The following is a 72,089-nucleotide window of genomic DNA, read 5'->3' on the forward strand; positions in this document are numbered from 1 at the left end:
TAGTCTAGGAGGCACCTAAAATATAGTATGAGATGATGTTTATATTATTATAGACTAACATATCACAAGGAACTGAGTTTATCAAATATCATATCACATATGACCACGTATCTTTACCACTTTCCAGATGATAAAATGAGCCACGAACATTAGATTGTAATTGTTGGAACCTTACAAATGTTCCAACATCTGTCAGACCAGGCGATGTTTTGATCCGGTTCAAAACATATAAAAAGGGAGAAAAACCGCGGAATCGGCCCTTAACGACAAAAGCGAACGAGTGTACAAACGATTATAAGAGAGAGAATAAAAAACACTAATTTTTTGGCACTGCGTTGAAGTAGCCTAAAGAATTTAATTCTCTCACTTTTTTTACACGGGAAACAAACGTTTTCCAACAGTAAAAATACAGATATTGCGCGATGAATAATTTATGTCATCACAAATCACTGAACAATGATTTTATCTTAAATTTACGGAAAATGTTAACTTAATTTCCTTCTTGTTGTTTCGCATCATTCAGATCGTAAACATTGGAAACTAGCGTCGCACACATACAATCACAACCCTTGTACATACACGCGGTAATCCAGACGTCACTTTTCTTAGCTGGGTAAAAGTAAGGCTCAGCCCCTTACGTTACGCTAGCGTTACGCGTAACGCCTGTTAATCACAAACCCAAGCAACATTTTTGAACGTTTGTTTTAACCGCCGTGGATGAGCAAATTAATAGATAATCATGTCTTATTATTGTTTACTTTTATATGATAATTAGAAAAGCTTTGTTGATAATTAGAAAAGTTGTCACAACTTCAAGAATTATAATTTTAACAATCTTATAAATGAAATATGTAAATAATAAAAAAAAAAGATTATTTATTTATTTACCCAGTTATTGATAAAGTAGTATAATAAAATACTTACAAGTATTTATTAACTTCATTAACCTCATTTTAAAAAGAGCCCTTGCATCTAAAGTAATTTTTATTCAAAATGGCCAAAAACATAGATTGAAAAGGTAATAGTTATATTTCATATATATAATTTAATTAAAAATATTTGAATATTTTATATTTTCTAATCATAGAAAATGTTACTCCAATTGAAAGCTTTTGGGGTGTTCATGAGCTTCCTTCTTTCAGACTTTTTTACATTCATCATAATGCAACAATGAAAAATATTAAACCTGTTATTTAATTGTTATTTAAAAATTAAATCTCCTTGAAATCGGTTCATCTTACAGCAATTAACTTTTTTTCATCTCAATTTAAAATATTCTTAATTCAAATAATGTACACTGGTCGGTCGCCTGGATGACAAACCTGTAGTAAAAATGTTGCTTGGGAATATTTTAAGGGATGTAACGCTTCTCCAATGTAACGTAGAGGGCTGAGCCTTCCCGCTGCGCAAAGCGACGCAAGAAATCATGGAGTTCTGAGAATTTTATCATGCCCTCTTTTTCTCTCCAACGGCAAATTTGTCGAGCAGCGTTTCGAGCTACCCGTCCCTGGCTCCGCCTCATACCCCTCGCCTGAGCGCGCTGCCGAAGGTTTGGATGTGTTGGTGCGTCAGACGGCCAATCGCTGTCAGCCGTCGTCCGTGCTTTTTCCCTCCATAGCGCTATCTCTTTCTCGCGTGTGGTCAATGCTCGCGAGCTGTTGTGGCGCTTAAAAAACCGTTTATACACATTGCGGCGATGAAGCTGCATTTTCACAAATCAAACCAAAAAAGCGCAATAAGTTCAATTGCTGCAATGTAAAAATGACTAAGGAATCGCTAGCTAACGCTGGAGGGTTTGCTGTGCAACGCGCTGAACCCTAATTAACTCTAATACGTTCAGTCCGGCGCTGATTTTCATCAACTTTTCTATCCGCCGGCATTTAGAACGCAAGCTGATTGTGAAACATTGGCATATTGGAAAGCTCACTTGCAGTCCCTGGGGCATGTCATCGTGCTGAACGTGTTAAGCATTAAGCATAACTTTGTTACCTTAACCTTTTGCTTTCGTATGCTGTAGCTTACACAGATATGCTGAGCCATCTGCGCGTGGGTGTGAGCGTGCGTGTGTGTGCAACACTTTCGCCAAATGTGTTTTCTTCCGGAATGTTATGACCCATCGGTCAAAGAAAGGAAGGTGTTCATGAAAGGCGGAAAGACGAATTGAGGCCCCTGTCAATGGTAACTGATGACCGGGAGCAGGGGGTACTGGCGCACAGCTGTTGGAAGATTGAACAGTATACTGAAATTGCCAGCGGGGAGGGAGGGAGATGGTCATGGGATCCCTACGATCATCTTTCCGGGGGCCTTTGTCGCTAATACTTGTAGACATACGGCATATCAAAGACTAGAGATCTTCGGTGACCGCCTAGTCCGCCTACCGTTAGATCCACCGCTGGTTCATGACGGTGTTTTTTTTTATGGTGGAGGTGCATCCTTCCCCCTGCCTGCTGCGTATGCACCGGGCAGGAGACAGTGTGGCAGAATGCAGGTTGCACACTGGATAGGAGCGGTCGCGCGGCAACGCCATCATTCCGCACATCTGCATGCCCGTCGTGGGTTCTAATCGCGTATGAACCGTCCGTCGTAGCAAGAGGTGACTATCCGGCTACGTGGTACTCAAGTCCTGAAAAGGCCGGCATGATCGCGTTGGCTATTACCCCAATAATAATAATAATAATAATAATAATAATAATAAAAATAACTTAGCATAGCAGTCCACACTCGGGGAAGGTTTTTGTTTTGACTTTGGTGCTGCCTGGTCTTCCGCTGTGACGCGACAAATGCACGGAATGCACTCGATCAAAACATGAATCTACCGATCCGAACCCATTCCAAGGCATTGCCGGTCAATTGGCGTCATGATAACTACTCCAAACCAACAAGCCACCAGATTCTGGACGGACAGGTGCAGCACCATACGCGCACCGTAATAAACAAATCCAGAATCCTCTTTTGTATGGATTCAATTCAAAATGTTGTTTCCACTTGCGTCCGCTAGCTGAATTAGAAATAAATGTGCAATATATCACACGCACGTTTGCTTCGATCGTGTGTCTTTTTGATACTCCCAACAGCAGAGACGATCGCAAAGATGCCAATGCCAATGGTTGTGTTGTCTCACAGGTAGCGAGATCGAAAATGCGTGGTATTTTGTAGCCGCAGCGGATGAAAATGTACCCATCAGAATCAAATAGTTTTGGGGTTTCCAAACGCACGCACACACACAAACACGCGCGCGCAAACTCACACACAAACACGCACGCGCAAACTCACTCACACACACACACACACACACACACACACACACACACACACACACACACACACACACACACACACACACACACACACACACACACACACACACACACACACACACACACACACACACACACATACATACATATACACAAACACACACACACACACACACACGCGCACACATGCATGAACGCGCGCACGCCAGCACGCACGCACGCACACACACACGCACGTACGCGCGCCCGCGAGCATGAAAGCGCGCACGCCAGCACGCACCCACGAAAGCGCGCTCGCGAGCACGCACCCCCGAAGTCGCGCAAGCACGCATTCCCCCCCCCCCCCCCCCACTAGACCACCCCCCCCTCCACGCATGATCGATTACGGCTACCTTATCGATAGAACGGTTGGTTCAGCTTTCTTGTAGCATCCTCATCCCTAGCGCCGGGCGGGGTGGGGAATCACGACATGATAGAATGAACGGTCACTTTCCCCGCGCTGTGTGCGTGTGTGTGTCGAGACCCAAAAACTCGTGACAAATTTCGGCACATTAAAAAAATATATATATTGTCACTAAACACTGTGCTACATGATGCTTACAAGGTCGTTGAAGAATCAAAAAAGTTCAAATTAAAAAATATTAGATTAGTGTTAGACGTTCTCCTACGCTTGTTTTAAATAGGCTTCTTCACCCTCAACTGGCAGGGGCATCGAATGGTCTCATCAGCAGCGGCACGAAATAAAATAAACCATCAATACACCGATAACACTCTGAATCCCAATCCAGCTTATCCCACAGCGGCTCAAGGTCACACACAAATTAATAAATGCTAACACCCACCAATAACAATACACAACCGCAATGCACATATATGAATCAACGCATACACCACAAACACCCAATCAGCTGGCGGCGGAAGGCACGGGCAGAAGCGCAAGTAGTGCAAGGCGGCAGGGCGAGGGAGGGAGAAGAAGCGGACGAAAAAATGGGCGCCATTATTTTTTTAAATTTTTTGACCGTTTTTTTTTTTTTTGCTCCGCCGCCGCCCGAACTGTCCGAACTGTCCGAACTGCCCGAACTGCGCGACCCAGCGCAGAAATCGCTGAAGAACAGCGCGGGAGACCAGGCCAAATCTGCGCTGGCCAGCGCAGATTTTGGTGCATTTTCTGCGCTGGAAACTGCTCGAATTTGCGCAGCGGGTTACTTTTACCAAAGCAAGTCTGACGCTAATCTGACAGTATAACTATCACGTTTGTACCCCTTGTGTTTACGTGCTTGATTGCCCCAGCTTGTTTTCCAAATGTCTTTGCTCGGTTTGTGCTATCTATCATTTTTTGTTTGTTTATTACGGCAGCAAGTTTGAGAAACAGAAAGCTTGTTCGGCGAATGTTTGCATATTTTATGGAGAAATAGAAGCAAAGAAGAAACTGATACAGCATTGCAGAAATTTACTTGTTGTCTTGTTGGCTTGTTTTATCGGAAAATGCGTAAATAAAAAAAAAAAAATATGGTAGCACAGCAACGCAGAAAATGGAGAAATGGTTTGATATTTTTTGCAGAAGGCAGGTATCAACACGGTGTTGGAAAGGATTTTTTGATAGCCATGGCTTAAACCACATTTTCAAAAATTCTTCGAGGGTGCTTACGTCCACTTGAATCGTTTCTAAGTAGTTGGATCAAGTTAGAAATGACTGAGGACAAAACTGCATCAAAGCGATATTTTTTGGAAAAAAGTGAGATACCGGATGTTGTTATGTGCGTGCCGTCCATACATATAAAGATTAAAAAAACATGCAACCGTCCATTCAGATATATGAACAGGAAAAAGTTTTATAGCATCAACACAATGATTGTCGTTGCCGTACATTGAGCGGAAGCAGCGGCTTCTCACAAAGACCCATCACCAAAAAGTGTAGCTTGGTGCGAAGCCATTCCTAATCGGGTTAACGGGAACGGCAACGGATCCTTGCTGCAACGGCTTGTTGGTAACACAGGATGGTCTGAAACCAATAAGGAGGAACACGTCGACGACCTTGTATTCGTGTCTAACTCGAACGGATCGTCAGTCGATGAGTCGCGCAGATGGATGAATGCGGCCGAGATAGCAGCAGCGGTCGAGGAGAACGATCGCTAGCCTTTGAAAATGTAGCACATTATGCCCAATAGAAGAATATTGATGTAAATAATAAGGTGATAGGTGTCTTAAGCTCCATTAAAAAGTCTACACATGGGTTTCCTCTTAAAAGGACAGGAGGAAAGGAAGTGAACGAGGTATTGTAAGTACTAATTGAGCTCATATTCAACTGGTCGATCCTTATTTAAAAAAAAAGTTCATAATTTACATTTGGTTTTAATTGCTTTACAAGTTACTGTTTGTTTTTCTTCTAATTCAAATTTAGCATCCTAAGTTCTAATTCTCTTTAAGCTAATTCTTTTTTTATATTCAAGTTCTTTTTTGCTAATTCTTGGTTGAATTTTACAATCTTTTCCCTTAGCTCTTTTATAAAAATATTTTATTTATTTATTGTTTTATAAAAATTCCCATGCTCTAATTGTTGTTTTTGTTCAGAATGCTGTGTTTGGTGTGATTGATGTGGCTTTTGCACCTGTTGTTGTGGCTGAGCTAGTATCTGGACCTCTTCGGAAGGTTGTGGACAAGTTTGTTGTCTTGATGTTCTCTGTTGCGGTTCAATATCTTCTACCTGTTCTTCCTCGTGCAAGCACATTAGGTGTTATTTCTACTACTGAGTTTAAATTAAGTATAGTGATAGTATACTTGTCAAGAGCAGAAAAGCTTTTCAAATCGCATTGCTCTCCACCAGTGGATCTGTACTCGCGAATGTTCTGTGCTAACTTCTTCTTCAATCCGCATTTATAGTCTGCCCACACCTAAAATATTAATGTAAAATGTGCAGTAAATTTAAATAGTAATTTAGATTGATAGATTTTATTCATTGAAATACCATTTTTGAAGCTGTTGCATCTTTTAATGGAGGGCCTAATTCATTAAGCTCTCTAGTGACGCCCTCCCAAAATTGTAATGATCCTCTATGAATATAACTTCAAGGGCCAAAAGATGCTCAAATTGGTTTATATTTGTAGCTTTACGTGTATCCTGTAATAAATAGTGTAGCGTTAACATTTTAATCACTTTGCACAGAAACAAACTACTACTTCTGTGCTCTTTGCACAGCACAAAACCGTAGCACAAACTTGAAAATATGCGTTTTATTCTGCTCGTTGCTTGTCATTACCCATCAATACAGGGTTTCTCGAGGTTTGTTGGTTCCTTTCCGTTATTGCTGGATGCTTTACATATTGTTCCTACGATTTATTGAGCGTCACCCAGAATATTATAGATTATTTGAACTGCTTTATCATAAAAATTAATCAAAAATGTATTATTCATATACAGGGTCAAGATCTATTAAGGAGAACAGGTCGATGCACATAGAGTAAAGTGACAAGAAGCGATGGGAAAATTTTGACAGTTAAATTGAACATTGTTTACAAACGTCGTTAGGCAATCACAGTACCCACATACCCATGTTTGTGCAATTGAGATTGTTGGTTGAGCCGGTATAGTTTTCACTGTGTATACATTCTATAAATTGTAAACGAGAATAGTTTTCACATTCTGCTACTGTTTTCTACTTCTTATTGGTGTGTTTTTGTGATTGTGTGTGTTACAGGTAAGTTAACCAAACTATAAAACCAGAGTAATCATTTGGGTCAATGTAATACAAAACCATTTAAATTACATGTTTTAAAGCAATTTCAGCAGGAGAATGTCTTCCTCGAATGCCTGTTCAGCATCCTTTTGCCAAAATACAAGATATTGCGTAAAACAACGGAAATTGGATGTATTATTCCACAATTTTCCATCGGACCCTAGTTTGAAATATGCTTGGATACAATTTTGTAAAAGAGGAGAGAATTGGCTGCCATCAAAAGACCATGCAATTTGCTCAAATCATGTTGAAAAAAATGACTATCAAATGACAAATATTCCATTTAACGAAAATAGAAGAGTGCTTAAAAAACTTCTTCCAACAGGTATATAACATATTTTTTGATATAAACAAACCTATGTTACATTGCGTTTCTCTACAGCTATTCCGTCAATAATTAAAAAGGAAGTAAATAAAGAAAACGAAATACTTAACCACGAAATACCATTCGAACAACACCAAATCGAAAATCATATCCGAACGGTTCATGTCAATGATTTCATATACGATGAATCATGTAAGCCGTGCAATCAATATGAAGAAATCATTGAGTTAAAAAATGTGCTGAAAGAAAAGACAACGAAATGTGAACAACTTCATCAAGTTAATGAATTTCTTTCCAAGCAACTCGAAGCAGCAAGCAAAAAAGCGTTGCAAGACGAACGAGAAATTAAAAGATTAACTAAGGAAATAAGCAAGATGCAGGAATCTTTATTATCACCTACGCCATTCACAGAGAGAATGGAAAATGCTTTAAAAGATGCATTATCTGTTAATCAAATAGCATTAATAACTAAAGAAAGGAAGCAAGTCCGCTGGACAACCGTTGAGATAAGTAAGGCTTTTACTTTAAGGTATTTTAGCAAGCGTGCTTATTTATATATGCTCATTGATTTGAAATATCCCTTGCCATTTATTTCAACTCTTCAGAGATATGCACAAAAATTAAATCTCAAGCAAGGAATCCTTGAGGATGTGCTAGTTTTTGTAGGGAATTTAGCCGAGAGTTTTAATTCGTGTGAGTGTGAATGTGTGTTGAGTTTTGACGAGATGAAAGTCTGCAAAATACTAGAGTATGACCCAGCAGCAGATGAAATAATGGGTCCGCATAATTACATCCAAGTGGTGATGGCACGTGGTCTTTTTAAAAATTGGAAACAAACAATTTTTATAGGATTTGATCAGCAGATGACTAGAGATATTATCCTAAAAATTATTGAAAGATTACACGAAAAAAACATAAATGTCGTTGCAATAGTGAGCGATAATTGCCAATCAAACATTGGATGCTGGAAAGATTTAGGGGCTCATGATTACAACAGGCCATATTTTCACCATCCAATAACGAAAAAAAATGTTTACGTTTTCCCAGATGCCCCACATCTGTTAAAATTAATAAGGAATTGGTTATTGGATTGTGGATTTATGTATAAAAGTAAGTCAATTAAACCGGATATTCTTCGAGATTTGATCGACAAACGAAATGAAGTTGAGATGACTCCGGTTTTCAAGTTGACAGAGAACCATGTATCCATGTCACCACAAGAAAGACAAAATGTCAAAAAAACTGCTGAACTGCTATCCCGTACCACTGCTAAATCTTTAAGATGGTATTATCATAATAACCCGGAAGCAGAAGAGTTGGCATCTTTCATAGAAGCAGTTGATTCTTGGTTTAGTGTTTCCAACTCTTATTCACCCATTGCAAAGCTAGATCATAAAAAGTCGTATATAGGAAGCGAAGAGCAAAAACTAGCGCTACATACAATGTTTGACTATGTTGAAAACATGAGAGCTATAGTCAAGACGAATTTACAAGTTTTCCAAAAGTCCATTCTCATGCATATAACATCATTAATGCTCCTATTCGACGACATGAAAATCAAACATGGAGTTAAGTTCATTTCGACGTATAAGGTAAATTTTCAACGTTATTAAGTTATCTAATTCAATTCAACCTTATCTAATTTATTATTTTTTTTTCTGTTACAGCTAAATCAAGATGTACTTGAGAATTTCTTCTCTTAAATTCGTCAAACTGGAGGTGTCTACGACCATCCCTCCCCATTCAGTTGTATTTATAGAATTCGTTTGATGATATTGGGAAAGTCTCCAACAATGTTGACTAATCATACTACCAACGTCACGAAAACAAAAAATGAATCTGTATTACTTCATGGGGAGAATGACGCCTGTAGTAACAGCGACCAAGAGGTAAAAGAATTTATTTCAGCTACTATATTCACTTCGGTAGGCAATAGGCAATCTTTGCCTTGTGCTACAGAGGTGGTAGCACTTAGTAATATCAACCAGGGCAATGATAATGATAACAACAACATCATTAGTATCTCCAGTACTGAAGACCTTGCGCAGTCTGACCAAGAAAGAGACGGTTTGAGATATATATTGGGTTATATTGCCAAAAAGTATCATGACAAATTTCCTGACTTGGATTTAGGAACACAAACCAAAAATATTGCTGAAGATCACAGTTATTGTCAACCACCCACATTTGTTCGTCACTTGTCCGTAGCAGGTTTATTTGAACCATCAAGTTCATTAGTTAATTATCGTCACAAAATGGAAATGATATTTGTCAAGATGCATCCGGATGGAATTTTGCAAAAAAAATCTGGAATTGTAACTAATCTAGCAAATCAAATTAAAATCCAAATTCCTGAGTTACCATTAGAATTAATCAGATGTTTTGCAAAAACACGTGTCATTGTACGAATGCGATATTTAAACTTAAAAAATGATTTAAATAGTAGACGAAAGCATAAACGCAGGTACCCGGATCCCCATGCAAAAAGCACCAAAAACATGAAAAAAATTGTTAATTGAAGTTTTTAGTTATTTCAACTCAGTTAAATTGAAAAATGTATCTTCACAAATATCATTTTTATATTGTGACCATGATTAACATACAAACTTGATGGATCATATAATTTGAGAACCATTACCTTACAAAAATGTTCAAAATTACTATTTATTGGCACCTATTGAGTACAATTGTAATAATACAGAGTTTTACATTAGAGTTTATAGTAGCCACTTGCTTTTTATTGAATTTCACAATCGTTTTTTTTAACAACCTACGTATATTTTGAGATATGCGCATTGATTCTTAACTAGGTGCGATAGCATTTAGTCAAGTGTTCAACATGAAAATCTAGAATAATACGTTGCTTGCCAAGGATTGGTTGTGGGGTTTAAAAAAAAGCAGCTATTGTAGCCTCTATTGTAAAATTGTGTTTGAATGATTTTTTCTCGTATACAGCAGATAAAATTTCTTATTTTCTGCTGATGAAAATGTCAATGACCGTTATGCTCTATTTGCTTTTAATCATTGAAAAACTAAGTGTCATTATTACATATATGCAATCATGCAACATCATCTTATTTGAATTCAACAGACATAATACATCCATGGTTTTGCTAAATCTCTATAAAAACCATCTCATCACCAGGGATTCCTTGCTACAGATTTAATTTTTGTGCATATCTATAAGACAATTGTTTATAACTATGTTACATCACCTGAGCACAGCATAACTTATTCGTTTTTGGTATTATAATTGTAATAAGGCATGAGCAGGTATAGGTAGTTCTAAGCCATACATGTATAAGAATTTGTAACACATAAAAACTCTAATTGTTTCTGTTAAGTTTATCTAAAAGAAATGTATGATTCTTGAAAATATAATAGTGTATGTACTTCTCTGATTTTATATAAAATGTTATTGTTGTTTTATCTATCTCACCAAATCATATCTAACAGCCTATATCATTTTTAATCATGCGATAATAAGTAATAACGATACATTCACACGATAATAACTACGACAATAAGCCCAGATATGCCCATTTCAGAGATAAATGTTTGCTGGAGCTTCAAGTAGCGGAATTTGGGGCAAGTGTGCCATACGGGGCAAGAGTGCCACCAAACATTTTTCCTTAAAAACTTTAGTTTAATGATCAATTGTGTATACAGTTGGTTGCTTTCCAATGACTAGGTATACTGGGCCGACAATTTCATATAGACTAATCGAAAGTTCCCATTGTTTTGAACTGATTTATGTTGAGTTTCAAAATTGAGCAGAATATTATAATTTTTTAATCCAACCAAATAAGCTCTCAAAAATCATACGAACAATCAACCGAGAAAATATTTACACCACCGTATAGCTGAGAAAACGTGAAATTTTTAGTGGGGTTAGTTGAAAAAAACTTTCTTTTTGTCACTGAAAAATTCAATTTCAAAAAAGTTACAACTTTTGGGGCAAAAGAGCCATCTCTATTTGGGGCAAGTGTGCCACCATCTTTGATAGGCGAGAGCTGTCAAAAATGTAAACATTGTTGTAGCGTTCAGCGAGATGGTGCGCTTTTACGAGCGGATTCTACTCCGGAAAAACAGACCAGCAGCAACCCATATTGCGATACAGTTTGTGATGAAAAGGGGTTCATTGGTGACTCAAGACATGCAAGAATACATACACTAGTGCCACAAACGTAAATATTTCCAATTATCTAAGAAATACGGTTATTTTAACCAGGTGGCCGTCTTGCCCCATACGAGTGGCACTCTTGCCCCATAGCCCAAAAACCAACGTCTTTTTGGATCCTTTTTCAAACGCTTCAAAAACTGTTTTGTTTGCACTTCTTTCAAGCGAAACTCATTTATAAGTAAGGAAATAGATGTAAATAGGTTATGAGATTTAAATCGGCTTTTGAAAAACCCGTTTTAGTGAGTTATAACTTAAAATGCTTAAGGAGGCACACTTGCCCCAAATTCCGCTACCCTTAAACAAAACACATAAAATCACTAACAAGCACAGGCTAGAATTGCCAAAACCAAGTTAGTTAAGAACATCAACATCATCAACCTTTGGCAAATTTTGATTACACTGCATGCTTAACTATTGATATAATGTTGTGGTACATCGTGGGATATGACGCAATTGTATCGTGAAAACTATCCCTTGCGTCTCATTCAATATCAGTTGTGGGACGGCGTAGGCGTAAAAATGGGATTGAACAGGTGTCGGGATAAGTTTTTTCCGCAATATTCCGGTTTGTTTTGTTTTGAAACATTCAGACACATATGCTGCGTAAATGAGTAAAAATGGTGATAAAAGAATGAAATATAAAAAGTATGACAATATACACTAAATCGTGCACGAATATACATGTAGGTATAAGTATATTTTTATTGGGGCGAAGAAAACGGAAAACACAATAACGTGTGCTAAGAAGTCGTTAATATGGCTTGCAACTGTTGCCTATTTGTTTGTAAACACTTTTTCATGAAACTGTCAAACGCAAGCTAAAAATGGCAACCTAGCAACGGCCTCTGCATCGACCTGTTCTCCTTAATAGATCTTGTGCAGGGTGTTCGAGATAAATTTGACACCTGGCCTTTGGGTTTATATCTCAGGGTTGAGTTGACGTATCGAAATGATTGATATACCATTCGATTGCTAAAAATTGTGCGAACAAGTGCGAAAAATGTCTAGCTCCGTAAATATACAACGAATTGTACAAGCGCGTAACGTGTGTTATGATGGTTCGTACCGGCCATACGAATGCCGAAATTCGAAAGGCGGCGATGTGTTCGCTGAACATCGTAAAAACAATACCGTGGCCAATGGGCGGACGTACGTTTGGCAGCAGGATTCTGCACCATGCCATACGGCCGTAAAAACACGCCGATGGCTCAATGCCAATTTCGACCGGTACACCAGCACCGACGTTTGGCCACCCAACTCCCCTGACCTTAATCCTATGGATTATTTTGTGTGGGGCACAGTTGAGCGCACACCAACAGGGCGTCCTGCAATACCAAAGCGGAGTTGGTGGCCAGAATAAAGGTCGTACTTCGAGGGGGGGTACTTCGAATAAAAAATGCGGCAAACATGGTAAGCTATACTCTTTAGAATTTTTTTTTAATATTTAACATAAAATTGATAAAAATTCCTTCCCTATTCCCTCAGAAACTGTCTAATTTATCTCGAACACCCTGTATTCGCTCCAGTTAGGAACGACAGTGACTGTGTACGCCTTCAAATGCCTAGATACCTAGATCAAATTTCCATCTTCATGTACCGCGTACTCGCATCATTGATAGCCAGGGACACCTCGATTTTAGTATGTCTACATCTCCGTTCAAGGAGAAATTGCTTCTACGTCACATTTAATGTTGTTCGTTGCTACACAACATTGCAAGTCCTGCCTGCGAATGGTAAGATTAATTGTATTTGAGAGCTAATAGTGCAAGGGTGTGAATGCAACATGAAAAACGTTTTCTCTTGTCCCTGTGACCTTGAATCAACCTGCAACCTGGCATCCTGTTCATTAGTTTATTAACGAAAATGCATCGCTGTCGGTGGTAATATGTCAGAACGGCCTCCTTTTGAAACGACACGTGATGGGTAAGTGTTGCATTCAAGTAAACCGTGTAACTGAGGCAAGCAGTTTGGTAATTTTCTTTTTCTGTTTTAAAATATTTTTACAGAAACGCTGGCACCTTGTCATCCAGGAACGAGAGACCAAATACATCGACCGTGTTAAACACTCCCAAGCCAAGTTCCAAACAAGCTAATTCATCAGTTGCAAATGAAGCATAACATCACAACGCTTCGGCAAATGAATGAAAGAAACGACGGATTTTTTTTTTAAGTGCAGAATGTGATGTGCGCCAAACATGAAAAAAAACCTAGCTACGGTAGACACTATCAAAAGATTGTGATTGTGTTTGCTATCAAGAAATCCATGCAGCAATGTATGGATCGTAGGAACGATAATGAAGAGTTTACTCTGAACAAAATATCTACTGCCGAAGAGCTATCTGTTTTTGAAAATGCATTGGCAAGTGATGATGATTTTCAAAATATGAAGAAGGGAATCCATGCATCTGTACATCGGCTCAATGTTGAAAATCGCTTGCACGGCACGTTTGATCTAGTGTTCGATCGCAAATTCGTTCCCGAATGCAGCTGGAAGGGTCTATCAAGACCAAGCGTAAGAAAATAGCAATGGCAGCGCAGACCAATATAATGAAATTGTTTTAAGAAGTAAGAAGCGATTAACGACTAAAAACGATTTTTTTCTCTTAGAGAAAGGCGTGGTTGCAAATAAACAGAATTCTTCATAGTCATTTGAAGTTGATATGTGAACTTTATTTAAGTTTTGAAAATTTATAAAAAGGCGTTTTAACAGTTTTTTTTTTAATTTTCGTTCGTTCATTTTATTGCAAATAAAATCACACACATGCAAGAGAAAAAATATATTTAACATGATTGTACGAACGTGACGAATTGTACAAATACAATTTCTGCATTGCAATATGCTTGTTTAATAATTTAAGCGGATGTAACTGAGTATGTTTCGTGCACTTATGACGTGCGTAGAGAGCAGTCGATTGAGCAGGGCTCTCAGAAGGGCTGGCGCGTGGCCGAGGTCGTTTCATTGTGTTATTTGTTACATGCTTCTTTTTCATATTTATTTTTGTTAACAGTTCTAATACATGGTCAACAAAATTCAACATATCTAAATATAATCTATATAGCCTAATTCTATTTACATTAATACAAGCTAATTTTAAAGCAATACGGTAAAGCCGTCCCTCCCGAATAATAAAAAAACAAACAAGCTAATTCTCTACAGTGTGCTATAATGGAATCACTAGCATACTTTCTTCGTCAAGGTTGATTGTAACCAGCTTGCATTTGATCATCAACTGAAACCATATGCGTGTAGGTAGAAAGGTCGTTCAGTTTTGTAGCATAAATATTCAACAATGGGCAATGGCCGATACGATCAACCAGGTTCTAGCCGCTCCGGAAATCCGAACTAACAGAACCGAATGCTTAGTGATGCTCAGAGAACAGATACGACCAATAAGCCAGAGAAAGTGGACGGATTTTTATAACTAGCGTGTGCGCTAGATCTAAAATAAATACATTGAAGCATAAAGGCAAGTAGCCAGATTACCGCGAGTTTTTATTTCCACAATAGTGTCTAATGAAAGAATCCGTCAGAATTTGGTCGCAAAATTCTATGAATAAAAAATAAAGATTATTTAAAAAAAAACTATAAGATTTCGATCAGATGATACCACTCGCAATCCTCGCAATGTTTGACGGGCATCCACATCAGCTCGCTAGAAAGCAAACGGTAAGATGACACATTCTTAGTGCTTTAAAAAAAAACCAGAGCGCCGTGAGTTATCGCATCGACAGTGTTTCCACCGCTACAAAGGAACCTGTCAATGAAAGGCACGCGGTGATCGCCATTACAAATTATTATTTTCGGGTGAAGGACGAGACGAAGCAGCCATCGCGATTTTTTCTTCTCCGCGGAAAGGACCACGCGGTGCACCCATCGCAAGTTAAGCACTAGGAACAATTCTCCGAAGCAGCCACAAGATACAAGCGTTGCAAAGCTTGCAACTCCTGATCATTCGACATAATCTATACCTCCGGTAAGCTCGTTCCGCACATACATATACATACATAATTTTAATTTTTTTATGAAAGATTTCCGACTAAGTTTCCTTATGATGTTACTTGTGTAACAGTATGTGAGTAGCTGGGTAGACCTTTTTAGAACTGGCTTATTTTGACTTTATTGCAAAGTATAAAAATTAGTCTATCTGTGGTGACACAACGTGTAACCGCTTCTTAAGACGCGTTACGCATAGCAAACACATACAGAACGCATCGCGCGTAACGTGTAACACTCTTTCACTCACTAACACTAACAATAGCAAACGATTGCACTACTAGTATTATATAGGATTAGAATTATATTTTATATTAGAAATAAAATTATTCTACGAGTGACCACCAAGCGAGCAACAAGCCAACTCATTACCTGCACCCGAAAGTAGTGAAATTAGCGAGAACATCCCCTTATATCCTTTCTGTCGCTTGACTTTTGCTACTGACAATTTGCGATGGCGCCCGGCCCTCGAACAGCTGATCTGCTTGACCCTATTTGACCCTACTTAACGGCTTAGGCCGAACTTAGCTACCCGCTGCGCAAAGCGACGCAAGAAATCATGGAGTTCTGAGAATTTTATCATGCCATCTTTTTCTCTCCAACGGCAAATTTGTCGAGCAGCTCGTCGAGCTACCCGTCCCTGGCTCCGCCTCATACCCCTCGCCTGAGCGCGCTGCCGAAGGTTTGGATGTGTTGGTGCGTCAGACGACCAATCGCTGTCAGCCGTCGTCCGTGCTTTTTCACTCCATAGCGCTATCTCTTTCTCGCGTGTGGACAAAGCTCATGAGTTGCTGTGGCGCTTAAAAAACCGTTTATACACATTGCGGCGATGAAGTTGCATTTTTACAAATCAAACCAAAAAAGCGCAATGAGTTTAATCGATGCAATGTAAAAATGACTAAGGAATCGCTAGTTTACGCAGGAGGGTTTGCTGTGCAACGCGCAGAACCCTAATTCGCTCTAATACGTTTCTAACACTAAGCTTTTGCTTTCGTCTGTTGTGGATTACAAAGATATGCTAAGCATCCTGCGCATGATTGTGAGTGTGCGTGTGTATGCAAAACTGTCGCCAAATGTAATTTCTTCCGGAATGTTATGATCCATCGGTCAAAGAAAGGAAGGTGTTCATGAAAGGCGGAAAGACGAATTGAGGCCCCTGAGGAGGGGGTACTGACACACAGCTGTTGGAAGATTGAACAGTATACTTAATTTGCCAACAGATGGGGGGGGGGGGGGTGGCCATAGAACCCCTACGATCATCGGTCACAGGCCCTAAAATTGTTGTCGCAATGGGGGGAGGGGAGGTGCAAATGGTTCTCCAGCCACGGAGCCCTAAAGACAATCTTTCCGGGGGCCCTTGTCGCTAATAATCTGTCCACTTGTAGACATACGGCATACTACAGACTAGAGATCTTCGGTGACCGCCTAGTCCGCCTACCGTTAGATCCACCGCTGGTTCATGACGGTGTTTTTTTTTTTACTGCGGAGATGCATCCTTCCCCCTGCCTGCTGCGTATGCACCGGGCAGGAGACAGTGTAGCAGTATGCAAGTTGCACACTGGATAGGAGCGGGCCCGCGGCACCGCCATCATTCCGCACATCTGAATGCCCGTCGTGGGTTCTAACCGCGCATGAACCGTTGGCCGTAGCAAGGGGTTAGTCGCCGGCTCCGACTACGTGGTACTCGAGTACTGAAAAGGCCGGCATGATCGCGTAGGCCATTACGCCAATAATAATAATAATAAGAAGAAGAACTTAGCATAGCAGTCCACTCTCGGGGAAGGTTTTTGTTTTGACTTTGGTGCTGCCGGGTCTACTGCTGTGACGCGACAAATGCACGGAATGCACTCGACTAAAACATGAACCTACCGATCCGAACCCATTCCAAGGCATTGCCGGTCAATCGGCGTCATGATAACTACTCCAAACCAACAAGCCACCAGAGTCTGGACGGACAGGTGCAGCACCATACGCGCACTGTAATAAACAAATCCAAAATCCTATTTTGTATGGATTAAATGCAAAATGTTGTTTCCACTTGCGCCCGCTAGCTGAATTAGAAATAAATGTGCAATATATCACACGCACGTTTGCTTAGATCGTGTGTCTTTTTAATACCCCCGACAGCAGAGCCTATCGCAAAGATGCCAATGCCAATGGTTGTGTTGTCTCTCAAGTAGCGAGATCGGAAATGCATGGACTTTGTAGCCGCAGCGGATGAAAATGTACGCATCAGAATCAAATAGTTTTGGGGTTTAAAAACGCACGTACACACACAAACACACAAACACGCGCGCAAACACACACACACACACACACACACACACACACACACACACACACACACACACACACACACACACACACACACACTCACACACACACACACACACTCACTCACACACACACACACACACACAAGCGCGCGCGCGCACACACACGCGCGCGCGCACGCGATAAGGCACCTACGAACGCGCGCGCGAGAACGCACCTACGAAAGCGCGCATGCAAGCACGCACCCCCCATCAAACCCCCCCTCCCCTTCCGCTATCATCAGCTATCATATAGCGCATCATCATCCAAAGCGCCGGGCGGGGTGGGGGATCGCGGCATGATAGAGTGAATGGTCACTTTCCCCGCGCTGTGTGCGTGTGTGTGTGTGTGACGAGACCCAAAAACTCGAGACAGATTTCGGCACATTAAAAAAAAATTATAGCCACTATACACTGTGCTACATGATGCTTAGAAGGTCGTTGAAGCATCAAACATGTTCAAATAACTTCTTCTTCTTCTTGGCCTGCTCAATGAGCACGTCTCGTAGACATGGCCAGGTCGCCAATTCGTTTCCAGGAAACTCGGTCCTGGGCTGCAGTCCTCCAACCACGGTTGCATCCGATTTCCGACAGGTGCGACTCCACCTGATCCAGCCAGCGAGCTCGCTGTGCTCCTCTACGCCTCGTGCCGAACGGGTCGCTGACGAGCACCTTCCTGGTGGGGCATGAGTCCGGCATCCTCATCACGTGCCCCAGCCAGCGTATCCTTCCGGCTTTGATGACCGTCAGGATGTCTGCACCGCCAAACAGCTCAGCTAGCTCGTGGTTCATCCTCCTTCTCCACACGCCGTGCTCGCACACACCGCCAAAGATAGTCCTTAGCACCCGCCGTTCGAAAATGGCGAGTGCATTGGCGTCCTCCGTCAGTAAAGTCCAGGACTCGTACCCGTAGAGGACCACCGGACGTATCAGTGTGCGATATATCGCGCATTTCGTGTGTTGCTGGAGTCTTCTGGATCGCAGGAGTTTGTGGAGCCCGTAGTAGGCACGATTTCCCTGAACAATGCGCCTTCGGATTTCGCTGCTTACGTTGTTGTCCGAAGTTACGATCGTGCCAAGGTAGCAGAACTCCTCTACCACCTCGAGATCGTCGCCGTCAACTGATACTCTGCTTCCGAGTCGGGCTCTATCACGGTCAGAGCCCCCGGCAAGCAGGTACTTTGTCTTCGTCGCATTGATCCTCAATCCAATCCTAGCGGCTTCGCGTTTCAGTCGGGTGTACGCCTCGCACACCGCCGCAGATGTTCGCCCGATGATGTCGATGTCATCCGCGAAGCCAAGGAATTGGAGAGTTCGGGTGAAAATCGTGCCCCGGATGTCGAAGCCCGCGCTTCGCATGACACCTTCCAGAGCGATGTTGAACAGCAAACAGGAGAGTCCATCCCCTTGCCTCAGACCCCGGTGAGATTCGAACGCTTCTGACAGCATGTTTGTCACTCTCACCTTGCACTGCACCCCGTCCATAGTGGCCCGCAACAGTCGTACCAGCTTCCCAGGGAATCCGTGCTGCTGCATGGTGTTCCATAGTTCGGTCCGATCTATGGTATCGTATGCCGCCTTAAAGTCGATGAACAGGTGGTGCGTAGGGATCTGGTGCTCTCGGCATTTCTGGAGGATTTGCCGTAGAGTAAAGATTTGGTCGGTAGTTGATTTGCCTCCAACAAATCCAGCTTGATAGCTGCCGACGAAATCTGTAGCAAGAGGCGAAAGTCTGCAGAAGAGTATTCGGGACAGGATCTTGTAGGCAGCATTCAGGACTGTGATGGCCCGGAAGTTAGCACAGTCCAGCCTGTCGCCCTTTTTGTACACTGGGTGTATGACACCCAGTTTCCACTCGTCCGGTAGTTCTTCCTGATCCCAAATCCTAACAATCAGCCGATGCATGATGACGGCAAGCCTCTCCGGACCCATCTTGAACAGTTCGGCCACCAGACCATCGCTGCCAGCTGACTTGTTACATTTCAGCTGTTTGATGGCGCTGATGACTTCGTCCAAAGATGGCGGGGGCACTTCGTCATTGTCATGCTGGCTGTCGTAGGGTTGCTCTCCTCTGCTTCCTGCGTCTGCTCTGGTATCTGCTCCGTTCAGGTGTCTGTCGAAGTAGCACTTCCATCTGTCGATCACCTCTCGCTCGTCCGACAGGATATCTCCCTCCTCACTGCGGCATATAGCGGTCATGGGAGTAAAACCGCTCCGTGCCGCATTCAGCATCCTGTAGAACTTACGAGTTTCCCCCGACTGGGATAGCTGCTGCATGAGTTGCTCGTCCGACTCTTCGAAGCCGCGCCTCTTGTCCTGGAAGAGTAGGGTCTGCTGCCTTCTCAGTCGTCTGTAGTCTTCCACGTTCTGCCGGGTCTCGCGCTGGAGCATGCGGGTCCGCGCGGCGTTCTTCTCGGAGAGTGCTCGCCTGCACTCATCATCAAACCATTCCTTCCTCTGGTTATGGGTCACGCGGCCAATTGTTCGCTCGGCCGTGCTGCTGATGGCTTGCTCCACCATGCGCCAGTGGTCATTGAGAGACATCGCCTCGGTAGTGGTGTCCTCCGGCAGCGCTTCCCCAAGCGCGATTGCGAAGTCCCTCGCCACAACAGCTTGTTTCAGCCGGTCTGTGTTGAGCCTTGGGGTGGGCTGATAGCGCAGTTTGTTGGCCACGCACAGTTTCTGGCGTAACTTAACCATAACCAAAAAATGGTCTGAGTCGACGTTTGCTCCTCTATAGGTCCTTACGTCGATTATGTCCGAGAAGTGCCTTCCATCGATGAGAACGTGGTCGATCTGGGAAAGTGTTTGCTGCGGTGATCTCCAGGTGTAACTGAAGCGAGGTGCGTGCTGGAAGAAGGTGCTGCGAATGTTCATGTGCTTGGAGGAGGCGAAGTTTACGAGCCGAAGCCCGTTGTCGTTGGTCAGCCGGTGGGCACTGAAACTTCCTATCGTCGGTTTAAATGCCTCCTCCCGTCCGACCTGAGCATTAAAATCCCCGATGACAATTTTAACGTCGTGTTGTGGACAGCGGTCGTACTCCCTCTCCAACTGCGTATAATAATTGTCTTTATCGTCATCGGTGCTTCCAAGGTGCGGACTATGCACATTTATGATGCTCAGGTTGAAGAACCTGCCACGAATCCTCAACCTGCACATCCGTTCATTGATCGGCCACCACCCGATCACTCGCTTTCGCATCTCACCTATGACCAGGAACGCCGTACCGAGTTCATGCTTTTCACCACCGCTTTGGTAGATCGTGCAATCGCTACGATAGGGGCGCTCCGTCACTCCTTTCCAGCGCGTCTCCTGAAGTGCTACTATTCCGAAGCCACGGGCCCTCACCTCGTCCGAAAGAATGCGGGTACTTCCGGGGGCTGTGAGAGATCTGCAGTTCCATGTTCCGAGTTTCCAATCGTTTGCCTTGTTCGGTTGCGTGGGTCGGTATCGGTTGGTCCGGTTCGAAATTCTTTGGTTTCCTTTCGTTGCGTTTATGTTTTTCCAGGGGTGGCTTGCAAGGCCTCTCCCCCAACCTCCAGTCTCGTCGTAGGGCCTACGCATCCTAGCTGATTAAAGTCCCGTAGGATGCCAGGACAGAAGGGGCAACCAGCCGCCCCTAACATGGAGAACAGACGCTGGTCATCCCCCCCCGCTCAATTTAGCCATATAGCCCATCTTCCCAAGGGGTTGGGTTTCCCCGTATACCCAAGCTCAGATATTTGGAGAAATATGTTACCGTTCTGTACGCCGTGGACGTATTGAGTCGGAGTAGGGTATGGAGATCCTATATTAGCCTTCGAGAGGCGTCAGACCATACCCGTATCAGTGCGGTATTGCTACAAACACTGACAACAGAACAAATGTTCAAATTAAAAAATATTAGATTAGTGTTAGACGTTCTCCTACGCTTGTTTTAAATAGGCTTCTTCACCCTCAACTGGCAGCGGCATCGAATGGTCTCACCAGCAGCGGCACGAAGTAAAATAAACCATCAATACACCGATAACACTTTGAATCCCAAACCAGCTTCTCCCACAGCGTCTCAAGGTCACACACAAATTAATAAATGCTAACACCCACCAATAACAACACACAACCGCAATGCACATATGAGTATCAACGCTTACACCGCAACAGCCAATCAGCTGGCGGCGGAAGGCACGGGCAGAAGCGCCGCAAGTACAAGTAAGGCAAGGCAGGGTGAGGGAGGGAGAAGAAGCGGACGAAAAAATGGGCGCCAATTTTTTTAAATTTTTTTGACCGTTTTTTTTGCTCCGCCGCCATAAATAGTTCGTCCATTTCGCCAGCAGATGGCGCTAAACTTGCTCGACCCAGCGCAGGAATCGCTGAAGAACAGCGCGGGAGAGCAGCCAAAATCTGCGCTGGCCAGCGCAGATTTTGGTGCATTTTCTGCGCTGGAAACTGCTCGAATTTGCGCAGCGGGTAGTTTGCCCTAAGCTCTGCCAGCTAGTTGTCTCATATTTGCGGATATCGTTTTGTCCTTATCTGACAGGTGCCGCCATCTGGTATTTTTAGTTCCAACTATTCGAGCTATCGTATACAGCTTTTTTTTTCAAACAATGGCCTGTCAAAATGAACGAGGTCGTTATCGTGCCAACACCTTAGTTTTGGGAAGATGCTCCAACCGCATAGTTTGTTGTAGTGATGGGAATAGTTCCGAAAACTGAGGAACGGAACGAATCTGCCAATCTGGAGAAAAAGAACTGAACGCGGAACGCATGTTCAAGGATCCGGGTTTTGGTATTGGCTGCTGGAAAATGATTTTTTTATGGTTTTTAGCACATTATAAGTAGAAATATTGAAACGGGATTACATCGTGAACATTTAAAAAAATCTCAATAAATAATCAAATTTTGCCTTTTTTAACCTTTTTAAATTTTACTTCAACAATTAACAATTTCAGCGAATAAGAGATGACAACTTAAAATCCATCAAATGTATGTATTACACTTAGCAAACTTAACTTGACTAACCCACTAAAAAACTAGCCGGCAATTTTCAGTCTAAATTATTCTAGCCACAAAGCTAGAATTAGATTCGAGTACCTGTTCGAAAACACGGTGTTGTTTACATTTATCCCAAGGTGCATTTAAGAGATCAGGTGATGCAATATAGAAACAAAGTGTATGTAGTCGAGGTGGTCTCATAGCATTTTTTATAACCAATTTTGAGCATCAATTTTTAACAGAACGAGTGAAAACTTTTGGTCAAACGAGCTTTCTGGAGGCTTGACGAATACTCAAAACACTCTTAAAATCTTCATTCAGAAGCAGAAGCGATAAAAATCAGCCTTCTAAATTCATACGTTCTACATCTTATACATACATATATATATATGGTTTGCGTCGACTAGGTGTTCAGAAAATTGCCATGATAGCACACAGGAATATTTTGCGGATGTTTAAAGCGGTTGGTACCACAGAATTTTGTACGTGTACAGATAGCAAAGTGGGGGATTTTTTCCAAAAAGAAAATTAAAATACGCAAAAAATCGGATAAATCTGCAGGGCTGCCGACAAACTAGTTGCCAATACAGACAGTCCTTTAATGTTCCCCTTAATAGTTAGGTTTTACCCGAAGGTTTTTTTTCTTTCAGTCTGATGATTGACGAATAATTGATGAACTTCTAAAGAGGATGTTTGCTGTTGCAGTTTTTTTGTTCAATATGAGAAAAAAATACAATTTTATCCTTTTGTTTCAATTCCACACATTTATCGTTACACACTTTTATTTTTCCTAAGTGTGTTACATTGTAAGGAAATGTAGTAGCGTAAATTCTAAATGGCAGTGAATCATTAATAGTAGTTTACATAAAGTGTTTAATGGGTAAGTCTCGATGTAATGTTCCGATGTTCTCCATGATGTTCTCCGACAACTGTAAAATTAAAAAAGATGTGTTTTCTACCGAATAGCTACACTAATGTGTGCAGTAGCGGAAGCACCACCATACTTTCGTCATCTGCGATAGAAACTGTCACTAACTTGCATTTTATACTATCGATCCCCACTGTATTGGTTTCTTCTGAAAGGTCTTCTAATCCTACGCAATAATTATTCAAAAAGGCCGAGTTACACGGTCGCATGAAGTATGACCTTTGTCGAAGAAAGTATTGACCCTCTACTGTCACATTTCCATACGATTCCGCTGCGTTTTTAAATTTCATTATCATATTATTTTTCAACAAGTACCATTGATCACGCTGGGTCTTAACATAAAATTATTTCTTACATGCAGCGTGGTTCGATTTTGCTTCATCGCTATTATTGGGTAAGTGTGCGAATCTTGATCTGCTCTGCTACCTGTTATGTTCATATTATCGAACTCTCTTACACGGATAAGTTGTGGAATGATGTTGTTCCCAGTTCGGATCAAATGTTTAATGCTTTGTAGCATACCTTCAAATGGGTATGTGGAATATTCATCCAGCACCCCAAAGCGGCACACGTCATCGTACATCGTAGGTGTTTAGTAAGCTATAATTTGCAATGTTATACCTGCTCTCTATAATTGTGGGGTGCTATAATTATAACTGCTAAAACTAGGGGCGAAAAAACTGCCTAGGCTCGCAAGCTCTTTAATGCGAGGGCTCTGGGGCTGTGAACTTGTATGGCGTGCGAGCCCTCGCGAGCCCTCGCAAATCACTGTGAATTGCATGATGGGCTAGTTCTAGCAGTTATAATTATAGCACCCCGAGAGCAGGTATAACAGTGTAAATTGTAGCATACTAAACACCTGAATTTTGTCATTTTAAATTGTAAAAATCCACTAAACTGGATATGGTTATCTTTTCGACGAATAACATGACTATAATTCAACGAATAAAAAATATAATTTATGAATAAAAAATAAATATTGTTGAAACTACTATAAGATTTCAAGCACATGATAGAACTCGCAACCCTCGCAATGTTTGACGGGAATTTTGAATGCGAAATATTTCACAGCTATGGGCTGTGAAATATGTTTGCAGTTTGAGTGTGCCATTAAACCATTAAAGTGTGAATGCAACAATATCGCTCGACACCTACCAAGGGCCTCCACTCCTTTTTCCGCTTGAGCCCCCAACACTTTAAATCCGCCACTGGTCTTAAATCTAACCAATTTTCGTAACATCATCAACGTATGCAGCTGCACTTTAACGATAAAGCTACACTAATTGTTTTAAAGATATGTAGTGTTTGAAAACATCATTCAATCTATAATTGAATATCATATTCATCATCATATGCATCATCATCACTGTAACAAATTTTGGTCCAAACTTAACTCTTATATGTTTTGTTTTGTTTTTTTTTTTTAGATGGATTCAGATTCTGAAACGGAACTATACAGTTCGAGCATAGCTTTGCACTACTTACTATTAAAAAGAAGGCACGATAAAACCAACAATCTGTGGGAAAAACGTGAAAAAATCGGGCAATACCACACATTGTTTCATGAACTTTTGAAACAAGAAGATAAATTCTTCGAGTTTATGAGAGTTTCAATTAAAACTTTTTACTTCATACTGAGAAGGATAGAGCATCTTATAACAAAGCAACCTACAAACAGACCATACATTTGTCCAGAGGAACGATTGATGATCACTCTCAGGTATGTTTAATAGAAGCTTCCTAACATTGCTACTCCAGCTACGATTCGTCGGAGTCGTTCGGAGCCGTCAAGAACTATTCGGGAGCCGGTTCCTGACACCTTTGAACGACTCCGAACGGGTCCAGCAGCTGACTACCGGCTTTGGATCTATAGGTGCGGTCGGTTCTGAGTTAAGAGTTTTGATTTTCCGGAGCCTTCTGATTTTGGTGAAGTTATTCGGAAGCGATTCCGAGCTTTTATTGAATTTACCTATACCTATCGATTACATAGTATGTACCTATTAAATATTATATTCCTCCATTCCCATTGATGAATTCATTTACACTTTCCTGATTCTCTTTTTTAACGGAGATTACAAATCCAAAATCATGTTGTTGTGATCTACTTATTATTTAAAAAAAATGGAGTAGCCAACTAGTAAAACAATGTACTTTATCAGCTTATGTACAGGCGTTGCCGTCAAATTTTGACCGTAAGTCATGTATTTTTGTCTCGTAGGCGTCAATTTTTGACAGTGTGCATCAATTTTTGTCTCGTAGGCGTCAATTTTTGGCAGTGTGCATCAATTTTTGTCTCGTAGGCGTCAATTTTTGTCAGTGTGCATCAATTTTTGTCTTAAAAGCACCAAATTTTGTCTCATGGTCACAAATTTTTATCTCTTGGTATTTTTTCGTTATTTTAATATTTTAATAATTGCAGAATGGACAACACAATAAAAGAAGTTACAGCCGTTGCCGTCAAATTTTGGCCGTAAGTCATGTATTTTTGTCTCGTAGGCGTCAATTTTTGACAGTGAGCATCAATTTTTGTCTCGTAGGCGTCAATTTTTGACAGTGTGCATCAATTTTTGTCTCGAAGGCGTCAATTTTTGTCAGTGCGCATCAATTTTTGTCTCGAAGTCACCAATTTTTGTCTCATGGTCACAAATTTTTGTCTCTTGGTATTTTTTCGTTATTTTAATATTTTAATAATTCCAGAATGCAAAACAAAATTAAAAAGGTTATACAATGCAAAGGAATCAATTCAGGAATTCTATATTTCACATAGTTTTACGTCTTATTTATGATAATATCAAAACAATTTAGAGAAGATTAATCCTCGATTATTTCTTCATTTTGGCATCGTGGCAAATCTTCTTCTTCTTTTGGCTCAACGACCATTTTCGATCAAAGCCTACCTGTACCACAACTTGTGGGCTTGGCTTTCAGTGACTTACATATTGATCCCCCCATAGCAGGATAGTCAGTCCTACGTATGGCGGCACGGTCCATTTGGGGCTTGAACCCATGACGGGCATGTTATTAAGTCGTACGAGTTGACGACTGTATTACGAGACCGGCAATCGTGGCAAATAGTTAAATAAATTCCTAAAATAGTTCTCGCAATCCCTACGGTTTATCATTGTACTGCCATTTTCGATTAAGGAGTGCAAAGTATATCCATTGTTCAAAAGCAATCAGCTGTGTTGATCTACGTACCTGTAATTTAGTAAAAAAAATTGAAGCATTTTCCTTAAAATAAAAAAAAAATTATAAACCACAGATTTTAATTGAAATTAAATGTTACTACAATTAAATAACCCTAACTACGCGTCAAATCAGGTAAACTCATGTTAATATATTGAGAGGCAAAATTTCATGAACAAGCGACAAAATATGGTGACCATGAGACAAAAATTGGTGACTTCGAGACAAAAATTGATGCGCACTGACAAAAATTGACGCCTTCGAGACAAAAATTGAGGCACACTGTCAAAAATTTACGCCTACGAGACAAAAATTGATGCACACTGTCAAAAATTGGTGACTTCGAGACAAAATTTGACGGCAACGGCTGTATACAATGCAAATGAATTAATTCAGGAATTCTATTTATTTCACATAGTTTTACGTCCTTTTTATAATAATATAAAGACAATTTAGAGAAGATTAATCTTCGATTATTTCTTCATTTTGGCATCGGGGCAAATAGTTGAATAAATTCCTAAAATAGTTCTCGCAATCCGTACGGGTTATCATTGTACTGCCATTTTCAATTAAGGAGTACAAACTATCTTCATTTTCTGGGTTCCCTCGTTTAACGATATTCTTCCATTTTGAAAACATATTCTCTATAGGGTTCAAAAATGGCGAATACGGAGGTAGAAACATTATTTTGAACCCTGTATGTGTTTCGACCAGCTCTTTAACCCTTGCAGAATGATGGAACCTAACGTTGTCCATAATTAATACGCCGGCTGTTATATTTTTTTCCTCTAATTTTTGAAAAAGATCTTCCAAAAATGCCACGAAAGAGTCTGTGTTGAACGGAAAAGGTTGTGAGGAATAACTGATGATTTCATGTTTGTTGATCGCACAACAAATTGAAATATTTTTCGATCGGATATAGGGTACTCTTTGCACTGCCGGTCGGCCGACTAAAGCCCTACTGTATCCTAATCGCATAGATACATTAAAGCCCACCTCGTCAATGAATATCATATTTGATTCAGGAATTGTCGCTAAATTAGCCATAAAGTCAAGTGCATAAGATTTCCGAATGCTTAATGTAGAATTACAATTTCGCCTCTCTGGTATTTTTGATGTACGTTTAAAAGAAAAATTGAAATTTTTGATTGACCTCTGAATGGTGGACGTGCTAACAATCACATTACATTCATTTTCTAGTCTGCGTTTAATTTCTTTTAACGACAAACAGCAATCCTCGTCTAACCATTGCCTTATTTTGTTTTGGGCGTCTTCATTCACTTTTGATGTTGATGGATTACCTCGTTTTTGAATTGACACATTCCCTGTTTCCCTATATTTTTTAAGAATTGCATTCACTGTTGTACGCTGTATTCCTAAAAATTCTCCTATTTCTTTTGGTAGTTTTCCGCTATTGTGCAAGGAGCACACTCGCTCTCGATCTGCGTTTGTCGTTAGATGATTTTTTTTACTCATGTTTTGTCGAACATAAAAAAAAAACTAATTTTGGAATCCAGGAAGTTTACTTTGTTGAAGTTCTGCAAAAACATAAACATGTTACTTTACCACGTTTTATGAAGACAAAACAACATTTTAACTTACGCAATAAACACAAAAGCTTTAATAGGGGAAGCTTGCAGTGATTTTATAGCTTTATGTATTCTGAAACATCCAAATTAAATTTTTCATGCACGTTGCCAGTTGTATTGTTTTGGAATAATCTGAATTTTGCTTTAATTGCTAGGTCCATAAATGACTGCAGGTTGATCCCGCGTACTTTGACAAATCTGGATTTGACAATTAGGGAACCACTGATTTATAAAAAGCTTAGCAGTCTCCAGAGGTATCCCCGTTCATGATGGCGACCAAAATCAGATACATAAACCTGCCTGTTGTCTATTTATCCACCTTGCTCAAATGACGCTTTCAGATACAGCACACGTAATTCAATTAGGTACACTTGAACTAAATGATTGATTGTTTGAAATGAAATGAACTTTGCGGGTTGAAATTAATTTTATGGTAATCATTAGTGCTCTGTACATATTTTATATTTTTCCCCGTTAAAATATATATGTGTGTGGATTATTTTGCGTAATCAACATAATTTTCTATGGATGGGTTACGTTTTTGAGCTGCTTATTTGTCTAAAAAACAAGTGTCTTCAATTAAATTTCACTAGGTGTAGCTGTGCGATACGTATATACTGGTGAGTTGCTCACTCAAAAGCAATCAGCTGCATTGATCTACGGATAAAAGTAAGGCTCAGCCCTCTACGTTACATTGGAGAAGCGTTACATCCCTTAAAATATTCCCAAGCAGCATTTTTATTACAGTTTTGTCATCCAGGCGACTGACCAGTGTACATTATTTGAATAAAAAATACTTTAAATTGCGATAAAAAAATAATTGCTTTAAAATGAATCGATTTCTACGAGATTTAATTTTTAAATAACGAGTAAATCAAAAGTTCAATATTTTTCATTGTTCCATTATGATTTATGAAAAATAGTCTGAAAGAAAGAAGTTCATAAACATCCCAAAAGCTTTCAATTGGAGTAACATTTCCTATGATTAGAAAATATAAAATATTATAAATATTTATAAATAAATTGTATATATGAAATATAATTATAACCTATTCAATCTATTGTTCCGGCCATTTTGAACAAACATTACTTTAGGTGCGAGGGCTCTTTTTAAAAGTTAGGTTAATGAAGTTAATAAATATTTGTATGTATTTCATTATCCTGCTTTATCAATAGCTGGGAAAATAAATAATCATTTTTTATAAGTAACCCTTTCTTATGTATAAAATTTTTATTAATTATAATACTTGAAGTTATTACAACTCTGATTGCTGTTAAAAATGATGGCCTAATAGTAATACTATAATTTATTTATACTCATGAAGTATCAATGAGTTTTATCTTTATTAGCGATTGCCGTTCTTTTTTATGATTGTTCAAAAATTGTTGCTTTTCTAATAATCATGTAAAAATAAGCAATAATAAGACATGATAATCTATTAATTTGCTCATCCACGGCGGTTAAAACAGGTGTTCAAAAATGCTGCTTGGGTTGGTGATAAACAGGCGTTACGCGTAACGCTAGCGTAACGTAGAGGGCTGAGCCTTACCGTAGCAATAGACGATGCGCAATCTCAGATTGCGCATATATTTATCTGTCAAACGGGTCGGTTTGATATATTTATCTGTCAAAAAATATATATATATCTCGGACATATAATCTTGAAAATTTATGCGCAATCTTGGCGCAATCTGAAAATGTATGGAAATGACGTTTATAGCTCAGGGTTGGCTACGCGAAATGACTTATGTTTTGATAAAACGAATATATGCGCAATCTGAGATTGCGCATCGTGTATTAATACGGTTACTTTTACCCTAAATGGAAGAATATCTTAAAACGAGGGAACCCAGAAAATGAAGATACTTTGTACTCCTTAATCGAAAATGGCAGTACAATGATAACCCGTACGGATTACGATAACTATTTTAGGAATTTATTTAACTTTTTGCCACGATGCCAAAAAGAAGAAATAATCGAAGATTAATCTTTTCTAAATTAATTCCTGTATTAATTCTTTTGCATTGTATAACCGCTCTAATTTTGTTGTGCATTCTGAAATTATTAAAATATTAAAATAACGAAAAAATACCAGGGGACAAAAATTGGTGATCATGAGACAAAAATTGACGCACAGAGACAAAAATTGACGCATTCAGGACAAAAATTGAAGCGCACTGTCAACAATTGACGTCTTCGAGACAAAAATTGATGCACACTGTCAAAAATTGATGCCTACGAGACAAAACTACATGACTTACGGCCAATTTTTGACGGCAACGGCTGTAACTCGTTGGCTGGCAGCAGGTTGCTGTTGCCGAGTGCGCTGCACATTGGTATTACGTTGCTGTAGTACACAAGGCACATGTAGCGCTAGCTACGCGGTTAACTTAATAGTTATGTACAAAGTTTGTGCATATCGTGGAATGTGCATGGCACACATATCATGGTGATGAAAGAAGTGTCAAGTAAGGGACACTGCTCACTAGTGATGGGTAAAGTTGGCAAAAATCCGGAGTCGACTCCGATCCGATTCCGATAAATTCGGAATCGACTCCGGAAGGTAGGTCCGCGCTTCAATATCCGGAGTCGTTCGGAATCGTCCGGAGTCGCCCGGAGTCGCCCGGAGTCGCCCGGAGTCGCCCGGAGTCGCCCGGAGTCGGAGTCATCCGGAGTCATCCGGAGTCGTTAGGAGTCGTTCGGAGTCGTCCGGAGTCGCCCGGAGTCGGAGTCGTCCGGAGTCATTCGGAGTCGTCGGAGTCGTCTGGAGTCGCCCGGAGTCGGAGTCGTCCGGAGTCGTTCGGAGTCGTTCGGAGTCGTCCGGAGTCGTTCGGAGTCGTTCGGAGTCGTCCGGAGTCGTCCGGAGTCGGAGTCGTTCGGAGTCGTTCGGAGTCGTCGACTCCGGACGACTCCGGTCGACTCCGGACGACTCCGAACGACTCCGTCTCCGGGCGGATCTAGTGGTTCCATTTTGCCGGAGTCGGAATCGGACTAACAATAGTCGGAGTCGGATCGGAGTCGTGGGTGCGCTCCATACAGCACATCACTACTGCTCACGCGATGTTAGCGTATCCCATATGACAATGGGGATTTATATCTAGGGCAAACGGGGTGTGAGGTAGAGAGAAACAGGTTGCGACGAGGGAGAAGCAGGATATTTTTAATGAGAGAGGAATGAAACCAAGGGAAGAGCCTCACATACGGAGAGCGAGAAATGTCAAAACAAACCGTTCGAAACACGTTCGAAACAAACGAGGACGCTTCGCGAGCCGGTGTTTGTGAAATTTATATTTTGTGATTTAAAAGTGATTTAAAGTGTTTCAGAGAAGAAAATGGACCAAATAAAGCAGTTGAAGAAGAGTGAGCTCTTAAGGAGGCGAGCACTGGCAAGGATGGGTGGAATGAAGAAGAAATGGGTGGAATGAAGAAGAAATGGGTGGCTGAAAATCAACCCGGTCCGAGTACGAGTATGGAAGTGCAAGGTAAGCGATTTTCATCATCTTTTACGCACGTTAAACTCGGTATCAAGTTTAAATTTAATAGTTGTTTTAAAAAGAAACCATATTTATCTGTGTGTAGCTCTGAGTTTACGAAGTGCGTATACTATTTGTGCATTTTGATGCACGCTCTGGGCCGGTGACCGTGCGAGTTTTTGCAAAACATTTCTGACCGTTTTTAAGTTTTGCGTCAGACCGCAAACTCAAAAGTGTTTAGCTGAACGCACAAATCACAAATGCACTAATTTATGTACGCTTTTATGGACGTATTTAGTAATAAAGTCTTTTATTTTCAGGTCCGGAAGCTGTGGTTGATGGAGTGCCTGATGGATTTCCCGTTGTCGGAGGAGGAGGATGTACTCATTTTATCCGATGATGAAGATGAGGATGAAATAATCGAATACATCGAGAACGAGAGCAAAGAGGATGATAAAGATGAAGAAGATCATCTACTGAATGAGAAAACTAATAGTCCAGCTCAACATCTGATGGCCAAGCGGTTGAGAGTTTGGGCTTTATCTCAAAAGCTACCTAATTTAGTATTGAATGATCTTCTTCGCTTGGTTCGCGAAACAACGGACATTCCTCTTCCTCTCGATTCTAGAACGCTCCTTAAGACACCGGTTGCTGTGGGCAAGGAAATATACGCGGTAGCTGGCGGTGAAATGTGGTATCATGGCATTGCGAAAAGTATGCAAAGTTGTTTCCGGTAAGACAGATTGTGCTTAGCTTGATAACATGTACCATGTAAATAACTAATGCATAGGTAACATCTACTGTGTTTCATTTTAGGAAGCTGACTCCTACGGTGAACGAAATATTAATAAACATATTCGTAGATGGGCTACCGTTATTTAACAGTGGGCCAAAACAGCTATGGTCCATATTGGTGAAGCTTGTAAACGTCCCAGAAGCTCCCATATTGGTGGTTGGCGTGTTTTGTGGCTTATTCAAACCGGAAAATGTCGAGGACTACTTGCGCCCACTCGTTGATGAATTGAATCGCCTACACGATGACGGAATTGTTATCAACAACAAAAAAATAAAAATCACCCTTAAAGCTTTCCTGGCAGATTCTCCAGCACGAGCATTCATCAAAGGTAAGCAATGTAGAATAATACAGAGCTGAATAAGTTAACAATATTTATGTGTCTTTTTTCCAGGTGTAACTTACTTCAACGGCGCTTGCGGTTGCATAAAGTGCAAAATCGTAGGAAAATTTGACAAGAGCGCACGGAAGATATTTGAAAGCGTTGCTGAGGAGAGGATCGACGATGATTTTCGCGATGGAAACTACCCAATAGGACACCAGAAGCACCATACTCCGTTATTAGACTTAAAAGAATTTAATATAGTAGTTCAGATGTCAATTGCAGACGATTTACACTTGTTTCATCTAGGGGCATTGAAGAAATTGCTTAAGGGTTATAAAGGAGGTTATAAAGGGTTTTCAGCATGGTCAGCAGCAGAGCAGGAAGAGATAAACAAGATTTTAGCTAGAATAGAATTGCCAGCAGAGATACATCGAGGTGTTAGGTCTTTAAAATATGTGGATTATTGGAAGGGGACCGAATTCCGGTCTTTTTTAAATCATATAAGTATCCCTTTGTTCTTAGGAAGAATCCACGATTCAGCGTATGATCATTTTAAACTTATTTATGTAGCTCATACTTTCCTTTCGCATTCTTTCTTCAAACAATATTGGACATACGCTGGTCAATTATTAGAAAAATTTGTTTTAGACTACAGTTCAATATACACCAAATATAATTTAACTAGTAATGTCCATAACCTTTTACACGCCACAAAAGATGTTCAAAATTTAGGTCCCCTTCCAGAAATTTCAACATATGATTGTGAGAATACGCTGCAGTTTATGAAAAGGCTAGCTAGACCAGGACCGAGAATATTAAATCAAATAGTTTGCAGGCTTGCTGAGCTTAGGGAAACACAAGTAGCAGTTAGAAAGGAGGAAAAACAGTATCCCATTTTCAAATGCAGAGGAGAGGAAGTCATTTTATTCGTTAAGGAAGGTTTAATGCTAGGGAAAGGTAATAGGAATGGATGGTTTTTGACGATGGATAGGGAGATCATCAGGTATAGTGCAGCATTAGAAGAATCTGGAAAGGTTTACATAATAGGACATTAATTAAAGAAGAAGAAAGTCAGCTTTAGTACTCCGTGTAGTTCAGATATCATATTTAATTATGAAGGTGAAATAGCAGATTTATCAAAAGAATTAGGTAGGGTTCCTATAGATCGTGTGATGTGTAAGCTTGTAGCAATTTCATTAGATGAAGGAATAGGGTATCATTTCAGTCCATTACTACATACTTTAGCTGAATAGGTTAGATAGGGTTTCATTAAGATAGATTAAGACGTTTTAATTGTTCCATGCAAGGCAGCAATGCTTCGACAATTTTCCTTTTTTTTCTTTTTCAGCTGGCTAGCAAATGCTTTGACGCTTTTATGCATCTTTGAACTCCTATCCCAACCTCCACTTGGTGCTAGCAGGATTATATTTATTGCAGAATTTGTTACATTAATTCTGAAATTTTTATAAACTAATAGGAAAGGGGGCTTTTAAAACTGTTAATATAAAGGACTAATAAACGATGATTAAAACATGTCAAATATATAAATACTAGCAGTTCGGTTATTTTATTAAACTAGTAGCATTTTTATCAATTGAAGGAAAGGGGCTTTCTATGATTTGAGCTAGTTGGAACCTGGCAGTTGGGTGATTTTCATTAATAAAATATGAGCCAATTGGTATGAAAGATCATGGTTTCATTAGAACGAAGTTAACGTTTGTTGTAAAAGTTAATTTGTTATTCAAGTATATAGATCTTATTACTTACATAACTAGTTAACAAACCATCACATCTTTTAACAAATTCATCTTTGTCATCTTTTTACAATAATTTGTCTACAAGTAGACAAAAATTTGCGATCGAACATTACTTCTAAAACTAAGTTGAGTTTACCTTCTATATCTTTAACACTTGTAACATAAAATATAAGTTTTTGTGCAGTGTCTAACAAAAAGAGGCAATCCGATTTTAATTTTTCGTTAAAATCTGCTTCATCAAAAAAAAATTTATAGACACTTTTCTGGCTGTGGCATTTTTGTGATACATTGTATCGTAAATTAAATCTACCTTCATTGACATTTCTATCATAATCTCCGTCAAAACTTCCACGGAAAAGGGATTACAGGCGTCCCCCGAGTTACGATCCCCTCGAGTTACGACGATTCGCAGATACGACGATTTTGATTTTGACAGTTAAAAGTTGTCATTGACAAGAAATTTATGTATTTTTTTGAATATCTGGGCACATAACCGTTATACATTACATTTCCAAAGATTGCACAACTACCTTATCTTGAATATATATATATATATATATATATATATATATATATATATATATATATATATATATATATATATATATATATATATATATATATATATATATATATATATATATATATATATATATATATATATATATATATATATATATATATATATATTGTGTACGGTTTTTTAAATATAATTATTACATTATCGAACATTATTTTAAATAAAATACACGATATCATAAATTCCAATTCTTCAACTTCGGTTATAAACTTTATATTCTTAGATATTCGATATACGACTTTTTCGACTTACGCCTTGCTTTGGGACATTTTTTTGGTCCCAAATACAGTCGTATCTCGGGGGACACCTGTAGTAGATGAAGGCATATTCGTTTTAGGTGTTTCTATTTGTACAGATGGAAGTACGGGAAGACGGGATTTCGACAAATCACTGGTATTAGAAATAGATCCAGAAGATTGAGGCAAATTCAAAGGTTCCACAATTGGTCGGTAGACTGTGTGAAGGACCGGAAGGGGCTTATGGGGTGCCTTAAAACTAGAGGAAGCAGATGAGTTTGTTTGCCTAGTAGGAAGACGGGTTTTCGATGAAGCACCAGCGTCGAGCAAATTGTCTAACGGACGGGGTACACATGCATTTTGTACTAAAGGGCTGGTTTCGCTGATTACAAGCACAGGAAGTCGGGATGTAGTTAGTGTGCCAGATCTGGAACAGGAGGAGGAAAGCGATTTTGATGGCATTATTTTATCACTTCGCGAAATGACATTGGATGATGCAACTGGCACATGATGTGGTTCGATGGTTTTAGAATCCATATCTAAAAGAAACGAAAAACATGTAACATTATTTTGTTCACTGATAGCGTAGGAAGATGTGTGCCCCCCAGTAGCCGACAACAGTGACCACGGGAACAGCGCAACACCGGTAAGGTTAATACTTCTAATTTCTACTTACAGTCTTCTCTGTCTTTTCTCCAAATACAGCAATCAAGCAAACAAAATCACAGCATGGCAGATGGGATGCGAGAAGATCCGCCAACAAATCACAGCACTCACAAAAGTAAATAAAGATGGCAAGCCAGCCAAGCCGGGTGCGCACAGTAACACACACACATATCCACATTGACAAAGCGCGTACGTAAAAGCGCTGCTTTTTTATGCAATCTTCGAATCGAAAATGACATTCGAAAACAATTTCGAATGTGTGAAACTATACAATCCTTGGTAAAAACGTACCTTGGTTTATGTTCACCTTGATGCATTCAAAATGACAGCAAACCTCTTGTTTTGCTGAAATCAAGAGGTTTTGAGGTGAATTTGTGGTGAAAATTGTTATATGGGAAGCCAAGCCGGGTGCGCACAGTAACACACACACATATTCACATTGACAAGGCGCGTAAATAAAAGCGCAGCTTTTTTTATGCAACACCAGCAGCACGGAAGCTGTCAAAACACAGATTTGTGAGCCTTTCTGTCTGAAACAGTGTCGAAATCCAACAAAATCATACACTTTTCAGAGCTTTGTGCAAAGTCCGATAGGTGACGCTACTGAGAAACTTGGCAGCAAGGGAAGAGGGAGAATATGTTTGGAAGAGAAGAAGGAAAAAATCAAAACATTTTTCGTAGCGTCTTTTGCATGTTTGTGGTTCGCAGCTTCGTGGCGTCTTTCGCAGCATTTTGGCAACCTTGTACGCATTTGTGTTGATATTTAAGTTAGTTTTCTTTATGAAAATGGACTCAAATGAGAAAAAACTCTCGGTTATAAACAAATTGTGTGGCAAAAATCGCCATTTGCAGGCTCTGCGTAAGTCTGGCGTTTTATACCGAAGAGCCGCAAAACTGTTAAAGCAGTATAAAGAATCGGTGGAAGATATTGTGAATGTGGTATCGCCATCAGAACTACAAGGTAAGTATTCTAATGTAACAGCTATTAAGTTTACAGTTCTATAATTAGCATTTCTTGTTGGCTTTGTAGCAGCGTCGACTTCACCGGAGCTGTTCGATGGCGAGAATACCGATATGGCATCATCAGTTGATCCCGAACTCATGCTTTTTCAAGAAACTCAGGATTCGGAACTGAACCTAAGTGAATCGGAAGATGAAGCATCGATGGACGACGATCAGGACATAGCATCTGAGGACGATGAAAACGATCCTGACTACACCAAAATGACAAGCGAAGAGGGCTTACGGTATTGGGCGCTAGCTCGATCAGAATCGCACGCATCTTTAAAAAGTTTGTTAAAATATCTTCGAGCCAACACAGATCTCCGTGTGCCTAAAGATCCAAGGACATTGCTGCGGACACGACGAAATCCTGCTATCCTTTCGTCCATAGGAAATGGCCAATTTTGGTATAATGGAATACGCCACTGCTTGACAAGTGAAATGCGGTAAGTAAATCTACATTGCTTATGAATACGAATATATGCATTTGTTTAGAAGGCTCCCGAAAAGCTGATGTGAGAATACTAAGTAATAATTTAAATAACCTTCTCTTTTAAAAGAAAACATACTGCAGTGCCACAGACGCTTCAGTACGATCTTAACATCGATGGCCTTCCTCTTCATACGCGATCTAAAACACAGTTCTGGCCAATTTTGTTGAAGATTGTTGACCAGCCGGATTGGCCAGTGATGATCGTGGCTATCTATTGCGGACCAACAAAACCGGAAAGTAATGAGCTTTATCTGCGGCAGCTAGTCGATGAGATAAATTTATTATCGAGCACTGGACTGATGGTGGGAGAAAATGCCATCACGTTAAAATTACGAGCCATCATCGCAGATACACCAGCACGAGCTTTCATTAAAGGTAAAATATAAGCATTTATGACAGGTAAAATTTTCTAAATGTTGTTTCTTTGCAGGTGTCCAAAGGTCATACTGGAAGACACTCCTGTTTAAAATGTTGCTGTGAAGGAGAATCGGTGTCACAACGAATGGTCTTTTTGGATACGTCTGCGGCAAAGCGCACTCACAAAGGATTTTTAGATGGAGATTATATTCTGCATTGTACGGGGTCTACACCGTTGATTGATTTGGACGAATTTGACATCATTCTGGATATGATTGTTGTTGATCGTCTCCATCAAATAGACATTGGTCTTACAAAAAAACTACTTCACATTTGGTACATAAGAGTGTTAAAAGAATGGAAAAGATGGAATCGCCAGCAACGTGAAGAATTTAAACAAAGACTCCTAAAACAAAAACTCCCCTTTGAAACGAACCAAAAAATGCGCCCGATTGACGACCTAGCATATTGGAAAGGATCAGATTGCAAAACGTTTCTCCATTACGTGGCTCCCGTAGTATTGGAAGGATTGTTTAGTGAGCAGGAATATAAGCATTTTATGCTTTATTTCTGTGCTATAACGATATTTTCATCAACCGAACATAAAGAACACTGGAAAGCTGCTGGTACTATGCTAAAAACTTTTGTAGAAACATTTGCCGATGTATATCATAAAAAAGCTGTTACGTCCAATGTACATAGTCTAATCCACCTCGAAGAAGAAGTAGAGCGGTTTGGTCCTCTGGACTATCACTCAACATATGCATATGAACGCAAGCTAGGAAATATAAAAAACAGGCTCATTAGAACTAACTATAGATGTTTAGAACAGGCAATTCGTAGAATATCGGAATTTGAAAATTTTACAGGAGCTCAACAAAACGATCAACCATTTCGTCAGCCGTTTTATACGCAAAGAGGGCAAACTATTACTATGAATGTGAGGAAAAATTTAAAGCTGCGAAATGATGATGTCAACGATTTATTTATGACCAACAAAAACGTAATTTTAAAATTTGTTTCAGTAAGACAAGAGCAGGATAAGTTGATGATAGTTGGAAAAATGTTTTCCCGTATTTTCGAATATTTTGACGAGCACATTTCTTCCACAAAGCTACATATATACTCTGTTTATAAAGATGATTTGAAAAATGACGAGGTTTTATTAGAATGCTCCGATGTCAAACTTAAATTTGCTAGAACTATCAAAGAAGCTGATGGAAATATGGTATTATTTCCATTATTAAATACACTCAATGACTAATACAAAATAACTTGATGAGTGGATAATAAAAACTATTATAACTTGTTAACAAAACATCGATTTCATTTATTTTGTACTGCATTGTATTGTATATATAAGAGTTCTAAGATATCACATGAATTAAGAGGCGAAATTCAATGAAGTGTAAAGTCAAAGGCTTTTAAACCTCAATTAAACTTAAAGATTCCTCAACTATTTGTTTGGTTGCATTCCTGCCGGCTTAGATAGTATGTAGCGTATCTCAATTTAAGGATGAAGAAATCTGCAACTTCACGGTCCCCTACTTTGGAAAGTTCAGTACTTCCTACAGTTTTAAACAAGTCTATTATTCCTTTATAATTTGACAAAGTGTACATTGCTCTTTTTCCTCTTCCACTCCATGTCAGAAGGCAAAGAAATTTGGGTGTAAATAACGCTTTGAGCAGTTTCGACATCCTTTTTGTACTTATTGGCACGTTAATGTACCTTTGAACCCATGAAACAAACGTATTTTTATACTGATCATCGTTTTTAAGTCGCTCGTCAAGTTCAGTCAATGCTTCGCCACTGTCGATGGTATCAAACTCGAAATTTTCCAACACTTTTGGATCAACATTCGTTTGATTGGTCTGTGACGAGATTTGATTATACAGTGAAGCAAAAGTCGCTTCCATTCCGGCCATGCGTCGAAACATTGGTTCCATGAAACTATCCCTTTGTTCCTGGAATACGCTAGTAACTTCATCTAAAATCACAAATAAAAAACAAATTACCATATATTCAAGTCACCCTTCGGACCCATATAAGTACCACGAATAAGCTGTCGTAATATGTTCTTGGTGATTAAGAATGGAGTATCGTCGGGATCTGAAATAAAGATGGAAGAACAAACCAAATATTAAAAATAAAACAAATATATTTAACACATGCCTTATTTGGTTTTTTGTTTCTACGCTCTGAATATGTTTGCTCATAATAAGTTGTATTGGCTGCTGTACAACAAGTTAATTAGGTCTATGAACTAAATTTTAATTCTTTTTCACTCACCAAGCAAACCACCAGATAGTTCGGTATTAACCATTTGCAGACTCGGTTTGCTCGGACCTATAAATCTCATTTTTTCAGATTACCACAATTATAATTAAAACATGTTTCAATTTGCTTACCCGGAGTAGCGTAAGATGTTTTGGAATGCTGTTTTAGTTTGCTATACTCTGAATGGAAAACATATTATTTGTCACGAATGTAACGAACTCATATTTAAAGAAGGTGTCGTCAATTAACCTACCCATAATATCTCCTGACGTTTCCAAAGACGTTTGTTGGATTGATTTACTATAACCTATGCAGGAAGAATATGGTCATTACAAAGCGTACGAAATTGGTTAAAATAAAACTTACTCGGCGTAGCTCCAGCAGTCTTTAAAAAAATAGTTTGCTGTGTTTGTGTAACGGGATGTGGCTTTCCAGCAGACTTTTTAACATCTAATGGCTGTTGTACAGGTTTGCTAGTACCTGCAAAAAAGATAACGATTATTAAAAAGGTTTAGGGAAGGGTGTTAATGAATCTCACTTGGAGTAGCTCCAGCAGTCTTTAAAAAAATAGTTTGCTGTGTTTGTGTAACGGGATGTGGCTTTCCAGCAGACTTTTTAACATCTAATGGCTGTTGTACAGGTTTGCTAGTACCTGCAAAAAAGATAACGATTATTAAAAAGGTTGAGGGAAGGGTGTTCATGAATCTCACTTGGAGTAGCTCCAGCAGTCTTTAAAAAAATAGTTTGCTGTGTATGTGTGACGGGATCTGGTTTTCCAGCAGACTTTTTAACATCTAATGGCTGTTGTACAGGTTTGGTAGTACCTGTGAAAAAGATAACGATTATTTCAAAAGGTTGAGGGAAGGGTGTTCATGAATCTTACATGGAGTAGCTCCAGCAGTTTTTAAAAAAATAGTTTGCTGTGTTTGTGTGGAGCCTGTAAGAAAAAAGTACTGTTAATAACGAAGTAACATAAAGGATCTTGAAATAACTCACTCGGATTAGCATCTAATGGTTTCGCACAATCAAACTGTAGATCCAGATTGACAGCACCTGCATGGAAACGATAAAATTACTCATGAACGTAAGAACGAATTCTCCATTACACTCACCACAAATAGTGCCACGAATTTCTAGTTTTTGTCCATTTGAAAAAACAATATAATTCTTCATTGTCCCAGATGGTTGCTCTTTTTGCTGCTTTTTAGCGTTTCCAGAATCTGTATAAAAGCAACATCGAAGCAACATAACGCAAATTAATTACAAAGTTTAAGAATGGTGAAAATCGAACTATAACATTTAAATACATACCAAGTGTTGTTTCTTCTTCTTCTTCAAAATTTCTTAGCATGCTTAAGGGCCGCTTACCAGGATTCCCATTTTCGTCTACGATGCTTACGTTTTTGTTTTTGTTTTCCATATCTGTGAACAATAATGAAACATTACCATCGCATCATGAAAGTGGTAAACACAATATTAATTTCTATATGTAGCAACGTAACACACTCGTATTCGATCCAGACCAATAGATAAATGAGAACGCCGACTGTAGCGAAAGGCCCTACTTGATGTCGTCGATGAATCGAATACCAGCAGCGCCACGGTAAGTTTAATTAAAAAAAGTCTAACCTCTCTCTCTCTTCTCTCACACAGGCCAAGTATCAAAAGAGTACGAGAGTACACGATGGCATACGAATACACACAACACGCAATGGCACACAACGGGAGCACACGGTGGAATACCAATACACAACAACAACACGAAATGAAATGGTACACAAGTGTGGGGGACAATATCACCTACTTTTTTTTAGCCAAACGATCCACAGTCAAATAGGGCTTCTTTCACCCACATTTTTGACAGCAAGCGCTCCCCCGCCCTTCGTTATGAATGTCAATTTGGACTGTTTTTCCACACTCACTCCACACTCACAGTGAGGGCTCAGATGACACTCGGGTGAGCCTGAATTTTGACACTGGTGCTGCTGGTGAATCTCCGAATCGAACATGACATTCTAAAACAATTTCGAATGTGTGAAACTATACAATCCTTGGTAAAAACGTACCTTGGTTTATGTTCACCTCGATGCATTCAAAATGACAGCAAACCTCTTGTTTTGCTGAAATCAAGAGGTTTTGAGGTGAATTTGTGGTGAAAATTGTTATATGGGATGTTTTTCCACGATAGCTAGATGTCCGCCCATATCAATGGGGAATTATTTCTATGGCAAACGGAGTGTGAGGTAGCGAGAAACAGGTTGCGACGAGCGAGAGGCTCTGTTAATTCAGAGAGAGGGGAATGAAATAAAGGGGGAAGCGAAGAGCAACACATAAGGAGAGCGAGAATGCCATGGCGAGGAGTAACGAAGGATGAGGAAGAAATAGAAGAAACTATGTAGGAAGCAAACAGCAACACATACGGAGAGCGAGGATGCTATAATGAGCGGTGACAAAGAAAGAGAAAGAGTGCTATAAAACAAGGAGCGTGACAACACATGGAGAGAGTGCAGCTAAGGGAATAAGAGAAGAGCCACACATACGAAGAGCAAGAATATTTGCGCTTGCTATAGCTTGCTCAATTTTCATACATGCCGCTCTTATTAAAAAGCCGGTAGGTCTTCGCTGATGATCATTTGAATCAATCAAAAAACTTTTTGCGCAACGGTACCGTTTGTATTAACGGCCGTTTGTACGTAAAATCGGGAAGTTTGAATGACTACCTTTGCCCATCGACGCATTCCCCTGGAACCGTCCGAAGCCATCCGCAGCCGTCACGAGCTGTTTGGAATCGGCTTCGGATGGATCCAACGAATACGACGGCTCAAGTTACCGACTAACGCAACCGGCCAGTCCTGGTCGGCTACAAAAGATGACACCAAACATTACCGATATTGCATCTACCTTTCACAACTTGCGATTATTGTGGAGTAATTCGGCAGCGATTCCGATGTTTTTTCAAATTTATCCATCGCTAGTAGCTGGCCCTTAATGGCCACATTTATGATTCTCAGATGGAGAAGAAAACAAAGACAAATTGACATGCGAGCGCGCTAGGGTTTTTCTTTGAATAGTATTTTGTTCACTCATAGCGTAGGCAGGTACGTGCAACCAAGATAGCCGAAAACATTGACGATGGATCCAACACAACGCCGGTAAAGTATGAAAACCTAAATAATTACGCTCTTCCTCCAATATTCTCTTCAATCACAGCAAAGAAACGCAGCGAAAAAAAAACGTGCGAGAGAAACGAAGATCCGCCCTCAGATTAAAAGCCACAACGCACCAAGAACAGCTGTGCACAATACACACATAAATACAAATACATAGCGAACAGAGCGGATACAGGTACAAGCCACGCACGGTCGTGGCCCCACCCCCTTTTTTCGCAAACCGCCATTTGCATCTGACGTCATATTCACCAAACCTCTTGTTTTGCTGAAATCAAGAGGTTTTGAGGTGAATTTGTGGTGAAAATTGTTATATGGGCGAACATTTCGAAGTCTCTATGCGTGACAAAAAAGAGAATTTAACCATCGACAAACCGACGTGACACTGGTGTTACAAAAGTGTCCCACTCCAAGGTGTGTTTATTAAGGAGGTGAATTGTTAGCGCGTTTTCCGGGCGCCATCATTGAGTATTGTTATGTAAAATCGCATACAATTTTCTATACCCCCCTCCAGCCCTCCCCGATTTTAATACCGGAGCCCCTAGTATTGTTATGTCAAGTCGTGAAATGTCAATTTGCTCTGAAGCACTTCACCTCCTAATATCCATACACCTTGTCCCACCCGAAGTAACTGTCATTTTCCCATAGGGCGAACACTTCTGTCAAAATGAGCTCTATTCCCCGCGATTTTAGCAACCACTGCTTAGATGTAAACAGCTTTTTAACGTACAAAATGGGAAGGAAGTGTGAAGCAAGTTTTTGTTCGAATAATTATGCAAAAAAACGGGTAAATCTTTCTATGCGTTTCCAAACCAAAAGGAAAGATGTGAGAAATGGATAAAATATTGCCAGTCTGAAGAATTGGAGGAGATATATATAAAAGGAGGATATCAAGCATTGCAAAATAAAAGATTATGTTCTGATCATTTCACGTACGATGCGCTGGTAGATGCAAAAAGAACTGATAAAGGGTAAATATAATAAATAACTCTACACGTTAACCAGACTTAAATCAATTTTAATAGGCTCAACATGGTTGCAATCCCATCTGTCGAATTCGTGCTAAGAGATCTTCAGTACAAGGAAATGGAAATATTTGGAGAATGTGAATCGATGCCCTCTGAAAGCATAATCTATAGACCTTCGAGCACAACCGAAATTGTCACTACAATCGATAAGGGAAATGACATGATGATGACATTTGAAACAGGACATGCTAGAGGAGACCATCTGGTGAGAGCTGAATCTACCGTAGAACGCGTCGTGAGTTCTGATTATGACTGTGCAAGTATCGCAAACGTTGAACAGGAACTTAGTGTAGTCATCGAAACGTACAATAGAAAAGATGGAGAAATAAAACATATGATAGATAATTGCAGTCAAACTGACGAAAATAGAATTCAACAACTCCTGATCACCATTAAGACACTGAAAAATAAGCTACGAACCTTAGAAAGAAGCAACAAGAGACGGTTATGTTCTATGGAGAAAAGTAAACGCAAAATTAGAATATTGAACCAAGACCTTAAACGATGCCGAAAACGAATAAGACTTGATGATTACCTACCACAGCGGCTGAAGCAAAATGTAGTAATGCATGACAGCTTGCAAAACTCAATTAAAATAAAGAGAGCGCGGCGGTTTAGCAAGCAAATTAAAAGGTTTGCAGTATCGCTGTATTTGAGTGGCCCTCGTACGTATCAAATGGTCCAAAGATCAAAAGTGTTGTGCTTACCAACCAAAAGAACCATCAAACGATGGACCAGTGAAGTAAGCTTCGAACCTGGTTTAAACACTACAATCCTGAAGGCAATGAAACAGAAGTGTTGTAATTTAAGTGAGATTGAAAGAAATGTCGTATTTGCCATAGACGGTATGAAAATTAAAGCTGCCTTGAGCTACTGTGCAAAAGCGGACAAATTTCATGGCTTTCCGGATGATGGCTTGAAGAAACGAAACGAGCACAATAGGTCTTCGATATTGGCAACAGAAGCCGTAACCGTCATGGTGCGTGGCATGTTTAAACCGTTTAAGCAGGTATGAGTTTGTTTTTTTAAGAATCCCTCTTAGTTTAAAGAATGATTCTCGGGTTTTTGAGAAACCCCAGACTGGTATTGCCATCGGTTACGTCTTGAAAATAATCAAATTTTACCATATTCTTAAATCAGATTTTAAAATATCCTAAATTGTTTTTTGTTCATAGGGCTTAGGATATTTCATCACCCATAATACGTTAGGAAGCTGCAATCAATTGAATATAATTAAGAATACCGTTCGTGCAATTAGGGAAGCTGGATTAAATCCTTTGGTTTTGACAATGGATCAATATGCAACAAATATCAAAATGGCCAAAGAAGCAGGAGCTACCATTGAGAAGCCTTTTTTTTTTTAGTTGATGGCATTCCAATATTTATTTGTTGGGATCCTCCCCCTTTAACTAAAAGCACATGAAACATGATTAAAAAACACAATGCAGTGTTCAACAACAATATCGCTAGTTTTTTGGATATTGAGAAACTCTACGAAATTGATTCCTTTTCCAATCCAAGACTCGTACCGAAATTGACCGAAAAACACATAAAAGTTCCTCCATTTTCACCCATGAATGTCTCCCTAGCTACTAGAACACTCAGTCAATCCGTAGCTACAGGAATTCGATATTATGTCCGCACAAGTGAACTTGCAACCCGAGCTTTGCAAAGTGTCAAGTTTATTGAAATGCATGACAAACTATTTGATGTATTTAATAGTAAAAGCAAGATTTGTTCAGCTAAGGTATAGTAATTATGTAACAGCTACATAATAAAAAAATTAACTCATATCAAATATTTCCATAGCCATTTAAAGGAGCTTTGTTAGAAGGCTCTCAACACTGGGCTTTTCTGAACGATGCCAAATCAATATTGAACAAGATGTTTTACACAAAAAAATCCTGCTTTGATCGTACAAAGGTATTGTACATAAATTTATTCAAAACCATGTTCTAACGCACTAAGTCTTTTACAGGCAAAAGAAGAATCAAAACATCTAACCGCCGTACAACGAAAGCCAAATTATATTCGAGGATTTTTGAGCGATATAAACTGCCTCAAGCTCCTATGGGATCATCTAAAAGATGTTTTTCATGCAGAGTATTTATGTACCAACCCGTTATATCAATATTTTTTTGAAAATATGTTTTCCGATATTCGACGAAAATTCGGAAGCAATGATTCCCCTGACGCACTGCAATGTGGCACCGCTTTCAAATACGCAGCTATTGAAGCTAGCTTTAAATCATGTCACGGCGTAAATTGTGAACCAGACAACACATCTAATTTGGTTACTTACCAGGACTACAAACAAACAAACGTTTCTGAAAAAAAATACTCCACATACCTCAAAATAATTCTTCCTCCATTGGATACATCGAAGCCACTGGAAATAACGACTAGAGAACTCAACGGACTGTTATATGTAGTTGGAGCAGCAGCCCGTAGGTTGCCTCATAAGAAATGTGTCCACAATTTAGTGCAAGAAAGAAACATCGAAACCAGAAAGGATGATGCATACCAATTTATCAAGCTGAAGCAACTAGCGGCCTCAAATTTCTTGAATTTACCCAACAAGAAACTGTTCGATATTGGAGTGCTTTGCTTTGTAGCTTTCAATCAAAAATTTTCCAAATTTTTGAGCAAAAACAAAGAGGGTGTTAAAACAAGGCTCAAGCGCTACATCAATTATGATCTTTTTGACGATGGTTTATGTCAGTCATGTTTCATGTTATTGATTGATAAAATATTCAATACGTTCATACAGGGATTTCTAAAAAAAAACTAAAGCTCAACAAGCTTCCAAAATAAGCATTAAAACCTTCAAGAGAAATCGAAAGGCGGGGCGAATGTGTTTACCGCTATAAATGTTATTAATGTGTTTTGTTATGTTGTTATTAGTTTTTTTTTTATTTTAAGAATACATGCCGGAAATTTCTATATACCAACAAAAATTAATTTATAAAAAATATAAAGTTAAAACATCAAAAAATCCTCTGAGTGTTTGACAATATCTATGAACATTTTCGATTTATTTTTTTACTCTTTTTGACTTCTATCGCAAACACCGATTACGAATGATTTATCTGTTTTATGTTGGTTGTTTTATGTTATCAATCTCGAAAAAAGCAATCAGTAATATTAATAACAATAATATCAATAACGATTGTCGGTGGTCCAGTTGTTAACAGATGCACGAAATTTTTGTATACAATCATCGAGAAGATTCAAACAGTTAACTGTGATTTCAAAACGTATGGCTGTTTCTCGTATGTATCAATGCAGAATAGTAAGCGAATCATTCTAGAGATGGCGCTAGTGTTTAACGTATTTACATTTGAAATAAGGAGACAACTTTTGAAGCTCATTTTGTTCGAAGTGTCATGTCGGTTTGTCGGTAATTTAACTGTGAATTTATTGCCCAGAGTGTGCGTGAGAGACGAATCACTGGCTTGTGCAGTTTTACTCAGGAGGCTCGAGATGAGAAAATTATATTAGCGAATGTTGTCATAATTATGATAAGAATAAATGCATGTATGTTTTCTTGAAAATGTAATGGTTTATATTTCATGTTTATTTTTTTATAAAACATTTTATGATTCGCGTATGACGATCAAAGCAACATGTATGTACCTATACGTATAAAACTTTTATTGTTTAAAAAATTTGTAAAGAGCATTATCAACGCATTATTATTAACAACGTTATTATTAAAAATCAATACGTCAATTAATAAATAAATAAATCGATCCATCCCTCCATCCAAAACCCGAACTGACTGAGAGCGAGACAACAGAACGATATGTAGATAAGCGGGGTCGTCATAGAGACACGCTCGCACTCTTGCTCTAGTTCGCCTACAAAAGTAAAACGTTTTATGCTCTATTATTTAGTCTTGATTTACTTATCTATTAAGTTACACATTACATTGATTTCGGATTTTTGATCTTCGATTGTGTTGTTCACTCGAATGACGTTCTAACTGTTTTCCTCTAAAGCCGGGTTTCCTCTCCCTACTTACCGGTACCGAGACGGCGGGCACTCGTGCTTGTCAGCCAATGAGAGATTGCCCTCGCGGAGAGTGCACCAGAGTGCTCCGCTGTATAACGCATCCAACACAACTGTAGCAGGCGGAAATCTTAAGCACGAATTTCGGGTTTAAAAAAAAGAACTACCATGCAGGGTTTGCAGAAAGTTTGATCAAGTGAGGGTCACGTTCGAACCATCGATCGGAATTTTATTATCTAATAGTTGTGGCACGGTCGTGATACGGGTGAGGCAGATTCTGGTTCCGGGTTGCGCGATTGGGCGCCCATCGGTGTCAGCAGATTGGTCGGTTGAGGGCGGATCATTCGACGGGCATCGTGTCGTTGACGGTGCCGTGCTGTTAGCTCAACACGGGCCTCAGGTGTTGAACCTCACGTTATGCTGTAACTCTGCTGATCGTGCAATCGGGCTGTGGGTTCACAGTATTGGTATTCGAACAACATACCACCGATGATTCGTGCGACGCGTGCTGAAATTTTTAGCAACAATAGAAATAGGTCGCTGGGGCCTGGTAGAATAAACAATATTGCATGTTAATGGTTAGAATTACCAATCATGTGCTATGAAAGATTCACCATATTTACGATGTTACGATTCCGATACCCTAGCAGCGGAAGAAAACGTTGAGCAGCTTGGATGAAATATATGTAAGCAATATAAAAGAAAATGTGTCATATACTTAGTATAAACCATGTACTGTGTGACACTCACTCCGCACGCCGCATACATCCTATAAAACCGTCCTTGGTGAGAATGTCGACCGGACATGGTTCTGAGATGGATTGGTGGTTCGATGTCGCACATAAAAGTTACTGAATAAAATAGTTACAATAATTAGTTTGTTACAAAATGGAACGTAAGTATTATTGTAACCTACCTTTGTTTTGCTGCAAGCAAAACTATAAATGTATCCGTTGATCGACAGCAAAACGGTGATCTGAAACGACAAACAAAAAACATAATACCCCCGCCCCAGTTGGTATACAATTGCTGCACATTTTGTGCAACAGTTGTAGTCCAGCCAGCACCACGTGGAGGTTGGGGTCAGAGTTCTGAAAATGTGTGAGCATGATTATTTCAATCGTGCGTAATACACTTCTCAGCATTTGCTAGCCACCTTGAATGATAAAATGCGATTAAAATAGTCTTAAAAAATAAATGGATCTTGATCATATTATATCCTATGCTGGTCCTAAGCTGGGCCTACTCGCTCTGCTGCAGGATGTAGGATTATTAAGGACAGAGCAGAGCAGGACAGAGCAGGAATGTGAGAAGTGCCACCACTCTATGGTTATGCGTTGATCTCGTTCATCAGAGTACGAGTTCAAACGGTGTAGCACGAATGTTTTTGAAAGCATTCTGCTCGCCATCCATTTATTTTTTACGACTATTTTAATCGCATTTTATCATTCATGGTGGCTAGCAAATGCTGAGAAGTGTATTAAGCACGATTGAAATAATCATGCTCACACATTTTCAGAACTCCGACGCCAACCTCCACGTGGTGCTGGCTGGACTACAACTGTTGCACAAAATGTGCAACAATTGTATACCAACTGGGGCGGGGGTATTATGTTTTTTGTTTGTCGTTTCAGATCACCGTTTTGCTGTCGATCAACGGATACATTTATAGTTTTGCTTTCAGCAAAACAAAGGTAGGTTACAATAATACTTACGTTCCATTTTGTAACAAACTAGTTATTGTAACTATTTTATTCAGTAACTTTTATGTGCGACATCGAACCACCAATCCATCTCAGAACCATGTCCTGTCGACATTCTCACCAAGGAAGGTTTTATAGGATGTATGCGGCGTGCGGAGTGAGTGTCACACAGTACATGTTTTATACTAATATTAAGAAACGCAATTGCTCTTATAGTCACAGTATATGACACATTTTCTTTTATATTGCTTACATATATTTCATCCAAGCTGCTCAACGTTTTCTTCCGCTGCTGGGGTATCGGAATCGTAACATCGTAAATATGGTGAATCTTTCATAGCACATGATTGGTAATTCTAACCATTAACATGCAATATTGTTTATTCTACCAGGCCCCAGCGACCTATTTCTATTGTTGCTACAAATGTCAGCACGCGTCGCACGAATCATCGGTGGTATGTTGTCCGAATACCAATACTGTGAACCCACAGCCCGATTGCACGATCAGCAGAGTTACAGCATAGCGTGAGGTTCAACACCTGAGGCCCGCGTTGAGCTAACAGCACGGCACCGTCAACGACACGATGCCCGTCGAATGATCCGCCCTTAACCGACCAATCTGCTGACACCGATGGGCGCCCAATCGCGCAACCCGGAACCAGAATCTGCCTCACCCGTATCACGACCGTGCCATAACTATTAGATAATAAAATTCCGATCGATGGTTCGAACGTGACCCTCACTTGATCAAACTTTCTGCAAACCCTGCAAGGTAGTTAGTGTTATGTTCTGAGTCCCGCGCGCAGTGTTTGAACGAAATGCACACTAACGCACAAAGTCTCGTGCGCCGCTGTGTTTTGGTAAAGTGTGAAGTGAATAAACAGTGTGCACAGACGCACATGCAGTGCGTGGATCGACAGGTAAGAATTTGCTGAACAGAGGCAACGCAGATTGTCGACAAGTTTCCCGCAGCCTGGCTCGACCCGGTACTTTGCAGTATGACGCCATTCGTGAGTATGATAGATTCTGAATGTGTTGTGAAAATGTACTTAATGTTCCAATAAAGTGTTTAATGAAATAAAAAATGACCGTGTTTGTGTTTCTTTTTAGAATAAGTGCGTATTTGCGATCGTGGCAATGCATGAAAGAAAGCAAAAAACGAAATATACAACAAGCTTTTCATGTGTTGGTAGCATGGCTCAAAAGAACACAAACACATTGAGAACTGCAGAGCGCACCGTGCGTTCCACGCAAACAATGAGACCCCAAATTTTGAGTGATTCAGGCCGAGGGGTATGAGGAAGCTTGAGGAAGCACGGAGAAACGCGCTGCGATGAGAGTTCGCATTCTGTTTTACACGCGCGCTTCACTAACACCAATACAAATACCGTGCTTTGACGAGCCGTCTGTGAATGTGTGTGTGTCTTCTTTCAGCGAGCTCACCAACTTGGATCTGCTCGTCACATCGTGTTGTCTCGCTTACACTACAGCATCGAACCATCGCTCCGTATGTCCCCCCCTCCTACTCGTACAAAACCACCAGTACAGCGCGACGCTTTGCCGGAGATGGTTGTGCGTGTTTTGTTCTAAGTCCCGCGCGCAGTGTTTGTGCGTTGATGCGCATTTCGTTATAAGTCTCGTGCGCCGGTGTGTTTTGATAAAGTGTGAAGTGAACAGTGTGTACAGACGCACATGCAGTGCGTGGATCGACAGGTAAGAATTTGCTGAACAGAGTCAACGCAGATTGTCGACAAGTTTCCCGCAGCCTGGCTCGACCCGGTACTTTGCAGTATGACGCCATTCGTGAGTATGAAGGATTCTAAATGTGTTGTGAAAGTGTAATTTATGTTTCAATAAAGTGTTTATGTAACCAAAAATGACCGTTTTTGTGTTTGTTGTTAGAATAAGTGCGTATTTGCGACCGTGTCTATGCATGAAAGAAAACGAGAAACGAAAGAAACAACTATCTTTAGATGTGTTCGTAGCATGACTGGAAAGAACACAAACACATTGAGAACTGCAGAGCGCACCATGTGTTGCGGGTGGGGAGGGGGAGGGCTCGCGCGAGGGTGTAACTCATTCCTCCAAGAGTAACTGCTAACGGGGGACGGTACTCAAATCACTCAAAAAATACACTCATTTTGCCGGACGGGTTGTGGGTGGGGAGGAGGAGGGCTCGCGGGAGGGTGTAACTCATTTCTCTAAGAGTGACTGCTAACGGAGGGCGGTACTCAAATCACTCAAAAAATACACTCATTTTGCCGGACTGTTTCCGTATTGAGTATTGTATACCCCTCGGTGCAAAATATGAGAACCCCACTCACGGATCTCAAAGTTGCAGTGTTTCTCCCCCACGCAAACAATGAGACCCCAAATTTTGAGTGATTTAGGCCGAGGGGTATGAGGAAGCTTGAGGAAGCAAGGAGAAACGCGCTGCGATGAGAGTTCGCATTCTGTTTTACACGCGCGCTTCACTAACACCAATACAAATACCGTGCTTTGACGAGCCGTCTGTGAATGTGTGTGTGTCTTCTTTCAGCGAGCTCAACTTGGAGCTGCTCGTCACATCGTGTTGTCTCGCTTACACTACAGCATCGAACCATCGCTCCGTATGTCCCCTCTCCTACGCGTACAAAACCACCAGTACAGCGCGACTCTTTGTCGGAGATGGTTGTGCGTGTTTCGTTCTAAGTCCCGCGCGCAGTGTTTGTGCGTTGATGCGCATTTCGTTATAAGTCTCGTGCACCGGTGTGTTTTGATAAAGTGTGAAGTGAACAGTGTGCACAGACGCACATGCGGTGCGGGCATCGACAGGTAAGAATTTGCTAAACCGAGGCAACGCAGATTGTCGACAAGTTTCCCGCAGCCTGGCTCGACCCGATACTTTACAGTATGACGCCATACGTGAGTATGAAGGATTCTAAATGTGTTGTGAAAGTGTAATTTATGTTTCAATAAAGTTTTTAATGAAATAAAAAATGACCGTGTTTGTGTTTGTTGTTAGAATAAGTGCGTATTTGCGATCGTGGCAATGCATGAAAGAAAACGAGAAACGAAAAAAACAAATATCTTTTGATGTGTTGGTAGCATGATTGGAAAGAACACAACACATTGAGAACTGCAGAGCGCAACGTGCGTTACGGGTGGGGAAGGGGAGGGCTCGCGCGAGGGTGTAACTCATTCCTCCAAGAGTAACTGCTAACGGGGGACGGTACTCAAATAACTCAAAAAATACACTCATTTTGCCGGACGGGCCTACCCGTCCGGCAAAATGAGTGTATTTTTTGAGTGATTTGAGTGACGCTGTCGAAATACAGTGTTTCTTCGACCAATGAGTTACCCACTCACGCGAGCCCTCCCCCACCCCACCCGCAACGCACGGTGAGCTCTGCAGTTGTCAATGTGTTCGTGTTCTTTCGAGCCGCATGCTAAGGTAATAGTGTGCGTGTCATTTTTACACATCCATTTTTTATTAGGCTGACAGCGCATCATTCACAAAACCGGCTTCAAAACGTTTACAACAGCATTAGGACAGTGTTATAAATCGATATATGTTACAGTTTACAGGGTATTACTGAAATAAAAAGATAGAAAGTGTAAGTTATTGTGATAAAAAGTTAAACAACCATAAAATTAATACCTTTTTGTGTTTATGTGCAGCAAAAACATCATGTCTTCACCGGGGAACGAAGCGCGTCTAGTTGAAGGAGACCGGGATGAACTGTTGTTTTGTTTAGGCCGGATCCCGGCTTGTATAGATGTGCGAGCAGTTACGCGTTTTGAAGAGGGACAACTAGCCACGGCATCTGCTTCATCAACGGTGTCGGCTGCATTCGGTGGTAGTGTTGCTCTTGTGACACGGCCAACCGGAACAGAGCAACGCAACGATGGACAACAGCCGAGTACGGCTGCAAGTCCAACGGTGCAAGCGACTGCTGGTGGTTGTGATACGGTTGTGACACTGCCGTTTGAAATCGTCCGACGCCTTGGTGAGCAGCAACCGACTTCAGTAGCATATTCGCCGTTGCAAGTAGCTGCTGGTGGTGGTGTTACTGTTGTGACACTGCCGTCCGGAACTGTTCGACGCATTGGGGACCAGCAGCCGAGTTCAGTTGTATATTCGCCGATGCAAGCGGTTTCTGGTGGTGGCGTTGCTACTGTGACACGGCCACCCGGTATCGCTCGACGCAACGATGGACTACAGCCGAGTTCAGCTGCACGTTCAACGGTGCAAGCGGCTGCTGGTGGTCGTGTTGCTACTGTGATGCGGCCGCCCGGTACCGTCCGACGCATCGACGGACAACAGCCGAGTTCAGCTGCACGTTCAACGGTGCAAGCGGCTTCTGGTGGTGGCGTTGCTGTTGGGGCACGGCCGCCCGGAATCGCTCGACACATCGGTGATCTGCAGCCAAGTTCAGCTGCCTATTCGTCGTTGCAAGCGGCTGCCGGTGGAAGTGTTGTTGTTGGTGCACGGCCGCCCGGTACCGTTCGACGCATCGACGGACAACAGCCGAGTTCAGCTGCATGTTCAACGGTGCAAGCGGCTTCTGGTGGTGGCGTTGCTGTTGGGGCACGGCCGCCCGGAATCGCTCGACACATCGGTGATCTGCAGCCGAGTTCAGCTGCCTATTCGTCGTTGCAAGCGGCTGCCGGTGGAAGTGTTGTTGTTGGTGCACGGCCGCCCGGTACCGTTCGACGCATCGACGGACAACAGCCGAGTTCAGCTGCATGTTCAACGGTGCAAGCGGCTTCTGGTGGTGGCGTTGCTGTTGGGGCACGGCCGCCCGGAATCGCTCGACACATCGGTGATCTGCAGCCGAGTTCAGCTGCCTATTCGTCGTTGCAAGCGGCTGCCGGTGGAAGTGTTGTTGTTGGTGCACGGCCGCCCGGTACCGTTCGACGCATCGACGGACAACAGCCGAGTTCAGCTGCACGTTCAACGGTGCAAGCGGTTTCTGGTGGTGGTGTTGCTAGTATGACACAGCCGCCCGGTATCGCTCGGCGCAACGACGGACTACAGCCGAACTCAGCTAGATGTTCAACGGTGCAAGCGGCTTCTGGTGGTGGTGTTGCTGTTGGGGCACGGCCGCCCGGAATCGCTCGGCGCAACGACGGACAACAGCCGAGTTCGGCTGCACGTTCAACGGTGCAAGCGGCTGCAGGTGGTCGTGTTGCTGTTGCGGCACGGCCGCCCGGAATCGCTCGGCGCAACGACGGACAACAGCCGAACTCAGCTAGATGTTCAACGGTGCAAGCGGCTTCTGGTGGTGGTGTTGCTGTTGTGACACGGCCACACGGTACCGTTCGACTCATCGAAGGACAACAGCCGAGTTCAGCTGTCCATTCGTCGTTGCCAGCGGCTTCCGGTGGTGGAGTTGCTAGTGTGACACGGCCACCCGGTATCGCTTGACGCAACGACGGACAACAGCCGAGTTCGGCTGCACGTTCAACGGTGCAAGCGGCTGCTGGTGGTCGTGTTGCTGTTGCGGCTCGACCGCCCGGAATCGCTCGGCGCATCGGGGAGCTGCAGCCGAGCTCAACTGCCCATTCGTCGTTGCAAGCGGCGGCTTCCGGTGGTGATGATGCAGTTGTGGCACAGCTGCTCGACTCACTCGTGTCAGATGATATGAGTGTTGATGCGGCTGATTCACAATTGCAAAACACATCGGCTTGTTTTAACGAGAACGAGCCGACGGTGTCTGCTGCACAATCAGAACCGACTGGTATTGTCGGGCGACAGCAACCGTTGGCTTCAGCTGTGCTTTTGCGTGACACAGTTGCAAGGAGTTTGGATTCCCCAAGTATGCCATTGCCCTCCGAGTGTCATGGACATAATTGTTGCGTGCGCTGCCGGAATACGCTCATTAGGTTAGATGCTCGTAACGCACAAATTTTGGTTTATACGATGGACATACTTTCCATCGTACAACCAATGCAAGGAACGCGCAGAAATAATCATTTATAATTTACCTTTTATGAATGCTCGTGCTGGTGAGTCCGCGATGAAAGCTCTAACGTGTATTTCGATTGGCTTATTGGCTATTACAATGCCATTATCCATCAACCCATTTAGCTCGTCGACTAGCGGACGCAGATATTCCTCAACACTCTTTGGTTTCGATTCACCAAAAAAGTTGCCAACCATCAATACTGGAACTTCCGGCATTTCTTGAATGCTCATTAATATGGGCCAAAACTGTTTTCGAGTGCTCTTGTGCAGTGGAAGTCCATCAATCGAAAAGTTCAACGAAAATTTGCTGACTCTTGGTGGTACATCGCTGTAAAGATACAAAATACAGAAAATAAAACATATAATATTAGTAAAAATTTACCATCATATTTAAGACTATTGCTTTCTTACCGAAAGTGATCCTTGAGAACCGATCGTACCCCAGTGAACCAAAATTCTCCCCATGCTATAGGGTACGTTTCTTTTCCACATTGCCTTGTCTTAAGCAACGTGCGAGCATCTTTCGGCAGTTGGTAGTCCGTTTTTTTACGTAAAATTTCTAATAGTCCATTTAGCGCTTGATGTGTTTGGTATGTTTTTAATGATCAATTTCGAATAAGCTCATCAAATGGTTCCTCCTCGTGTTGAGACTCTTGTGTACTGTGTATAGTTTCCTCAGCTTCATCGTAATCTTCGTTGACCTCTTCATATACTTCCATATCGTCGAATGCATCGATAGTAACCCAATCACTGACGTATTCTTCTTGCAAGATGTATTCATCAAATGGACAAGGATGGTTCTCTGCAATGAATAAATAAAAAAAAAGTATTATAAATGTGTTTAATTTGCATTGGTCACTAATTAAAATTTTTATTTTTGCACTTACCACAATGCGGGTGTTCACTGAACTCTACATTTGACGTAGCTGTCTGAATATTACTTGGCCCAGCTTCACTACTTTCTCCAAACAATTCAGCATCAAGCTTTTTATTATTGGCTTCTATGGATCTATACGTGGATCCTGACTTGCGCTTGTCTTTGGCCGACATTGTCGTGATTGAGTGAAATTCACGGCACGTTGAATATTTAAAATATACACTTGTATTATTCTGCACTTGTATTATAACAGTATTGCACAAAATTTATAACTGTACAGAGCACGCATAACAACACCGAGTGAAACGACTGCCCGAATCGTATTGACACAAACAAAAATTGCGCGGGTTTTTATAAGACAGAAAAGAGGTAGGATTTTCTATTTTCTTATGTAACGGACTATTTAGTACATTTATTTTAAGGTACTTATGTAACAGGATAAACACTAGCAGGTGTAATGTTTAGATATTTACCCATTGAATCCTTGTATAAACCAGGGTAATACTTTGATTTTTAGCAACACCATTATGCAGATACACAGGTAAAGAAAATTATTATTACATTTCTCTTGGGCAATGGCTATTTGATCAAAAGAACAAAATAACAGAACAATCTGACCTCATTGGTTGAACTTCGATTCCATGCCAACTATTGAGTATGTGCTTTTTAGTCGGCACGTTTTTCCATACAAAAAAATGAAATTTTTCTCGGCAGGCCATGAGATTTTTGTGAAATTAAAAAAAAACCGGTATTCTGATACAAACTATTGAATTCTGACTGTAGTTCAACGCTTATTCGTTGGCATGCTTTTTAATTGAACACTTGATACTTGGTTGACAGTTCAATTTAAAAGCATGCGTTTGTATGGAAAACAGGGTTTGTTAAATTTCAAATTATTTATTAAAAGTTAACCATATGACTGGTCCAGATCGAACTATTTTTTTTTTCTTTTGACTCAACAACCGGTGTCGATCAAGGCCTGGCTGTACCACTTGTCGTGTTGGCTTTCAGTGACTTTTGAATAACCCCCCATAGCAGGATTGTCAGTCCTACGTATGGCGGCACGGTCTATTTGGGGCTTGAACCCATGACGAGCATGTTGTTAATTCGTACGAGTTGACGACTGTACCACGAGACAGGCTTAATTAATTAATTAATTAATTAATTAAATTATTAATTTAGATTGTAATAATCACGCTCATAATAAAATTTTATCGTTTATGTTATGTCATAATATAATTTATGCATGCATTGTATGGTGGTCTCGCTTGAATTCCTCCAGCCAGGCGGGCATTTATTTCCGGGTTTCAAACAAAAGTGTTAACTGTCCTTTACTGCTCTCGTGGGTTCAGCTATACTTGGGGTGGGTCATACGATTAATTTTACGATACGATCCGGAGTCTCACGGAATCGATCCCGAACCATGGTTGCAGTAAGGGTTGCTAGATCACTTTAGGAATGAAATTCGACCTGTGGGTGCAGCGAGTTTGGGTCAACCCGAATTATCAGTAGGTACGTAAAAGTATAAGCATTTCCGACCCGGTGCTTGGGCCTACTTTACCTACTTGTACCTTTCGGGTCGACCCGAACGACTACTGGTCACTTACGGATGACACTGACCCGGTAAGTTCGGATCGACCCGCTCATCACAAAGCCACGACGTACAAGCCAAGATGTACACGTGCGATTCCGGTTATTGCACCCCGGATTTCGTTTGGCGTCCGCAACCCCATAATCTGCATGTCCGGTATGCTAACCACGGCAGCGAAATTAGCTAGCCGCATATTAAACTATATAAACATAAAACACATTATATGTACAACGATATGTCACGATTTTTATTATTTTACCGGTACACAAGTGGATAGGCGGGGGAGGGAAATGGAATAACTCGGGAATATACCTCGAGGTAAATGGAATAATATACCTCGATGCATGTAGTTGTTATTTACCTTTTTGTTGACTTTGTTAACATGATGTTTACCTCTTTGGCCGAGGTACAAACAGGCATAAATATCACTACAACACTTTGTTTTCCAACACTTTTCATATTTAAATTAACTGTGCACGTCGAAGTAACACTAAACACATTAATACACTTCACTATAACAAGTTTTTGTACACTTTATCACGCAGAATCAAGGAGATTAAAAACATCAACATTCGAAACGTCAAACTTTGCCACTTTGTATGAAGTCAAATGTGGTAGTAAGAATGAGACAGACTGACCGGCAAAAATTGGGTGCAAATAAAAAACGAGTTCTCCAGCTGAAATAGCCGTCGACGCACGCACACAATCACACACGGCTTGTTCCAATACGCTGAGTTCGTTTTGTGTTAGTGACAAGCGCACTCAAAAAGCAAAGCGCGCTCTCACCGCAGCGCGTTTCTCCTTGCTTCCTCAAGCTTCCTCATACCCCTCGGCCTGAATCACTCAAAATTTGGGGTCTCATTGTTTGCGTGGTACCTCCGCGATATTTTTTACCTTTTTGGTCCAAGTTCTGCTTTGTCGCGCGATTTCATTTGTTCTTACTCCATGGTTTGCTTGGTTTTTTGTTATTTTCTCGTGCGAACTCACTTTGTGCTGCTTCTTCTAGTCTTAGCTTGATTCTTGTTCACGAAGAAGTTGTTTTTACCGTGTGTTTTGTGTGTGTGTGTGTGTGTGTGGCGAGGGGGGATTTAATTTCTTAAGGAAACGATCCGTTTAGTTGTTGGGTATAATCTGGAATTCTGGATCCATGTTAGGCGAGGTTTAGTCCGACCCTTGGTACATACAAACCATCATTGTTAATATTCCCTTTTATTTTCATCTCTAGAAGTTACACCAGAAGATTTGGAATTGTTGTTTGCAGGATGTAGTTCGGCAGAGCCAACAACATCGAACGATTTTCATGAATTTGAAGATATCTATGATTCGGCAGATGTTGTGGCTGATGCCAATGATCGCTTCGAATTCATGAAAAATTTGAATTTGAAGGATGCACTTGTGCATCTAATAATTCTTGGTCGTGCTTCACGTTTTTTGACAGAGGGCTTCCTTGCCATCTTAAGGAAGTTCTTTAAAGCTAAAGTCCCTAAAACAAAAAGAACTTTGCTGAAAACTGAAGCTGATATTAAATCAGAAATTACAACAATTAATGGGGGTAAATTATGGTACCGTGGCATAGAAAAAGTGCTTCTTAAATATTTTGAGTAAGTATTTTTCAAACATATTGGTACTAAATGAAATTTCTCATTCGATGTGTGTATATTACAAAGATATTGATCCTGAACCGGACATATTTACCATCGATGTTTCTATCGACGGGCTTCCACTTTTTAGAAGTTCCCGTAAACAACTTTGGCCAATACAAATAAGGGTGGTCGAATTACCAAAAGTTCCACCAATTGTCATTGGAACTTATGGAGGCCCGAAGAAACCCCATAGTATTGGAGAATTTTTGAATCCTTTGGTGAAGGAAATAAACGATCTCCAAAAAAGAGGCCTTCAGTTTAAGCATAAGTTGGTGCCAATGTTTCTTCGGGCTTTTATTGCAGATTCGCCGATGCGAACCACTTTGAAAGGTATGTTTATGATTTTACTATGGAAGTAATTATAGCTTCCATACCATATGTTTCACCAACTTTTCCATCCGTTTATTTGCAGCTACAATGAATTTCAATGCAAGACATGGATGCTTGAAATGCACATGTGTTGGGACAACTATTCAGGTTGGACCTAATAAAAAAAAATTATTTTAGATTCCATCGATGCACCTCCACGCACGAACGTTGGATTTAGGCAAAGAGATGACAAAGCTCATCATAAAGAATGGTGCAGTCCTTTGGAAGCCATCGATAACTTTGATATGGTCGAAGGAATGCCAGTGTCCGACAGGTTGCATTTATTGGATGAGGGAATATTTCAAAAAATACTAGTAGGGTTTTTGAACAACACTTTCGAACTATTAAGCCATATTTATCCTCGTCAGAAGGAAGTAGTATCTGCCTATATTATCAAAATTAGGCTTCCCTATTCCCCAAAAAATTCCCTATGAAATACCTCGTAGAATCCGGTCCCTTGATGAAATTGCGCAATGGAAAGCTACTGAATACCGTATCTTCTTCCATTATTTAAGCGTAGTTATACTAGAAGATTTTTATCAATATGAAGGTTCATTTAACCATTTTTTGATGTTATTTTCTGCGATAACAATATTTTCTTCAAGGGCCCATCAACAATATTGGTCTCTGGCAAAAATAATGTTGGACGAATTCTTTAGACACTTTGGGAAATATTATGGACGGTCTAACATAACCAGCAATGTTCATAACCTTCAGCATGTTGCTCATGAAGTTGAAAAGCTTGGGCCTCTGGATTTATATTCCGCATACGATTATGAAAATAATTTAAGATTTATTAAGCAAGACGTAAAATCAGGCACTAATATAGTTGAACAAGTAGCTGGTCGTCTAACCGAACGCAGTCAAGTAGTAAAAGCCAAAAACATCGCGAAACTTATATACCCGAGACTTAGACCAAACGGCCGTTTCTTTATTACCGAGGATTTTTCCCTTCACACACAGTTCCAGAACCAATGGTTTTTAACTGAAGAAAGGAATATTATTAAATTTGTAAAAGCAAAGAAAGATGCTTGTGATTCCTTTATAATTGTTGGCGATTTAATCGAATCATGTGAGGAACTTTTTAATGTAGTCTCTGATGAGGACAATGTGATAACAGATATACATTTATCATCGACTGAAATTTGTATCTACAAAGTTAAACTTAATGTTCCTACAATAAGGGTAGAGGTCCCCTGTACATCTGTGATATGTAAGCTAGTTCCAATTTTTAAACCATCGCGGTCTTTATTGCAAATGCCTGTAAGGACAACACCCCAGCCAAACTCAATAGCTTTATTTCCTTTGTTACACACGTTTAGGAACGCATAATATGTAAAATATTTTTTTTTAATTATTCAACAAAAACAAGCCGTTTATTTATTTACTAATCGTGATTTTAACTTTAATAAATGACATGATTTTTATTAATTCATGTCATTCTTTAAACTTTAATAAATGACATGATTTTTATTAATTTAAAATTTCAGTTAAATAAATAACTTTGGTTTTTGCGGCACCGCATCGAACTCAAAATAGAAAAGAGCTTATGGGTACTGTAAACTGTAAAAGTAAACGAACGAACATGTTTTAATAGTTCACGTATATTTAACTAAACATTATTTATATAGCCCAGGTCTATTCCATCTCTTATAAAACTAATATGTTCCTAACAAAGTAATAGTCAACAATACTAAAATAACTAAACTAGTTCGTTTGTTTTTTGTTTCGCTTGTGCGCTTTATGCACTACGCTTTTAGTTATTCCTTAAGCTTGTACTTTTTGCATTACTAATTTTGTTTTTTTAAGAATTGCTCGACATCTTTTTCTGTTGTCTGGGCACCTCCTACCCGTTTGAAGACATTCAGAATGTTTCGGTATGCCACTAACGCTACCTTTTCCGAGCCATTTCGCGAAACACCTCTCCAATTGCACTGAACCACAAACTGACGACAAAACACATTGTAAAATGATTCATGAATCCTTTGAAATTTATCTGTTGATTGCATTTGTGCTTTTAACCAGTTTTCTAACGCTTCTGCATTAGATGTTAATGAAAGACTGAACTCTAATCTGTCCAGTTGATGCTTGTTGGTAACGACCGCAGGATGATACGCTGGACAGTGCTTTCTGTTTCCAGGTTAATTTCGCTGCTTCTTTCCTTAAATGCATTCTTATTTACAATATCCTTTATTGCAACAGAAATGCCAGCCACCGCCGTGGTCATTCGTGCCGTTTGCACAAGATTTGCTTGTGTAGCAGATTTGATAAGCTGCAACTCCTGCAAAATGTTTTCTCCAGGATTGTTCGCCATTTTTTTCTTGACTGTAACATTACCAAAATATTAAATGGAAATACTTTAACAATTTGTGGTAACTACTTACTTTTGTGAACTAAATTATCGTTTAACTAAGCGTATTGTAATTGTAAAATTTAAGCAGTCCACAATCTGTTTCGGCGTACATAAACAAGTGCATTCACGTTTGAATCTTCAACATTGAATGGAAAAGGTTTTGCATGAAAAACAGTCAACCTTATGTCATATAGAGGCTAAAAATAATTCAAGTGAATATTTTCTTAGAGATTGTTAAATTATTTCGCCGTAAAGTTATAATTTAGAACATCTATTTATTTCTGATTTAAATATAATTTAAAATAATGACGACAATGCCCCTTTTCAAATAGTTTTAGGCTTTAAAAAGAAATATAACACACATACACCATCAATAATATTGACATTATGGCTGCTGTCACAATCATTGACCGACCTGTCTCAATGCAATGTTAGCGCGTTTGACATTTCCATCATTGTTGGTGTTTGCAGCAGCCATGGCGAGCAAAGGAATTCAGTTTGCCAAAAAAGTTGTTTTTACAAGGCAAAATAGCTAGTTCATGTAAGTTTAATTGTAATATAATGTCCCATTAAGTATTTTTTAACAGGTGTGTCGCAAATTAGAAGCGTGATGTGAATAACAAGACGGAAAAAGGATCCTCGAAATTGCTCAACATCTAGCAATCAACAGCACCATGGTATGTTGGAAAATGTCTTTCCCGATTGTGTTTATTTCCTAATTTGTTTGGGTTATTTATTCTAGCTTCACTGCATTACCAATAAATGCATTTATTCTACGCTGTGCCATTCAACTATGGTGTAAAATATTTCATGAACACACGGAGGAAATCATCACACGAAGAAGTGCCGGTACAGAAGGAAAAAGGCCCCCGAAAGAGTGATAAATCAGTCGATGAAGTGAAGATTATTATTATAATGCGTTGTAAATTGCTTATTGTTACGTTAAATGTTAAAATATATCCCTTTTTTGAAACGATGGAGTGTTTCATTCTGCATTTGGGGCTAGGAGCGGGTGCTCCGGGGGAGGAAATGAACGAAAAGCGGGGAAAGGGGGGCTGGGCACTCAGAGACACTCAAAATCACCCATCGTCACTCAAAATCATGTCGCGCGCTTGCTTAAACGCCGTCTTCCTTAAAGCAATCGTTAAGCAAAGGTTAAGCGAACGTGTGACGATTTCGCGTCGCGGGATAATTTTAGGTTTCTAAATCGTCGATAGCCAAAATTGTGAATGATGTTAAATAAACATTTGCGGAGCTATGTAAAGGTACGTTTTTATAAACATATTTTTTTATTTTTAAGATCCCACTCGAGCATCGTCTACCTCAAACGATTTGTGGCATCGTTTTGTTGCTCGGGTGGTAAGTGATTCAGCCATGCTCCAACCCACTGGCCAAACATGGTTAAATAATTTCCCATCGCTACTGTTGTTGGTGCTGGGGTTTGTGCTGGGGTTTGTGCTGGGGTTGGTGCTGGAGTTGTTGGTGCTGCGGTTGTTGGTGCTGCGGTTGTTGGTGCTGCGGTTGTTGGTGCTGCGGTTGTTGGTGCTGCGGTTGTTGGTGTTGGAGTTGGTGCTGGAGTTGTTGGTGCTGCGGTTGTTGGTGCTGCGGTTGTTGGTGCTGGGATTGTTGGTTGCGGCGGAATTGTGGAATAGGAACAAGAAGGGATTGGGTGGGCTTGGGTGTAGGTGTGTAGGTCTACGTCATCTTCACGATCAAACTGATTAGATAGATAAAAAATAATGAGATAGCATAACCAAAAAGTTATTAACAAAAGAAATAAGGTTTTATTGCTATCCATCGACGAGCAATACATTTTTGAAATATATAATTAATTTAACTTTGAATGGGTTATTCCCACCATGCAATTGACAGCGATTTGCGAGGGCACGCGAGGGCTCGCATGCCATACAAGTTCACAGTGCCAGAGCCCTCGCATTAAGGAGCTTGCGAGCCTACCCGTCAAACATTTCGAGGGTTGCGAGTAGTATCATTTGCTCGAGATATTATGATGTTTTAAATAATCTTTGTTTTTTATTGATTATTTATTTATGTTGTAGTGTTATTTGTCGAAAAGATCACTATTTAAATTTTTGTGGAGTTTTTAAAATAAAATGACAAAATTTAGGTGTTAATTATGCTAAAATTTGCATTGTTATACCTGCTCTTGGGGTGCTATAATTATAACTGCTTAAACTAGGGGTGAAAAATCTACCAAGGCTCGCAAGCTCTTTAACGGCCAAGCTACACGTACCGGACGACATCGGACGATGCCATAAATCCGTTAACGCCAACTGTCAAATCTCATACAAAATCGGCCCGCTGTGATCCGACACGGCCCGGCCCGACGCAAATCTCTACATTCGTACACTCTGAAAATGGTGTACGAATCATACACTGCAAATTTTCTAAGTTTGCTGCAGTTACATTTTTTACTGAAAGCTATTGAGTAATTCATGGTTTTGTTGTTTCACTGAATATCAGTGAAACAAATGACTGAAAATGTATCTATTTATTCTGTCAAAACGATATGTAAGTCAGTTTGAGCTTCAAAATAAAACATAATGCGATGCCCGCTTGCTCGTGATGAACAACAATTTGATTTGGGTAAGCGGTTACTTACAAACACCCCGATACAATTTTAGGTGCGTATTCGGCTTGCGGGATTAACGTTTTGGTTGAGAAAAATCTTCACACCACTTTGCTGTTCTTGCTGAAATTTCATGATAACCGTGAGTGCGTACCAAATCAACAAACTTGTTTCGACAAAATACAGTTCACATCTGTATAAATCTTTATGAAACAGAGATGAACAAGAGCAGCATGGACTGCCACCCGCGCATCAATAAAAACCCCAATTTCAATACTTTTTTTCGCCAATTTTTAATCGATATCAATTACTAAACAATCAGTAATATCAGAAAGGCTTTGTAGTATTTTCAAATTTTGGGTACTGTGAATACTGTTTCGAAGCGGACTTTCGACCCTTGATCGTCTAGGCGATCATAAAAACCTTTAGGACGTTGGAGTTTAGAGGGCTTACCTTGGGTAGGAGGACATAAGTAAACTCCTTAAATGAGAAGTCGATAGATCATCCATTATCTATCGACTTAGTCCTATCCTGACAATCCGAATAAATCTGACCTGCCATTATCGGAGTTGGTTTTATCTATACTCAAAAGAAGTAAAAGGTCGGAAAGTTATCGTTTTCGCTAAGCTAGTTACGTTTGTCTTTTATTGACAAGAACGATGATTCTAAACGATATTTTCTTTCCTACTTTACAGTTTTCAGCTCGTGTTTCATAGTACGGACGATTTGATTTAAAATCGTCATCGTGAGCATAACATGAAAACAATATTTTGCTTTTACCATGGTGTTTACATTTACAATGAATTCTGAAGTACCGTCTTGCTTCGAATTACGGCCACTTCATTTTCAATCGGTCAGAGCGATAACTTCTTGCACGCGGGAAAAACAATATTTTCATTCGAAAGTAACTGGAAATACCCTGTATTGCAGTATGTTTGTCTCAAGTGATCCGCGGACCACAGATTGGAGACCACTGCTTTAGATCAGCTGCTTTCTAAATGATCGATCGTTGAGGGCCAGGAGAATGCATTTTTTTCTTCTACACATACATAATTATATTATTACAGTTAATACACAAAATAACTGGTTTATGATATTAAACAATGCGATTGGTTATATTGTTGTTTTTCTTAAATTATTATATCATCCAAGCAAGTTTCAAATTCGTTTTATTGACTTACAATAACTAAAATTGATTGTAAATTGATTCAATTAAGAGTCAGCAGCATAGTGTGCAAAAGTCATAAAAAGTTCCAAACAATTAAGCAAAATCGAAATATCGCTTTTCAATGTACCCTTCCTTCCATGTTGCAAATTTGTTTCAGGATATATCTAAAGATGGTACAAAACCTTAACAGCTGAAAAATTATCGAGACAAACGTACAATCGTTCAGTACTATTATGAGGCCACGGACAAGTAAGGCCAGGTCAGACGAATTGATAGCGCATTTCCTTAAAAAAACTCCTAGAAAATCGTTGCATCCTGAAAAAGCAATAGTGTGTAACCACTGTTCTCGTAAAATCAACAGTCAGGTTTTTATGGAATTATTCGTTTCTATTTTCTAATTTATCCTCAAATTTGGCCATATTGATTGGTCCGACAATCTATGTTATGGTGATCAAATTTGGAAGAGTTCAACGATATGAATTGTCATATTAAAATATGTTCAGTTAATTTTTAATGAATAGGATCTTCCTATCTTTCAAAATCGGTTAAATATTTTCTCGGGCCGGACTTTGCGCGATTTTCAAATTTTACGCGATCATTCATATCGATGTTTCCTTTCCGTCGACCCTTCCAATATTGACCCAAAACCTTCAACAGCTTGCCTTTCTACCATCACTTCGTCCAGTCCACAATTTTGACTGGGGCCCCAAAGGTTAGCCGGGGCACGAGTTCTTAGTTTTTGCGAGATAACATAGACACAAGCCATATTAAAAAGCGCACACATCGACATCGGAATCGATTCTTGAATGAAACCTCAACAGATAAAAAGAGCGTGCTTGGTGTCAGCCAATTTTTCTTGCTAATTTCTACGGCTACGAACCGTTGTGTTGAGATCGGTTTCAGAGCCTTTTAATGTCGTATGTCCTTGTAGTTTGCGTGAGGCATCTCTTGTAACGGATTTTCGCTTTACCCAATTCGTGCGTAGCGTTCAACGCATTTGATGCAACGCTTTGGGCCAACGATGATGAAATGGTATTGTTTTGAGCTGTGGGCATGTACGCAGCGTTCTGCGCTTCCAACTAAGGTAAAAATATTGTACATGTTAAAAAGGCAAATGTTTTCTGCTTCTGATAGTAAAATGCTTCTGATAATTAAAATAAATATGCTTCTGATAGGTCTGGTAGTAATAGTAAATCTGATTGTAAACATAACCCCCGGAGGGAAAATGGGGGTATATTGGGTTGACAACACCAAATGAAAGGGGCCCCTCAATCGACGGGATCATCAACGGGGCCCCCAAATGGCCGAGGCAATGGAGATTGTTCTTCGTATTATGGCTGTATATGGCTGTATGCAGATGCAGCTGCAACGGTTTTTGGTCTTGTTGTATTCGCAAAAATTGAAATAGTCGATAAAAACCATATATAAATGAACATGGTCAATAGGTTCCTTGAGTATTTTTATATCCTCCCCCCCCTTCCTTCTAACTGAAACCTTTCCCATTTCCCCTTCTCTTCGGTCCACAAACTTGATGTGTTCGATTAGGGTCAAGAATGAAAATTTTAGTTTTTGCATTAAAAAACACACATAATCCACTATACCAGGCCAGGAATGTGAATACCATTTTTCGTGTGAAACAGCTGTCTGCTATCGGCACACAATCGCAAAGCGGTAGCAGGGGCCCCGTATACAAGTACAGGACGGTTCATCCCAGCCAAGAGCCCACACAATGACATCGATTTAACCATTTCTCGAATGAAACCTCAATTCACTCAAGCACCGTTGACCAAACGACCTTCCTAGGCTTTTTAAAGCGACGCGAGCTTGGTGTCATTTTTTCCTGCTAATTTCTGCGGCTACGAGCCGGTGTATTGAAATTTTGTGCAGGGGCCTTTAAATTTTTGTCTGTGTATGATGTGTGCTTGTGGCTGTTGTAACGGGTTTGGTTAAACGCAGCGTTCTGTTCTGTGTTCTGTGCATTGGATTTTAGCAGCAAGTGTCTCCGCGTTTTTTTGGTGAGCTCGTGCACCGACCATCCACACCAAGACACCAAAAGGACGGGGCCTCCTTATCGACGGGGCCCTTACCGACGGGGCCTCCTTACCGACGGGGGCCCTTACTGACGGGGCTTGAGATGTGAATACCATTTTTCGCGTGAAAACAGCTGTCTGTTTTCGGCACACATCTGCAAAACAAGTATAGGGGCCCCCAGACAAGCACAGGCACGTTTCATCCAAGCCAAATCGAAAAGCGCACACATCGATATCGATGGAGTCGTTTCTCGAATGAAACTTCTACCCACTGGAGCACCGTTGCTTGCTTGGTGTTAGTGAATTTTTCCTGCTAATTTTACCGGCTACGAGCCGGTGTATTGATATTGTGTTTCGGGGCCTTTAAATTTTGGTTTGGGTGTGTTGTATGCTTGTGTTGTGTAACGGGTTTTCGGTGGTAGTTAAGCGCAGCGTTCTGTGCATTCCATTTTAACAGAAAGTTGCTCTGCGTGGTTTTGGGTTTGGGTGTCTCGTGTACAGGCCATCCACACCAGCAAAAATTTACGGTTTCTCGCTCTGTCCAATACTGTACGCCAACGATGATGAGGTATTGATTTGAGCTGTGTCGCTTGCGACTTTGATGCAAGTATTGGCAGATTTCTTGAAACCTTTAATGTGCGGCTTTGAGTAGTAGGTTTTCTGCAGTCCGGGCCCTCGACAAAATACAGTGAGAGAAGCGATGGGAACAATGAATTAATTAAAAATTAGTCTTTTTCAAATAGATGGTAAAAGTCCCATCCAGAGGGGAGGGGGGGATGGGTAGAATCGATACTAAGTCGAATATCCACAATGACGGGGCCCCCTAGATCGCCGCCCACCGTTTAACGCGCCACTGTAGCTGTATAATGTACTGTGCGTAATGTTATGTATTTGTTCGGTTACTTATAAGCTATGTATTACTAGATTTAAGTTATAGGGTAGTATTAAGTAATATGGCCACCTCGCTCGGCCAATTACTTCCGCAGTAAACAATACAATACAAAACAATTTAACTATGTTTGAAATTGGAACGGTGGCGGCCATTTCCGTGTTTGATCACTACTATCTCGACCTCCCCGGAAGCAATCGTAGCGTTGCTGGTGCGTATACCCACCAAAGCGTAAGGGAAAGCTTTTTCGAGGGACAAGACAACATTAGCTGGCTGGGCATTGCCGTGTTCTTACCCCGATCGCGTTCATCATCATCGTGAACATATTCTTCTTCGTCACAACGCTGCGCTTTATCAATCGGATGCACACGCACGGACGGATTCATCTTGAGCGTCTGGCACCAGCGGTTATTTCTCATACCTTCTTAGCCGCGCTTTGACGGGCTGCTGTACATGCACATAATCGCGAATGCGTTACCGGCGCCCTGCATTCTCTACATTTGTGAGCTTCGTTAAAAGCATGTCACATTCCTAGTGAATTCGTGCTTCCACGACCAAACTCCTCAGACGACCGTGCGGGGCGACGAGATGACATACATGAACAGTGGTGATTATTAGCGTGATGTGTGTTTAAGTGTGCATGATAAATGTAAATGCGTACATCGATGCGAAGCGACCTTTCCATGAGCTGCGGTGTAACAGTTCGATTTCAATTACTCACTCCATCCATCGTTGATGTGAAGATGTTTGTCAGTAAAATTGGAGTAGAGTCCCCGTTTTGATATTTAATATACACAAAAAAGACTACGAGCATCAGGGCAGTAAGAGGTGGACATGTGGTGTAATAAGTCCATTACGAACCCGGACCCTTGCCGATCACGCATACATTGAGTATGATCCACCTTATTCTTCCCTTAGCCCCGGCCCTACAAGCCCTTTTCCCATCCAATCCTTCAGTCCCAACCAACCCAACCTATTCAGTCCAAATCAAATTCCTCCAACCTCCATCAACCAATTCGTCATCCTACATCCTCCCAAAATTCTCCCCTTCCCTCCCCTTCTCAGGTCACCATTCCTCATCAAGTCCCCCGTCCTTCCCAAGCCTCTCCCATCCAAAACCTGTCCCATCCTCGGCAAGGACGGCGTCGTCGACGAACCTGTAGTGATCGTAGCGACATCTATGCATCAGGCACGGGAGCCACTCTACTCACTTAGCATAGTTCCAAACCGTATCAACCAGGAGCTAGGATCGAGCTAGGTGATAAGATCGGATGCACCGATCTGATTACGAGAGAGGATCGGATGCGCCGAAGATAGGATGGGGTCGCCGATCTAATGAAGAGAGGAGATCGGATGGGCCGATCTAGCTAGACGATAGGATCGAGTGCGTCGATCTAGTTAGCGACGGACCACTTCTCACACGCTCCTAAACCAAAGCACACGTGCCAATATAAAGTATCACTAAAGTATACAGAATATAATACAAACCCCTTGCGACGAGGGGCTTCGTATGAGCAAGGCCCTCACACGCACGGCGGAGGCCACGATGGCCAATGCAAACTCCTCGGAGAATGTGTTTGGTCGCTGGGTCGCTGAATTCCTGACGAGGTTCACGTCAGAGGAACAGCGTGTTGTGACCTCAAAGATTCAGCGAAGCATGCTAGATGCCTAGGAGTTTGTGTTGGCCAACCGGGCCAACCGTCGCGATGGGGATCCGCACTGAACATTTTATTTTGTAAATAGTTGTATTTAGTTAGTTAATAGCTAGTTAGATAGTAGATAGTCTTGTAAATAGTTAGCATTTAGTATAGAATTAGGATCGAGCCGGTCTCGTAATACAGTCGTCAACTCGTACGACTTAACAACATGCCCGTCATGGGTTCAATCCCCAAATAGACCGCGCCGCCATACGTAGGACTGACTATCCTGCTATGGGGAGGGAATTAATTAGTCACTGAAAGCCAAGCCTACAAGTGGGTATAGGCAGGCCTTGACCGACATCGGTTGTTGAGCCAAAGAGAAAAGAAAATATAATTAGGATAGGATAGGGTTTATGTACCATTTTGTTTTTGTTCATACTTTGAAATTTTATTGTAGCTTTAACGTAGTGTTTATGTTTTTATAGTAGCAAGCCGAGTATCTCCGAATCCGCGATAGTCGAGAACCGCGTACCTCGGGAACAGATTGTACTTGTTTATTCCTGGTCCTAATACTTTCTAGAGTGTAAATTTATTGTATTGTAAGAAATTTATTGTATTGTTTTGTATTGTGCTCTACAATCCGAC

At 40.6% G+C, this 72,089-nt stretch overlaps 2 protein-coding genes and 4 long non-coding RNA genes across 8 annotated transcripts in view; 3 read left to right on the forward strand and 3 right to left on the reverse strand.

Annotated features, from left to right (window-relative positions):
* Positions 1–604, reverse strand: part of LOC4397582 (uncharacterized) — a 1,230-nt gene extending 626 nt beyond the window's left edge. For both annotated transcript variants that reach the window (XR_009765385.1, XR_009765386.1), the window contains exons 1-2: positions 118–604; positions 1–15 (exon numbers count right to left, since the gene is read on the reverse strand). The exon at positions 1–15 is cut by the window's left edge. This is a non-coding gene — a long non-coding RNA (uncharacterized LOC4397582). The remainder of the gene's footprint in view (positions 16–117) is intronic.
* Positions 605–13,017: 12,413 nt separating this feature from the next.
* LOC133391718 (uncharacterized) lies at positions 13,018–14,152 on the forward strand. The gene is made up of 2 exons (XR_009765177.1): positions 13,018–13,421; positions 13,505–14,152. It is a non-coding gene; the product is annotated as an uncharacterized LOC133391718 (long non-coding RNA).
* Positions 14,153–35,584: 21,432 nt separating this feature from the next.
* LOC133391586 (uncharacterized) lies at positions 35,585–36,689 on the reverse strand. The gene is made up of 2 exons (XR_009765073.1): positions 36,319–36,689; positions 35,585–36,181 (listed from the first exon to the last, which is right to left on the reverse strand). It is a non-coding gene; the product is annotated as an uncharacterized LOC133391586 (long non-coding RNA).
* A 115-nt stretch (positions 36,690–36,804) lies between these two features.
* Positions 36,805–38,217, forward strand: LOC133391585 (uncharacterized). 2 transcript variants are annotated; one of them, XM_061646740.1, is made up of 3 exons: positions 36,805–37,269; positions 37,339–37,756; positions 37,871–38,217. In XM_061646740.1, the coding sequence occupies exons 1-3, from the start codon at positions 37,089–37,091 to the stop codon at positions 38,187–38,189; spliced, it is 918 nt and encodes a 305-aa protein (XP_061502724.1). In that variant the 5' UTR covers positions 36,805–37,088; the 3' UTR covers positions 38,190–38,217. The 2 variants fall into 2 exon arrangements, with proteins under 2 accessions (XP_061502724.1, XP_061502725.1); XM_061646741.1 differs by having other exon boundaries at positions 37,342–37,756.
* Positions 38,218–39,575: 1,358 nt separating this feature from the next.
* On the reverse strand, positions 39,576–42,053 carry LOC133391584 (uncharacterized). The gene is made up of 13 exons (XM_061646738.1): positions 41,945–42,053; positions 41,750–41,860; positions 41,551–41,658; positions 41,435–41,491; positions 41,322–41,375; positions 41,149–41,262; positions 40,977–41,090; positions 40,805–40,918; positions 40,692–40,745; positions 40,570–40,617; positions 40,451–40,507; positions 40,214–40,270; positions 39,576–40,148 (listed from the first exon to the last, which is right to left on the reverse strand). The coding sequence occupies exons 2-13, from the start codon at positions 41,856–41,858 to the stop codon at positions 39,613–39,615; spliced, it is 1,422 nt and encodes a 473-aa protein (XP_061502722.1). The 5' UTR covers positions 41,859–41,860; positions 41,945–42,053; the 3' UTR covers positions 39,576–39,612.
* Positions 42,054–63,187: 21,134 nt separating this feature from the next.
* Positions 63,188–64,106, forward strand: LOC133391743 (uncharacterized). The gene is made up of 3 exons (XR_009765194.1): positions 63,188–63,671; positions 63,737–63,807; positions 63,873–64,106. It is a non-coding gene; the product is annotated as an uncharacterized LOC133391743 (long non-coding RNA).
* The last annotated feature ends 7,983 nt before the right edge of the window (positions 64,107–72,089 follow it).

This window comes from Anopheles gambiae, chromosome 2, assembly GCF_943734735.2.
Source record: "Anopheles gambiae chromosome 2, idAnoGambNW_F1_1, whole genome shotgun sequence".
Lineage (NCBI taxonomy): Eukaryota > Metazoa > Arthropoda > Insecta > Diptera > Culicidae > Anopheles > Anopheles gambiae.

Excerpts from the sequence above, each read along its gene's own strand:
- LOC133391585 (XM_061646740.1), top strand. The coding sequence starts at position 37,089 with ATGAAAATGGACTCAAATGAGAAAAAACTCTCGGTTATAAACAAATTG. Across the intron at positions 37,270-37,338 it reads ATCGCCATCAGAACTACAAG|CAGCGTCGACTTCACCGGAG; the intron begins GTAAGTATTCTA and ends TTGGCTTTGTAG. Across the intron at positions 37,757-37,870 it reads TGCTTGACAAGTGAAATGCG|AAAACATACTGCAGTGCCAC; the intron begins GTAAGTAAATCT and ends CTCTTTTAAAAG.
- LOC133391584 (XM_061646738.1), bottom strand. The coding sequence starts at position 41,858 with ATGGAAAACAAAAACAAAAACGTAAGCATCGTAGACGAAAATGGGAAT. Across the intron at positions 41,659-41,749 it reads AGAAGAAGAAACAACACTTG|ATTCTGGAAACGCTAAAAAG; the intron begins GTATGTATTTAA and ends GCTTTTATACAG. Across the intron at positions 40,618-40,691 it reads AACGTCAGGAGATATTATGG|AGTATAGCAAACTAAAACAG; the intron begins GTAGGTTAATTG and ends TTTTCCATTCAG.